Source organism: Periplaneta americana, chromosome 16 (genome assembly GCF_040183065.1).
Source record: "Periplaneta americana isolate PAMFEO1 chromosome 16, P.americana_PAMFEO1_priV1, whole genome shotgun sequence".
NCBI classification, from domain to species: domain Eukaryota; kingdom Metazoa; phylum Arthropoda; class Insecta; order Blattodea; family Blattidae; genus Periplaneta; species Periplaneta americana.
In genome coordinates, this window is record NC_091132.1 from 12826183 (window position 1) to 12883965 (window position 57783).

A 57783-nucleotide genomic window follows, 5' to 3' on the forward strand; every position below is an offset into this window, starting at 1 on the left:
TGTTGATATAGTAACCAAGATAAAATAGAAAAATACACTTAGGATAGAAATAAACTTGTTTTACAATACATGGTACATAATATAAATACAGGGGAGTCTGTCATATAAATTTTTTAATTCTGGATCTGAAAATTTCATTCCTTAAAGTAGTCAATTCTGAATGAAATTTTATTATCGAATTATATAGCCGTGGACCATAATTTGTACTATGTAGTAAAGCAGCAGATGTGAAATAATTAGGTTCAACTAATTTAAGAATTTCATTTCGTCTTGTATTATGAGCATGTGGCTGAGCTACAAATTTCATTCAATTATTATGATAGAATTTCATGTCAACATTTACATGCGCGACTTACCGATATACTGAATTAAATACTATTATAGTCACAATCATGCCATGGTATGAAAGAAAAATTTCACAACCTCGAGCGGGAATCGAACCTGCGACTTCCTGGTCTCCGTAAGATGAAGATTACCGATATACCTTTTGTAGACGCTCTTATAATTTAACTTTCGACCCCATTTTGATCGTTCAAAATTGACATTTTTACGACTCTGTTCTTGATTTTCGGTTCATTTATACTATATCGAACACACACTGTTTCTAATAATACTTGTTACTAAAACATACTACACCATTGCCCAATAAGTTCGTCATTATGTCTGTTTCTTGTGTACATTCCATTTTCAGATCTCACTAATTTTCTACATATTATACTTCGCTATCCTAGCTAGCCTCCCCCGCCATACTCCTCACATATTTTCATTATCTCTATCGTTTTACTTAACGTCCTATTACACTTCTCTAATTCATTAAAAATTGCCACTTTTATCACCCTGTTCTTGATTTTCAGTTCACTTATACTATATCGAACACACACTGTTTCTAATAATACTTGTTATTAAAACATATTACACCAGTGTCCAATATGCTCGTTATTATGTCTGTTTCATGTGTACCTTTCATTTTCCGATCTCACTAATTTTCTACATAAGAACAATATATATTCTCTCTTTATTCAGCGGCCACCTCATGCACCGGCCAGTGGTCTATTTGGATTGGAACCTGACTACAACAGTCACTGTCCAACAAAAAATCTTTTCATGGATACTGTCTGACCTATTTTTTCGATGGTTAGAGGACAGGAAGGAATATCACGAGGACAATAGCAAAATGTACAACAGTACACCCTCCATATCTTGGGGTTAGTTGGTTGCTGTTTTATGACTCTTTTGTGCATAGCTATAAATTCTTATTCGTTTTTAAAGAGTTGAAACACGGACTTTTTCTATCGAAAATGTCACGGCATGTTTCTTTATTTTTTCCCCTCCTCTTTCTATCTTTCTCTGTTTGGACCAGCTTTTATGAACTTTTCGTTGAGTTGTTTCAGAGGAACTGTGAAGTTAGTTTGAAAGAGAAATCATATCTAACAATAAGCTAAATCTAGAATGGTGTTAAGTTTAGAGGTGAGACGAAAAGTGATTGAAGAAAGTACAAACTGTAGGAAGTTCGGTACAGTAGCACAATGCTGGATAAACCATTGAACTGAACTCTGAGTGCGAAATCATTTGGCTTACTACTTTGTACCTGTAGGAGATGATAGGGATTTAGTATATTGCTGCTCCCTCACTACATACCACACAGTATCCCTCTAAAGCTGCATCAACAAGATTCAAGTTTTCATGTGCATACCCATGCAATCTGGGAAGAATATTAAAACAATCAAGTTTAAAACGTGCGTTCAATTAAGGTGCATGAAGATTTTGTATCTATATGGTGTGCCATTTTGAACATCGTCTTCACTTCACATATATATATATTGATTAATATTAAATATCAGTCTTGCATGGATTGCTTGAATGCGTAAAGTTGAAAGAAACGTTGAACCGTATAGATGCACCTTAAGCATGCATTTCATGGGCAAGTTGACCCATACGAATTGTCCATGTTACCTTCGGCGATTGTGTTAAGGTGCATCTACACGATTCAACTTTAAGTATTCAAGCAATGCATAGAAGATTGGTATTTACTATCAGTTAATATATATATATATATATATATATATATATATATATATATATATATATATATTGTGACAGCTGCAACGGGGTTTGAACATGCGTCCAACAGGGCGCACGGCAGACGAAACGCTGGTACAGGGAGCATCTGCATGCTGAAGGGCAGAGGGGGTGTATTACGTCAACGCGATGAGGGGAGAGTGCGCGCGCAGCTGCTACTCGCGGAGTGAAAGGGGGACGGACCCTCCTGAATCTTCTAGAGAAGTCCGTCTGAAGTGGAGATAGATAATTCGAGAGGACACTCGTAGAAATTTCTCGTAACTATGATTTTGCTATAAAAGAAGAAACGCCAGCGAACTCGGGCAGTTTCAGTTGATTAGTCAGCCAGTCAGTGAGTAAGCCAGAGCAAGCAAGCCAGTCTTGTGTACCGGAGTTCGACTCGAGTGTGCGTCCGCAACTGTGTCAGCATCCGAAGGCCTGAGTTCGAGTGCAGTGGACCGCAGTTGGAGGGACCTGAGTTCGAGTGCAGTGGACCGCAGTTGGAGGGACCTGAGTTCGAGTACAGTAAACTGTCTCTGAAGGCCTGTGGTTCGAGATACTGTGAACTCGAGTGACTGAGCTAGAAGAACTGTGAACTGAGAACTGATAGTTCTGATTTGTAAATAGTGCTTTGTAAATATTAGTTAAGATTAACAGTTTATTGTTGTTCGTAATAGTCCAAGTAAATTGTCATTGCCGTCAGTGGAGTGCTATAACGAATACTGTGTTGAGTGAAAATCCTATTGTTGACGAGAGCGTTTAAGGTGAATTGTAGAAAGGAATTATTATTGTTGAGATAATAAAGTTACATTGTTGTTTAGTTTAAAAACGTCACAATATATATATATATATATATACACACACACACACACACAGACACACACACACATACGCAGTGAAGATGACGTTCAAAACGTCGCACCATGTAGACAAAAAATGTTCACGTATCTTAATTAAACTTCATTCTTTCAATATTCTTCCCAGATTGCATGCCTACGTGCATGGAAAATTGAACTGTGTAGATGCAGCTTTACTGTTTTGTAAACTATAGGTATCCTACAAGCAAAACTCAGCTCGAACTCCTCGCGGCGCTCATGCTATACTCCTCTTACCCCCCCCCCCCCCAGACCTTCAGTAGGCGTGAGAGCATGCTGGGAAAGGGAGCATACGTCATCTGCGCGATACAGTCACGCCCGCTGGTTTCTGCGCACTGTTTTCCCTTGTTTAATGCCTATAGTACCACCAAACATCGACGCGATTGGCAGTTATAAAAACCAAAGCAGCTTACGAAAACGTTCCTCAAACATATTTCTCTTTCAATGTCTAGTGGCACCTGAAACGGGCATTTTTGACCATTCGTTCCCCATTCCAAAAATACCGTATTTTCTCAAATACCCTGCGCACTTTTTTTAAAAATAGAAATAGATTTTCTCCCGCGCAATTCATAAGTTGGTAGCGCATCCCAGTATCTTCCCGCGCGGGTACTTCAATTGTTAACATTGTTAAGGCGTTTGGGTTAGCAGTACCTGTCGAAATTAAGGCCGTGAACCTACGTAGTGAATAGCAAGTCCGTATTAGCCTAGATCATAGAAGTATCATAGTTACTATTATGATCTAGGGTAATAGCTAATAAACGAAAATGCTTGCTTGATTGTTGACTTGTTCACTAAAAAAACATGGACGCCTCATCAGCAATTGAGGTTATGATATTTAAAGATGCTTTGGAAGAGAAATAATGAAAAATATAATGTAGATAAAACGTTAACTTTGAATATTGTAATTGTTAATACTTTCTTTACGATGTTTTAAATATCATTGTAATATATTAGTCCTTATCCTTTCCACAGAACTTCTAATGAAACAGCATTAGGACACTGCCCTCTTAATTCCGTGATATGGTGATATCATGGTTTTTTAGAAAAATAATCTGTGAAGAAGGCCATGATTCAAGCATACATGTCCAGAGCACCCTAGTGTGTAGTTTACAAGTCACCTAATTGCCAGTCACTATTGTGTAGTATGGACTTGAGTTTTGAGGTTCTGTAGTTTCTGTGTTATATTTTCAACGGATTCGTGATGCAAGGGCACGCATATCGCTTCCTCCTGTTGAAAAGAGTTTCAAAAACAGCATTTCCAATCAGCTGGACGTAACAGAGGACGGTTGTAGAGGAATGCTCGGGCGATGACGATGATGGTGATGAAAACATCGCAGAATGAAGAAATTAATAGTTATAAAAGGTATTTATTATAACAAACTACGTAGCATCATAGAAAATTATGGTAGGCTAGTGGATTTACTGTCGCTTATTATTAATATTGAAGGATCTCGGTAAATTGCCGATTAAGCAGGACAACTGGAGTAAATAATTATTCACTCGAGTACAATGAAATGCGTGCACATAAGATGGGTTTCAAATGCGTCCTGTCCTAGGATAAAATGAATTGTTTACTGAACTATATTTGTGTTTTGTGTTCGCGTAGGCTTCCGCGGCTGGTGTATATGGTCTCTGGATAAACTTCGGGGCTTATACCGCGTTGGCTTGGTGTTGGTGGCTGACGTTTCGACCGCTGTTTTGTGGTCATCTTCAGAGCTGAGCAAATTGGATAAAGAAATAGTGTGCTAGCTTGTATCACCGAAAGTCCTCCCCCCATTGAGACTCCTGTAGCCTATATGTACAAGCTCGCACGCTATTTCTTAATCCAATTTGCTCACCTCTGAAGATGACTATAACACAGTGGTCGAAATGTCAGCCACCAACACCAAGACAACACGGTATAAGCCCCGAAGTTTATCCAGAGACTATATTTGTGTTTATTTGTTTTTTTTTTTTATTTATCGTGAATACATGTTGAAATACATCTTGATTACACAACTTTTAACACTGTATCACTTCGGAATATGTATTATATGATTTTCTTGTGTTAAATTATATCGTACTTGGTTTACATGTTTCGACCTATTATGGGTCATCCTCAGACCCATAATAGATCGAAACATGTAAACTAGGTACGATAGAATTTAATCTTAAGAAAGTCATATAGGCCTAATACATAATTATTCCAAACATGTTGAAAGTTTTATTTTTGTATTTTTTTCTTTTTCCTCTTTGAAAAGTGGGATACGCGGCTTATTCGAGGGTATTTGAGGATATACATACTCACTTTAGACTTCTCTATTATTTTGAGCGAAGAGATTTTAGACACTGTATAAATTACTTGTCACAAATCAGTGGGAAGTTACTTGTGTGAAAGAATAGCAAGAGTGGCACAAGAACTAATGCTGCTGACAGCTCTTTTTAATGCAATTTTTCTTGCAACATTTACATACTAGTTTTTTTTTAAGTACTTAATGCTGACAGTAGTTCTTCAGACTCAATCTCACTAGTATATAATTTCTTTACGAAATTTACATAAAATAATTGTTTAATAATTGCTGTCTAAATGTATAATGTAGGTAAAAATATCTACCGGTAATTGTATAGACAACTTGTATTTGCCTGCATTTAATGCACCCTCTTTTTTGGACACTTTTAGGAAAAAACCTTTATCACTGAATATTAAAATAAATTTACAGTAAGTTATTTCAAATATAAAGTAATGCATAGGTTCTACTTTGATCATATACCTAAACTAACTAGGAAAGCATAGGCCTACCATTTAATCTTAGTCAAAACCCAGAAATTTATCTCCAGAGCTATATGAAGAGTCACTTAATCAGAATCAGAGTCCTCATACAATGTATTGTCCTAGGTACCATCCAGTGCATTACTAATGCCACATTTCTTAAATGATTTAACTACTCTGTCAGTTTTTACAGCATCCCACGAAGCTTTGACCCATTCACAAACTCAGTATCGGCATATGAGATGCATCATTTTTCAGACCCATTTTCAAAGGAAAAAAATTCCGTTTTATATGCGAGCAAAATAAGCTAATTCTGGTTCGCTACTTACTCATAGATCATTCCATGTAGACTTTGACATAACCACTGAAACTTTTAAGTTAATTTTTTGTGGATTGTGACAAGTAATAATTGTGATAATTTTATGGTTATTGGCATCTTACAACCAAATACTGATCCTCTGTAGTCTATATAATAGATTTTTAAATTTAAAGAATGGATAAAATTAAATGCCTTGAATTTATCATTTTATATGGTTGACTAAACTATGTTATGCAACTCACCATTCTTTTGTTTTGAAGGCAGCCATTGTTTCTTGTTTAATATTGGAGGAAATTAAATGTTCTTCATAGGTTCTCCAGTTTTTATGCTAAATATATTAATCACATTTACTTTAGCATAGTTAATAGGCGTTAATGTCACAATCGTCACACAAAACATGAATAATATTAATGAAATAATAATAATAATAATAATAATAATAATAACAATGTTTTTCATACATTTGGAATAATTAGGACATTTAACTTATATCACTCTATATAAAAATATGTATACAGTGAAACCTCTCCTTACGGATACCCCCAAGATACGGACACTCCTCATATACAGACAAATTTTTATGTCCCAACTGAAATAATATAGAAATAATGATAATTAAACTCTCGTTTACCGACACTCTCAGACACGGACACGGACAGCTGTTTCACAGTCCTAAAGCTTGCTTTACCTCCTGACTGCCGACAGAACTTTGTTTTCAAGATCTAATGTGTTACAAAAATGGAAAATTTAGTTTTGAGAACTAAATTCCTTAACATGAAAGAAGACAATAAGGGTCTCATAGGCTACCGCTAGCCCAGCCAGCTACCCCTTGTTAGCTGGAAGTGGGTGGATAAAGAGAATCATAAAATTTATAACCTGTCTGATTGGTCCAAAGTTTCTGCGATCATGAAATTGTATTCGACACATGATAGGATTAGTAGGATTTTTCTTTTCACTTCAGTCTATTGTTCTGTTTCGAGAGACATGGTACCTGAATGTAAAGGTTAAGTTGAAAACTGTAAATTATAGTACTGCATAACTGTAGACCTAGAATAAAATTGCATGGTACAGTACTGTATTTTCCTTTTTCGGTCTTATCTACTGTAGTTCAAAGTTGCAAAGAATTTACAGTAGTATACTGCATTTAGAATTAAACTACAGTAATACATTTCATTTAAAGAGTGAAGGGATACATAATGCATATTATAAATTTACTGTTAGATTGGGAAGCCTCCCTCCCAATAAAGGACACCTCCCAGATGCGGACAGATTGTTACGTCCCTTCGATGTCCGTAAATGAGAGATTTCACTGTATGTAGATATGGTATAAAAATAAAAAGTTCACAAATGTCACAACCGTCACATGTTAAAAAAAGTATTCAGTAGGCCTAATTATACAGAGCTAGGGCATCATATCTATCCTTATGTATTGCTATCGAATGTATCAGGAGAAAAATAAGTTGATATTACTTATCCCAAAAACTTCACAGAAATCTTGTCTTAAAGAACTCTTGTGGGAACTTAATGTCATGAAATGGTCACAACCATCACAAAAGAAGAAAAGTATGTTTTGTGGGATCTACAGTTTCTATGTATTGCAATGATTTTTTTAAGAGCTTCTGAAGGACTTTTGTAAACACTTACTTACTTACTTACAAATGGCTTTTAAAGAACCTGAAGGTTCATTGCCGCCCTCACATAAGCCCGCCATCGGTCCCTATCCTGTGCAAGATTAATCCAGTCTCTATCATCATATCCCACCTCCCTCAAATCCATTTTAATATTATCCTCCCATCTACGTCTCGGCCTCCCTAAAGGTCTTTTTCCCTCCGGTCTCCCAATTAACACTCTATATGCATTTCTGGATTCGCCCATACGTGCTACATGCCCGGCCCATCTCAAACGTCTGGATTTAATGTTCCTAATTATGTCAGGTGAAGAATACGATGCGTGCAGTTCTGTGTTGTGTAACTTTCTCCATTCTCCTGTAACTTCATCCTGCTTAGCCCCAAATATTTTCCTAAGCACCTTATTCTCAAACACCCTTAACCTATGTTCCTCTCTCAGAGTGAGAGTCCAAGTTTCACAACCATACAGAAGAACCGGTAATATAACTGTTTTATAAATTCTAACTTTCAGATTTTTGGACAGCAGACTGGACTATAGAAATAAATTTTTTAACAAATTTGAACATGCAGAAATTATCAAAAAGTATTTCCTTTCATGAATTATGCCACAACCGTCACAATGGAATGACTCTACTAACACAAAAGTTTTCTATTTTTACTGTGGAAAGTGGTGAATGAAAAACTGCGTGCTTGTTTACATTAATGTACGTTTTTATTTATTTTTTGTACAATTGGTAACATTTTTGAAAGCATTATAACTTGTACTTCAGCATTGTTGATGGTTTTCAGTTCTTGTACAGATGTGGAAATGGTTGGTCAGGGTTTGGTTGTAGCCAGTTGTCAGGAGAGTATGTAGTGCCATTCATGTCAACCACATGAAACGTGTATGCGTGTCGAGAATGTTCTGATTTGTTCACTTCACTGCGGTGCACAACCTGCCCGTGAATCAGCACACAAGTTCCTGCAATCCACACAAACAGTTCACAATTCAATCTCGAGTCGATTAAAAGAACATAAAAAAAAGTGGTGGTTATGTAAGTGTGCAACCAGGCCAGAAACCGGCACTGGTTTTGAAATAAATTCAGGTGCTGCTTTTAATATTTATGTTGAGTGGGTAGAAGCAGAGAAACGTGTTCAGTAGACTATGTTCATGCTTTTAAATTTGTTAAACCTGCATTATTTAAACTGTAGCTTCAGTCGTTTATTTTATTTAATTTCTACGTAATGTATAGTAGGCTAATTCTTTTTCGCCTTCCTCCTTCCGAAGTACTGAATTTGTACAGAAGTATCAAGTGTGGGTACTTTTTGAAAAGCTCTTAATGAGCTTTATTCAAAAATTAAAAAAAAAAAATATTGGTTGTTTCATTTAAAATAAGAGAGTTGGAGCTACTTCCGGTTAAACCGGAAGTAGAAAAAACTCCGTAATACCATTATTGAGTTCTTAGCATATGATTATCCTCACATACCAAGTTTCATATCACTGAACCGTATGCTTCAAAAGTTATTTAGGTGGTGCATTTATTATTCTAATATTCGATACACTTTTCTGTTTTCTTGACTTAGCAACACTGAATTTGTACAGAAGTATCAAGTGTGGGTAATTTTTGAAAAGCTCTTAATTAGCTTTATTCAAAGATAAAAAAATATATTGGGTGTTCCATTTGGAGTTACTTCCGGTTAAACCGGAAGTATAAAAAACTCTGTAATACCATTATTGAGTTCTTAGTATATGGTTATCCCCACATACGAAGGTTCATGTCACTGAACCGTATGCTTCAAAAGTTATTTAGGTGGTGCGGGACTTTCAACTAACTCTGTATATATAATGTAAGTTTCAAATTATAGTGTGTTAATTGGATTTTTCACAGCAATATGAAGCTTTAAATTCAGGTTTCTCAAAACTTTAAATTTTGAGTTGTTTTCTTTTTGAACTGGGCCATCGATATACCGTAAACTGGGGTTACTTTGAACACAGAGGAAACTTTGACCATTTTTTTCAGAAAATGATATTTAGGTTTCTACATGCTGCACTTGTTATAGATGGAGGTAAATTTGGTATGAGAATGATTTTATGATAATTTACCTCCATCTATAACAAATGCATCATATAGTAACCTAAATACGATTTTCTGAAAAAATGGTCAAAGTTTCTTCTGTGTTCAAAGTTTACGGTATTACAAGATTTTCAGTTTTAGTATCTGCATCTGATTGTGGAGGAATAGTGTATCATTCCATGCCTAGTTTATTTAAACACTAATATTTGTCTGCATGTTAGAATAGATACCAAGTTTTAAAGCACTGCCTGTTGTAAACATGGGACTCACCTTTACTGACTGGAACAGCCCGGAAATTGGACGTGGGGTAGCAAGGAGCTGGTGCGTCATAAATTAGAAGTTGTTCAGATTTTTCATCAGGATTCCTAATGAAGCGCCTGTGAACGCCGCCTTTGTGTGAACCAGGAGCAAACCATAGACATCCATTTTGTAAAGTTGCATCTTCTAGTGCTATCCAAAACCCAATTAGTTTGACAGGTTCCGTATGCAGGAAGCTAGCATCTTGATGTGATATGACTGAAATAAAACATCACTGTAATTATAAATATGACTTTTTCTGGGTCATATACAGGGTGATTAAAAATTTTTGATTCATTCATTGTACCTAAAGCACTCTGCTATTATCTATCCAAGGCAAAACCCGAACTAGAACAAAACAATATGACGTCACTGACTGATGTGGTTTGTTGAAAGCTATAAAATATAGTTCCATAAATATTTCTATCTATATGTGAGTAATGCCAGGCTTGTGTTACCAGTAGCTTCTTGTTACTTATGCATGTAATGCACACACGTCTATTTCTGTCCATGTCAAAGTACAACTGAAAACATTTTTTTAAATATACAGTATGTTGAAACCCTTCATGGATTAATATAATAAACTCTTCCAAGTAGGTTATGTATATATGCAGACTCCCCTTGCGTATAGAAATCGACTTTTCACATTGTTCAGTTTATCGGATATGACATAAGCATTTCCATGGCAACCAAAAAAAAATCATTTCATTGTCTTCTGTTAGTATAAATCGAATATAGACGTTACGCGTCAAAATATATCGTTAAATGTCTGGAAAGGTCAGTGGAGAACAAAAAATGAATCGTTAGTTGTACAATAAACTCACAGCTCACATAAAGTGACTATAATAAAGTCATGTACATTAGAATGGCTTCGAAATGTAATCAGAATGGACAATAGAAGAATGGTGAAGAAGTTACTAGAATAGAAACCAGGAGCAAGAAGAAAAGAAAGATTAAAAATAAGATGGTTGGATGGTGTTCAATCATATCTGAGAGAAGTAGACACCAAAAGATGGTGAATAAAAGCACTGGATAGATAACACTGGGCATGTATTGTGAGAGATATTGAGCCCAAACTTTAAGGGCTTTAGCTCTAGAGAAGAAGGAGGAGGAGAAGAAGAAGAAGAAGAAGAAGAAGAAGAAGAAGAAGAAGAAGAAGAAGAAGAAGAAGAAGAAGAAAAGGAAGGAGTCAGAATTTTCTTAAGCTTCTATTTCTAGCAATGACAGATATAGCATGTTATTATGTATCTTAAACATATGCATTGTATTATCCATTTGGAAATAAACAAAAAATGTCATACAAACTAATTGTCTAAACGGCTTAGTTGCAGAGTTCTTCACAATGGGAGAATACAAGATTTCTAATAGGGAACGTACCGACATGAGTCTTATTTTGGGGACACCTGATTTAATTCATGTTCTGCTGCCTGTATGAATGCTGTACATTATCCCAAACATTTGGATATGAAATTTCCAGGACGATGGATTGAGAGGAATGGACCTGTTCCATGGCCAGCAAGATCTCCCGATCTCACACCGTGTGATTTCTTTTGTTATTCGGTTATCTAAAGAGTCTGGTGTATGCTGAAAGACATTTCACCCGAGACCACTTATGGCAGTAAATTGTAGAGATATATGTTGGGATTCGGAATTCTGCTTTTTTCTTGCAAAATCAAAGAGTTTATGGCACAGACGGACAAGTCTATGTTGTGATTGTAATGGTGAACATTTTGAACACCTGCTATGATATGGCAATAAACATTTTCGTGGTCAGGAACGACATCTTTCATTGATATCTTCTCTCTCTCTCTCTCTCTCTCTCTCTCTCTCTCTCTCTCTCTCTCTCTCTCATATCTCTATAACTAAATCGTACAGACAGTTCATATGACATTTTTTATTTATTTTAAAATGTACCTATAATACAATCCATATCCATTTTGAATCTTGCGTACACCACTTTTAACACTTGAATATAATTAATTGATGAACTAGTGGACTTACTCGTGTTAAATATGTAATATTTGTCCGGCTTACAGCTGTTTCAGTGCATCACGCACCGTCAGCAGAGCCTACTAGATATCGCGGCGTCATCTCGAACTTCTCTGCCTGTTAGGAGGGTGTGTTTTATTGTTGGAATGTGTTGGAGTGTGGAGTTGAATAGTGTGTGTGTACTGAAATTGATCTGTGTGTTGAGGATTTGATCGGGGTGTGTTTTAGCGTGTTTGTATATTTCGTATTGTTCTAGTGTGTTGAGTTTTTGGTTCTTGGGTTGTGTGTGTATACGACCACACAGGTGTATACAAACTCACATGTAATAGTTGCGACAAGTTCTACATAGGACAGACAGGCAGATCATTCCAAACTCGCTACAAAGAACACATTAAAGCTATAACCAGAGGACACAATACATCTACATACGCCGATCACATAACCAATACTAACCATACATACAATAACATAAATACGGACATGGAAATCCTACACACACAACCCAAGAACCAAAAACTCAACACACTAGAACAATACGAAATATACAAACACACTAAAACATACCCTGATCAAATCCTCAACACACAGATCAATTTCAGTACACACACACTATTCGACTCCACACTCCAACACATTCCAACAATAAAACACACCCTCGTAACAGGCAGAGAAGTTCGAGATGACGCCGCGATCTAGTAGGCTCTGATGATGGTGCGTGATGCACTGAAACAGCTGTAAGCCGGACAAATATTACATATTTAACACGAGTAAGTCCACTAGTTCATTAATTAATTACAATCCATATGTTTAAGGTACGCAATAACGGAATACCCTGATATATCCTGTGTTTTAATATTGACACAAACATTAAACATACCTTCACTGCCCAAACCTGGGTTCTTGTAGATGTACATACTCTGTACAACGACAGGGTCCACCAAACCCAACTGGAAACATGTTTCTTTAACCTTCTCACAGAATGTGTACTTCTTGAAGACAGGATTCAGCCAGTGAAGAGCGTGCCCCACTTTATTGAGGGATATCTTTGGTTCCGCCACCAATTCTCCATTTTCCCCCACTGCATCGGCTTCAAAGAAGTAGCTGATTTTGTCACTGCTCTCCAAGAAGTATTTATCTTTGGCCTGTAACATACAGATTAACTAAAATACTGGCTTTCCACATTTGAAAGCTTTGTCTGTTGTGTGTCCATATGGTATTTGTGGTCACAATCAATGAATCAATGAAGCAATCAGTCAGTATCTATAGAGAGTCTAATTTTTAAAGTCTGGTGATTCTGATTGGCATATTCAGCCATATCGAGAAATGTCAAGAAGACAGCTTGCAGGAGACAATGCTTCAACAGCAAAGAATAAGAAGTTCTAAGATACTAATGACTTACTTACTTACAAATGGCTTTCAAGGAACCCGAAGGTTCATTGCCGCCCTCACATAAGCCCGCCATTGGTCCCTATCCTGTGCAAGATTAATCCAGTCTCTATCATCATACCCCACCTCCCTCAAATCCATTTTAATATTATCCTCCCATCTACGTCTCGGCCTCCCTAAAGGTCTTTTTCCCTCCGGTCTCCCAACTAACACTCTATATGCATTTCTGGATTCGCCCATACGTGCTACATGCCCTGCCCATCTCAAACGTCTGGATTTAATGTTCCTAATTATGTCAGGTGAAGAATACAATGCGTGCAGAAGATACTAGTGACTTAAAAGATAATTTTTCACGTTACTTCAACATAATTCTGCTATAATTGTTTATATTACTTTTACTTTATAATTGTAGCAAGTAACTTACATGAAATATATTTTCATGAATATTAAATTATTGCTTTCATATAAAAGTGTATCTGAAGTTTAAAAATATCCATTTAGGCCTACAGGAAACTACAAAAAATCCATAATAATTATCTTTATATTAGTTAATTAGCTCGATCACCAAACAATGACCATTTTCATTTCTTAGCACGTTAATTTTGCACTAATTAAGTGAACTGCAATATGCTGCCATCTAGTGAGCAAAAGTTCGATTCTTGCCGTGAGTAGAGTGTTATCGTCATTCTAGCGGCTTCGTACTTCACCCTTGTCTTGCTTTCAGACATTCAAATAAAGAAAATCTCATCCAGAGAATTGGCGTCTGGAAAGGATCCCAAAATCCTGGCTGCGTTTCCACGTTGGATGGCTATTCCTATTCGTTGCCGTAGATAATTGGTGCAGTGAGGGTCTCCAGTAACAGTCACCAAACTTTGCCAATTTCGGAAACCAGGTCTTTTGCTTCTTTACACCAGGAGCCTATTGTTTCGACAGCAAAGACGATGAAGATGTAATTGTCTACTAGATGCACGTATTTACGACGTTTACTGCGTACGGCAGATTCTGCTGCAGAGCTTGCGATTTTAGAAGTTGATGGCAAGTGGGATGGAGCTAAGGTATCCACGCATGTCGTATCCCACATTAGCAATTTTCCTCTGCTCCACGGTTAATCCATCAGGGCGCTTTCCATCCGTGCGACTAATCCCAGAGGGTTCTAAAATAGCAGGGATACCAGAAGATGTTAATGCTCTCTTGATTATGTTGTTAATTGCAGAATGTCTAAAAAACGTCCTGTATCCTGTTGTATTTTTCATTGCTGCACAAAATTTGTTTTAGTACTGCACATATTGGTTTTATTGCTGGACGAATTATGTATGATTGCACACTAAAAAGCCCTGGATAGCAGGATTATCCCCCAGCCATTACAGTTGGTTTCCGTAATCAGTTGGATTTTGCAACCTGTCATAGCTCCATAACTACATCACGTTGCTGGGTAGCACCGGTCACATACACTGACCAAAATTTCATAAGGACTCGAACCAGCGCCCATTCCGTAATGCATGATGCCTTAAACCACGAAGCTACGTTGCATGACTTATATTTCTATTATTCAATGGTGTAAGTGAATATGACTGATGACTTTGGTCGGAAAACGAATCACAATTACGCGTGTTAACTTCACCATTAATTTTTGGTAGGTTATTTTACATCTTAAGTTATTTAGCGTCTGAATGAGATGAAGGTGATAATGCTGGTGAAATGAGTCCGGGGTCCAGCACCGAGAGTTAACCAGCATTTGCTCATATTGGGTTGAGGAAAAACCCTGGAAAAACCTGAACCAGATAACTTGCCCCGATCGGGAATCGAAACCGGGCCATCTGGTTTCTCGGCCAGACGCGCTAACCGTTACTCCACAGGTGTGGAAAATAATGGAATAAGACAGACTGTTACAGTAAACGGAGAGCGCTACTACAGTATGTTACAGAACTTCGTCATCCCTAGACTGAGGAATCACGATATGGGAAACATAATTTTCATGCAAGATGGCGCTCCGTCCCATATCTTTATCCCTGCAAAACAATCAATTACGCAGATGTTTGGCGATCGTGTCATCAGTAGGCACGTTTCAGCTATGTGGCCTCTGCGATCTCCAGATTTCAATGTGACCGACTTTTGGTTGTGGGGTTACCTTAAAGAACGAGTTTTCCTGACACATCCAACAACCCTACTGCAACTGAAAGATGCCATCTCGTAAGAAATTGCCAATATTCCAAGACATTATCTGCAAAATGCTGCGCATGGTGTCGCAGACAGAATGATGTACGTTGAACAAGAGAACGGCGGACATCTCCCCAGTGTTTTGTAAATCCCGTTGTTTGCTCAACACTGTGATGTTTTTGTTTTTTCCCTATCTCAAACATTATAATATTTATGGCGGTTTAATATTTGAACTGACTTTTGAAATACCCTATATATTCATAAAAGAGAATTACATTTAAACAAAACGACAAAAGTCCTGAGTCGAAGCATAGAAGTAGCCGCCACTGCCACAAACCAGCAGACTTTGTTTCGTTAAATATATCATCATCATCATCATCATCATCATCATCATCATCATCATCTAAAGAAGTATAAGGCCAATGGCCTGTTACTGTCTCAGTGAGAGTCCACCTTTTCTTTGGACGGCCCAAAGATTTCTTCTCTTGGGGACGGTATTGAAACATTGGACATAGTTTTTCCACTGCAGCTGGTACTTGTTTATGAACTGTGGGACTGGTTGTAATTGGAGTTCTTCCATGATATCTTCATTTCTTTTGCTGTCCAAGCGAGTATAACCTACTGTTTGTCAGAGTGGATATGTCGCATGATCGTCGAAATCACGTGACAATTACTGACTTAACGGGACCCTTTTCTTTAAATTATTTTAAACATTTGTATAATATTACGTATACTCCAAATTCCGTACAAAAATATTTTCACAAAACAGCCTAACGCCCAGCCACTGGCTTTTACAGAGGGGCCAGTAGAAATGGGTGGGGAAACTGGCATGCGACATTAGCACTGGACAATAGTGTTGCTCTCATAAATTTCATTTCACAGGCTGTTATTCTGCTGATATCAGTACTTCTCTTTGTTCATGCTTCACTTACGAAACATGGTAGACGTACAGGTCTAGCTAAGGTTTTATACACACGCATTCTTGTGTGTCGCTGTACTAGAGAAGGCTTCATAATTTTGTTATTTGGGTCGCCTAGAATCAAACTGCACTTTCTCCAAATTGTGAAATATGGGAGTAAGGTATGTTTCAGTGCAGAAAATTGCAAGGAATGTGATATAAACTACTCGTTTGCAGTTAAACTGGAATTTATGTCTTTGTATTAGTAGTACAATCACCGTTTAGAGCAGCGGTGATCAAAGCGGGTGTCGTGATTATATTGTGTAATCACAGACATTCAAACGGGTACGAGGAGTTTCCTGTACGTTGCTGTGTGTTTCATTCACGTACTGAAGGCAAGCAGTGGCGGTATCATGTTGCTCTACAAACTCTGTCTCTACAAGCAGTAAGAGGTGGTTTCGTAAAGAATGAGAAGGAGAACTTTTTTGTTGTTCTGTCGGACAAAATGTAAATATGTTTACTTTGCTCAACGGTTCAATTAGGAGTATATAGAAACATTAATTGCCACGCTGAATAATGTATTATTATTATTATTATTATTATTATTATTATTATTATTATTATTATTATTATTATTGACTACTAAGTATGTGTTTTTATAATTCTTCTGTACGTGCATGAATATTGATATTTTTAGATCTTCTCCCTAGAAGAATAAAAATTATTAGGTTTTATCTCAATTTTAATCTTCTTAATCTTTAGATGAGCGTAACTATATTTATTAGTTATTCATTTAATAATAATAATAATAATATTGTAGAAAAACTGATTCAATATTATGTGCCAACGAACTGTTAAACGCCAGGAATTGACATGTCTTAAATCATAGCCAGGAAGAGAAAGATGACATAAATAAATGTAAGGAAGTCAGCTACCTAATGGGGTTTGAAATATCTCGTACTCTAAAGTCTTTTAATAGAACAGAATTTCTCAAAAGAGTAATGATTAAAATAGCTTAAATAACTCGTTCATAAGAAGTTTTTAATTTTGAAAAACTGCGAATTTCTCGACCAAGTATCGAGAGATGAATTTAGAAAATTCCTGATTATATTCAAGAGGAAGGTTAAAAAAAGAAAGAAGAAAAATCGTATATTATTCACTGGCTCTTGATGACAGCAGTGACATTACTGATACAGCAAAGCTTGAGATTTTTATCTGCGGGATTAATCAAGATATTAGTACAGGAACCACCACTGGTTGTAGTTTTCATGCCAAGTACCTTTCCTCCGTCTCCTTACTTAATAGGCTGTCTGTCGCATGTAATCACTGCAGCTCGAGTTTTGGTCACCGCTGGTTTAGAGTCTAACTGCACTAGTTTTTCGTCTTTTCTGAGAAATAAAGTGCAGTTTGATTCTAAGCGACTGAATTATTCCCATTTTTTTATTGAGCAAGCAATATTGTACATACAGATGTATGTATTTATTTACACTGCAAGTGGGCAAGCACCCGGTGGCAGTGGTATACACAATAAAATGATAAGCAATACACAATAAATTTACAATAAACAATGCAATTTTATGCACAATACAATAAGAATACACAATATAATTTAACGCAATAATAATAAAAAAACATAAATAAAATACCTAATTTTACATTACAACCTACATAATTATGTATAGGACCTACATAAGTTTCAATAGTCTTTCACTTTACTCTCATCTCATTCCCTGTAGTGGCACTATGACGCATTTCACTGACACTTTAGCACACATTTCACTGACACTATAGAACACATTTTATTGACGCTATAAATTATCACTGATCGGAACTGTTCACTGCACTGTAAAACCATAACTTCACTGACTCACCTCGCTTCACTGATACAACAGTTCAGATAAGTCAAATAATTACACCCTTATGCATACTTATAAACAGAACTACATTTAAACTAAACATTTCTAGTCTAAGGCCCTCTTACACGCTATTTTTAAATAATTTACAATTCAAACCAAGGGAGTAACTCGTCAGGCTAAATAAATACATGTCACCTTAAAAAATTAAATGTTAAATGTCACCTTAATTTTAATTTGCACTTTATACACACCTTTTTTTAATTATTCTTGAATCTCCTTGAGGAAAGACAGCCCTCAAAGACCGCTGCAGGTAGGTCATTCCAATCATTTATAGTTCTATTTAAAAATGAGAATTTACCTACATCCGTTTTCTGTTTCCTACATTTGATTTTAAAATCATGATCGTTCCTACCATAGTACGTTGGCTTTTCTAACCGAGCCGTTATGTCTACCCATGCTTTCTGACCTAGATGTGCTCTATACAATGATGTTATTCTAGTTTTCCTACGTCTGTTTTCCAAAGTTTCCCATTTAAGTTCTTTTATCGTTTTATTTCCATCTTCTCTTTTACATTTAACAAATTTTTTATTGTACTTGCAAATTTTAGAAGATATTTTATCTGTTTCGCCAAAAATTCATGAAGTAAAACTTTTTCTGACTCTCAAAGCGCCACTGGAAAGAGGCCGATACACTAGCCACTGCTGAAGGAAGTGCGTGAGAAAGTATGTGCACAGTAAATTAGCACGTGAGGAGTTAGCGTGTTAATTGAGGTCAGGTTGTTGCCTTCACTTGCCTGCTGAGCCTCTGTGGTGCTGAACACAGCTTTCCGAGATTCGTCAGGGATGTTCTGCGTCAGTGCCTCTCCTTCCTTCCGCAGCTCCTCGACCTCCTTCTCTGTCAGGAAGTCCTCCAGCACCAGATATCCATCTTGCAGGAACTGCAAGGAAACAAAATACACAGTCAGCTTCCAATATTTCTTTGAAGCTACTGCATTTCTATTCATACATGCTATCCAGAACATAGCGACATCACATCCCAAATAATTTCATGTCAACTCGTCTTCCTTTGTCCCATTTGTCAGTTGGTCATCCTTTGTTATAGTTGTCAACTTGACTTCCTTGCCAGTACTTATTGCTGCTAATATTCATCCTATCTATTCCCAAGAAACTAGTTCGATTAATTAAAATGTGTCTCAGTGAAACTTACAGCAGATTCCGTATAAGTAGGTCAGTTTCTATCTGATGCTTTTCTAATTCACTGCGGGCTAAAGCAGGGAGATGCACTATCACCTATACTTTTTAACTTCGCTCTAGAATATGCCATTAGGAAAGTTTAGGATAACACATAGGGTTTGGAATTGAACGGGATACATCAGCTGCTTGTCTATGCGGATGACGTGAATATGATAGGAGAAAATCCACAAACGATTAGGGAAAACGCGGAAATTCTACTTGAAGCAAGTAAAGCGATCGGTTTGGAAGTAAATCCCGAAAAGACAAAGTATATGATTATGTCGCGTGATCAGAATACTGTACGAAATGGAACTATAAAAGTTGGAGATTTATCCTTCAAAGAGGTGGAAAAATTCAAATATCTTGGAGCAACAGTAACAAATATAAATGACACTCGGGAGGAAATTAAACGAAGAGTAAATATGGAAAATGCCTGTTATTATTCGGTTGAGAAGCTTTTGTCTTCTAGTCTGCTGTCAAAAAATCTGAAAGTTAGAATTTATAAAACAGTTATATTACCGGTTGTTCTGTATGGCTGTGAAACTTGGACTCTCACTTTGAGAGAGGAACAGAGATTGAGGGTTTTTGAGAATAAGGTTCTTAGGAAAATATTTGGGGCTAAGAGGGATGAAGTTACAGGAGAATGGAGAAAGTTACACAATGCAGAGCTGCACGCATTGTATTCTTCACCTGACATAATTAGGAACATTAAATCCAGACGTTTGAGATGGGCAGGGCATGTAGCACGTATGGGCGAATCCAGAAATGCATATATAGTGTTAGTTGAGAGGCCAGAGGGGAAAATACCTTTGGGAAGGCCGAGACGTAGATGGGAGGATAATATTAAAATGGATTTGAGGGAGGTGGGATATGATGGTAGAGACTGGATTAATCTTGCTCAGGATAGGGACCAATGGCGGGCTTATGTGAGGGCGGCAATGAACCTCCGGGTTCCTTAAAAGCCAGTAAGTAAGTAATATTCATCCTATCTGATTACACGAGCCTGGCTCTTACGGTAGTGGCTAGAAATAGTTTTGTTTTATAAATTTAATTTGTACTCACTAGCTAGCTAGTTAAATAAATAAATAAATAAATTAGAAGAAATAAGTTTTTTCGAATAAAAATTTATTTGCGTTTCTTCAATTCTAGGAGCTGTTAATTCCATTTCAACAATTAACATAAAACCAGATCGAATTCCGTTTTTTTTTTCATAGTTTGGTCCACACATATGGAGTAAAGGTTAGCGCGTCTGGACGTGAAACCAGGTGGCCCGGGTTCGATTCCCGGTCGGGGCAAGTTGCCTGGCTGAGGTTTTTTTCCGGGGTTTTCCCTCAAACCGATATGAGCAAATGCTGGATAACTTTCGGTGCTGGACCCCGGACTCATTTCACCGACATTATCACCTTCATCACATTCAGACGCTATATAACCTAAAATGTTGATAAAGCGTCGTAAAATAACCAACTAAAATTAAAAAAAATCATAGTTTGGAGCAGACAAATACGGATGAACATAGTATATTTGGTGCTGCTACTTACCATTTCAGCGAAAACATTGTTAGAATGATCTTATGAGCAGGCATTATAAGCAGCCATCGGATGCGTTAAGGCAGACGGTGTTTTAAATCAATTGATAATAATTGACAGCAAGTCAAAGCCTATTAATTTAATCCACCTGGCCAATTACGTAAAATACGTCTTCCAATTATTATTGTTTATACTATACATACGTTACTAATCGTGATGGGATTAAAGACTATGGTGAAGGCAGATGCCGGACGAATTCTGTGCGATTCTGCGGAATGACGCTAGGGAGCATGTGGCAATATACAATAATATTTACATTTCTAAAGTTTCGGGTTTGCATAACAATGAAAATAATCAAGAGACCATCAGTGCTTAGAAGAAATCGCATAATAATAAAAATAATAATTATGATAGTGACAATAATAACAATGAAATAAAAATAATAATAATAATAATAATAATAATAATAATAATAATAATAATAATAATAAGGATAAATGACAATGATGATACGATGAAATAATAATAATAATAATAATAATAATAATAATAATAATAATAATCATTATAACAGAAACAAGAATAACAATAATAATAACAATAAGAATAAGAAGTTATAATAATAATAATCATCATCATCATCATCATAATCATAATAACAATAACCATCTTTTATTCTCTCTAATTATAATGATGGATTTGTGAAAGGATCTGCTCGATTTCGTAATTTTGCCCTTCCTTTTGCAGAAGTGTTCCCATTTCGCATTCAGCATTTTATCAGTTTTGAAACAAAAAAGTATCTTATGTCAGAACCTTTGGTCCTTTGATAATAATATTAATTGTTACATCCGTGCAGAGCGCAATAGGCCTAATTGCTCATGCTGATATGCCGTTGCATAACAGAACGACACATCCAATTGTTAACGCAGTATAATAATGATGGTGGTACCTAATAATAATAATAATAATAATAATAATAATAATAATAATAATAATATACACAACATTTTAAATACTGATAATGTGAATTGTAAATAATTTTAATAATAATCCACCCCCCTTTGACAAAATTCTGCGTAATGTTATATCCATATGCACTACACTATATTTTGAAACTCACCAGAAATTCATAAAAGGAAATTTTAAGAAGGAAAAAAAATGGATATACGTACGTATTTTAATAAATGGCATGATATTTAATTTAACAGTGTAACATCAGATTCAGTTAATAAATATTTTAGGAGTTTTTGTCTTATACTTGAGATAATTTCATTTAAAATATACCAGTTTAATGGTCATCTTGGAGCATTCTTGTGTCGTGTCATTAAAATCCGGAATAATTGCTTATAAGCTTATAACAATAGTTGTTAAACTAGAGCTGTATATCTTGTCATACTTAAAGCCTTTACTTGAATCTATAACTCCCACCATGCTTTGAAGTTTGATTTATGCGTCTTAGGTAGTTACGACTGTACGTAACTCAACTGTAACAGAACGCGCAATGCAAACGAAGGTACAATTCGAAAGAATCTCCAAACTTAAAAAACGGAGCAATGAACTCGTGCCTTCAGGGACAGTGTGTACATTAACATAGGAGCAGCCGGTCGCGTGGGGCAAGTCCATCAGCGAGACGATCCAGGTAAAGTACAGTATCATCCTGTTTTCCTAATAAGGAATACAACCATTCAGCACTTTATACGCATGACTTAATTACTACGTTTACGAAATTTAGTTGGTATTAAAAGCAATAGAACCCGGTACTGTGTAATAAAATATAAGAAATTGGTAGGCCTATCATTAAAATAATGAACATTTCTCATTATTAGGGATCCTATTTTACGGTGAATGAACGTCTTAAATTTTCGTATAAACATTTGGTTAATTTCACTGTTATTTCGCACAAGATATAAATATATTCGATATAACTTTTTGACTCTCGTCGTGCAAAATATATTACTCTACTAGTGGCTTGTGCAGCAAATGCTGCAAACTAAGTTCATTAGACGTTCAAATAAACATTTTCAGATTTATATTCAATGAAGAATACCAGACATTCCGAAAGTTATTTGCTTCCATAATAATGAAAGATACTCTCTCTCGAGCCAATACTGAAGAGAACCACGCATATAAATATCTACACCACACCGCCATTAAATATATGAAAAAGACCCAACCCCACTTGATTAATAACTATAAAAATATTTGATTTTTAATCATATTATTATCTTACGTAAGATTTATATTTTTCAGTAACATAACATATACTACAGTATATAGCCGCCACTCAGTAAAGTATACAAATCAAAATCTAATTTAAGTTATTCTCTACATCTACTTATATAACCTCAAAACGTTTCACTTTCATATCATCAATATAGCATTAATATGTATAATTAATGAAAAATAGTCACATCATGGCATTAACTACAATAATATTTCATTTCTAATGGTAATAATGTCATCAAACCACCTCAAGTTTTGTAGTTTTTAATATCCAATACACAGCTGTACCCAGAAAATTACACACCACAGAATCGAACCTGTAAATTATGTTTAGTAAGTTAAGTTTTTAATAACCAATTTAATTTCAGGTCTAAATATGTCAGCATTCTTGCAGATCATGGCCTTCGTGTAATAGTGTTTACTGTAGTGTGTGTTTTGTTTTATTCTGAAGTGCAATTAGCTAGTTCTCAAAACTGACGACAGATGGATTTGAAAACTAGGAAAATTATGTTGAAAAATTGACATTTCACTGAAAACTATTTTTCTGAAAAACTTTTGAGTTCCAAGCTTCAAAATGAGGGGTCATTTATTAAAATCCGTTCAGCCGTTTTCCCGTAATTTCCATTACCAGTTCAAATTATATATATTTCTACAAAGACTAGAGATCTGTATCATTAAGGGAATCTTTAGGGTTTTTTCTTCCATAAACGCAACTTTTCGTTCTGCAAATGAATTTTACAATGTGACATTTTTCCGGATCAAATTTCTGCACATTTAAATAGCAAAACTAAAATTCTTTCAATCATTTATCGTCATAATACACTGTTCTCTTAAATTTACTGAGCATAATATTCGGATTTCAATCAATGGCTTTCCCTAAACACGCTATGAAATGTTTCATGTAAAACAATTTTTATCTCAAAAAGAAAACAAAAACGAACAAACAAAATTGTTCTATAAAGAGTTGATTTTCCACCAAATTTTATTTCTTTATTTGCGTTTTAAAAATACACATTAAATATAATAGAAACAAAAATACATTAAAAAGTATTATATACATCAAACAAAAATGAACATTTCAAATATTTAAACAAAATATAAATTAAAGAATTAACCCCCGTACGAGCAAAAATTCGTGGTATTCAGTTCAAAACAGCACTGTAGATAAGCAGAAAGAAGAAGACAAAATAAACAATATAAGCAATAAGAACTTATTAAAAAAACAAGAGCCTATATGATAAAAAGCAATCACAATTGAAAAAGTTTATAACCAATATTTATAAGTATACATATAAGACTAATATTAAGCAATTAATTCTGTGACCGAGAGGAAAAAGGTCTTAAGTCCAATTTTTTGTGAAAATGGATTTTTATATATTCTGAAAGCGGAAACAATTCTCTACAAGCTGGTAAAACGGGTAAAGTCAAATAAGACTCCTGACTGGATTTATAGAGCGTTACCAAATGTCCTAAGTACTTTTTGAATCGAGCACACACAGAATAAAGGACTTAGAATATTTAATACTTTATTCCTTACAAATATCACATGTTTTCCTATTAAAAAGGCCTAACTTGTATTTTAGCCATTTTATCACATATTAATGCCCTTTCCTTTTAAAACTTCAAGCACCAGGGTAAACAGTCCTATAATTGTTTAAGACCCATTTTGCATTCCTAATAATTTACATTTCTCATTTATGTAGACATGAAAAAGGTCTTATGTTTAAATAGTCCCTTCTATTCAGTTTGGGTTCTAGTCTTAAAAGGGCTTAAGTGTGGCTGTTTTCGGAAATAATCAAAATTATTAAATGAGCAACATTACCTATTTTAGAAGAAATATAAACAAATTATATCTAGGAAAAACCTCTTAATTAAAAAAAAACTCTGTAATTTACACAAATTTCAGTCTTTCTATTGCTCTCCTGAAGAGTACAAAATTTTTACTTAAGACCTTTTTCCTCCCGGTCACAGAATTATGTAACCCTATGTTAAGTTCCCTTAATAATTTCTTTAATTATGAGTTCAAATTTGTGTTAAAGTTTTTGGTTTGAAATACGTCGAAGAATAGCCCCCTGAAATTAATGACATTGTTAAACCTTTATGTGAGGAATTTTGAGAAATGGCAGTTAAAGTTTGGTCGGGCTTTTGTGCAAAATCCCCCCTCCCGACCCCCCCACACGCACGCACACACACACACAATATTTCAACGAAGTCGGCGCCTATGGTTATGAGGGCATACAATGCTGTATAATTAACATGTTAACATCAACAGCTGTATTGGTGGTCAAAGTGCTGAACAGTTGTTTCGTCATAAGACATTTCAGGCGGTTAACATGCCTGTCTTATTTATACGTCAACACGTTATCTTAACAGCCCTAAACAAATTGAGTAAGACTGTCAAATCAAGAAATGCTCTGTTAAATGTAACGACATGCCATGTAGCAATTTGAGACGCGATATCGTCGTGCGCGGCTTAGATTAATGCTGACATGCTTCACAACAAGTCATTTGCTCAATTATCGTTCATGAGGAACGTCACGAAAGCAATGCAGACTTGCTGACAGCGTTGTTGTGCCACTTGAATTCAAGATTAGTCAAATAATTGCCACGAACGTAATATAGTGGGCTTTGACATCAACATCTTCAGGGAAGTACTGCATTTCTAATGAGAAGGCAACTAAGAATCGATTCTTCCGGGAATTATGCACATGAAATACAAAATTTTGGCAGTAAATTACAGTTCATCTTGTCTAATTTGAATATTTTTAATTCGAAATCGCGGATAATTCTAAATTTTTGTTCGGTCCGTTGACATTCTATACAACGCAATGTTTTAATTGGTTATTTTACGACGCTTTATCAACTACGATTGTTATCTACAGTTTTATCACTTACCTAGCATTTGTTTATTTTTATCACGTCCCTAGCATTTGTTTATTTTTTATAATTTCTCTAGCATTTGTTTCTTTGTTTGACAACTTCTCAAACTGCAAATTCTTTACGATAGGCTACTACATAACATGCTTTGCGATCGTCATTTGTTTCCCGCACAGACTTTTAGTAAGTCAATATCTAGTTCATTGTATTAGAGTACTTTATTTCTTCTAATCTTTATGTTATACTTTCTTCTGTTTTTATCACCCGCATACCATTTGTTTCTTTGTTTGTCAACATTTCAAACTTTGCAGTACTATAAAACATGCTTTGCGATCGTCATTTGTTTACAGCATAGACAGTCAACTGAAAATGGCGGCTCCGTTCAAACGTTTTGGTGAAATAGAATTTTAATGAGTCAATATTTTATTGTATTATAATACTTTATTTCTTCTAATCTTTATATACTTTCATATAATCGTGTAATAGTCAATTAAATCCCAATTGAGTTTTGATTTTCTCTAGATAAATCAAATCCTCTAGTGAGATTACTGTTGACTATAGCACTTTTACTACGTTATAGTATTTTTGACCAATAAAACGGTACGGAACAACGTGTTTCAACCAATCACGGCTGCTTATCCCTACAATTTTTATCACCTCCCTAACATGTTTTTATCACCTCCCTAGAATTTGTTTCTTTGTTTGCCAACATTTCAAACTGCAGACTATAAAACACGCTTTGCGATCGTCATTTGTTTACCGCATAGTCAACTGAAAATGGCGGCTCTGTTCAAATGTTTTGGTGAAGCTAACATTACTGAAATAGAATTTTAATAAGTCAGTTAATATTTTAGCAGTGGCGTAGCGTCAATGTAAGCTAAAAAGCTTAGCTTCCCCAGTTAATAATAATTTCATAATAAACCTGCAGTTTATGGAGAAAATTATTTATTAATTTTAATAGAATTTATATTTACGCGCTAAATATTGTGATGCGGCAGCTCAGGATTATTTGTGATGCAGCAGCAAACAAGAAGCCTGCACACACCAGCTTCCAAGCAGACCGGTTTCTTCTGTGTAATCCACCCAGCAGATTTTCCATCCCTTTTAAACTACCCTAGTCGCAAGGCTCGAAAAGAAGCTAGCTTTAACATTTAAAATAAGTAGTTTCCGAGTTATACCTATTCGTCAGTTGTGTTCAGTTGAAGTGTTAGTGTGCATTGTGGCTGATATAATAAATAATGAGCGAAATAACAGTTCCTGACACTAATTTACTTGAATTTTTTAGGACAATTGTATTATCGAGACTGACTTACGAACAAAAGTGTGATTTAAAAAACAAATGACCGACTCCCTTGCTGTCAATGAAGGACACAACCAAAAGACAGACGCATACTTACTTAATGATACTAATATTGTGATTTCTCTAAGTATGACAGGGAGTGAGCTAATGTTATACTGTACGTATACGTGTCTATTTGTTAGAGATATGTGTAAACCGTAAAAACGTATTTTATTATGTCTCATTTGAGGTTATGCCTTATTGGTGTTACTTACGATGTTCCAACCAATCTTCGACTGTTGACTTGAAATTGACTACTATTTATTTTAAGACTGTATTTTTGTAATACATTTTCTCATATTGCATGAAAGACAACTTGAGTTAGCTTCCCCTGCTCAAAATTTCATGCTACGCCACTGTATTTTAGTGTATAAGAATACTTTATTTTTTCTAATCTTTATATACTTTCTCCTAATCGTGAAATCGTCAATTAAATACCACTCGAGTTTTGATTTTCTCTAGATAAATCAAAATCTCTAGTGAGATTACTGTTGATAATGCCTGTGAAATGAGTCCAGGATCAAGCATCGAAAGTTACCCAGTTTGTGTAAAAGGATACGTAACACCTGCTTTATGGGACAATTTTACACAGAAGAATAGTACGAGTACCTACAATTCACTGGGTCGATTTCTAAAACACGGACGAAATCGTGGTTCGAAACCTCGGGTTTTAAACCACGATCAAGGTCTGAATCATTACGTGATTTCTAAAACGGGGTCGAGACGCGGCTTGAGAAGAAACCGAGGTTCGTGAGTTTTATATATGGCAACGTAGCTAAGAATCGATTTTTATTCTTGTGAACAGTCGATATTAGACAAATGAACATCGGGATTAATATTTTTATTGAATTGCAGTGTCACATTCTTTTGTTCTCAGCTATGTTATTGTTGTATTTACTGATTTACAGAATATAGGATATGTGCGTTTAATACTAGCATTACTATTTAATAGGGAACGGATTTTTAGGTACCAGAATGATATTGACCAAATAATTACCACAATTCGAGCGTTTATGTTGTAGTTCTTCATTTGTTCATAACTACTACCAACATTAACTAAGTACCTGATAACCCGGTTGTAAGGAATTAATAACCTAAATATTAACTGGATTAAAATTTCAATTGAAACTAAAATGTAGTATGGTTGTATTGTCACATATAACTGGCGTACTACGTGGAAAACCCCAGTAGCATAAAACTTAAAATAAGAAGAGGAAATCACGTTTGCTTCATATTCTTATAGGCCCACATCATTTTCGAGTATTAAATAAAATGTCCAAAACTACTGTAAAGACTAAGAATTAAGTTATATCGTCTTATAGGCATAAATATATAATTAATATAAAATATTATATCTTATTTTCCTCAAAGCAACAAAGTCATCCTGCCGCCTCTTGCATCTCGTTGCAGATTGTTATTCAGCATTCTTGCTAAATTTTGTGTTGATTCCTTCGAAAATCGAAATATTCGTCTGAAATTATTCTCGTTATATAGTTACAAAGAATTATTTTTGTTTCTCATGTCACTAATCCGGGGATTTAATACTCGTAGAAACAAATTTTTCTTTGATAATCATCCAGCTGATATACTACTTCCATCTTTCATACATGAACCCATGGTTTTAAACCTGCCCCAGCCGTGGTCTCTGCTGCAGACCATGGTTTCGAGCCATGGCTCAGAAAAATGAAAAAGACCTCGTTTTATAAATCCAAACGCGGTTTAAAGCTACTATGTTTTGCGTAACGATATTAACATTTTGAAGTGAATGCTTATACGTATTAACATTGAGTAGTATTTATTTTTCTTCTTCTTCTCCTCCTCCTCCTCCTTCTTCTTCTTCTTCTCCTCCTCCTCCTCCTCCTTCTTCTTCTTCTTCTTCTTCTTCTTCTTCTTCTTCTTCTTCTTCTTCTTCCTATCACGTATTAAGCCTGGTGGCCTGTTACGGTCTCACTCCATCGTTTCAGCGAACGGCCCAAAGATCTTGTTCCTAAAGGGCGGTAATTTAGTGCTTGGCGTGGTATCTATACTAATAATAAATCTGTAGCCGAAATTTTTCTGGTAATTTTCAATTTTCCAAAAATAATTGGTCCTAACATATATAATTAACCACCCTGAAACCGAAAATCGCTTTTTTGAAATTTTTGTTTGTATGTCTGTCTGTCTGTCTGTATGTTTGTTACCTTTTCACGCGATAATGACTGAACGGATTTCGATGAAAATTGGAATATAAATTAAGTTCGTTGTAACTTAGATTATAGGCTATATGGCATTCAAAATACATTATTTATAAGGGGGCCTGAATTAAATAAACCGAAATATCTCGCTTATTATTGATTTTTATGAAAAATGTTACATAACAAATATTTCTTTAAAAATCATTTCCGATAAGTTTTATTCTTTGAAAAATTTTGATAGGACTGATATTTAATGAGATAAATGAGTTTTAAAATTAAAATAACTGCCATCTAAGGCCGTGTAATGAATTAAAAAACAAATGACTTCGTCTATAAGGGGCCTTGGACAGCAACAATCGAAAGCTATGAAAGATACCCTACAGATAATGTTTCTGCGTTTCTATGAAGTAATACCTGAAGCTAAATTAACCGATTTGTATAATTAATTATTAATTCACCATTGGAAAGTGTAGTTTCTCTAGACGGACATAATGCTATAATGTTATCACAGTAACTCCTGAGTGAATCGAGGACAGGTAAGATTAAAATAGATTCTTATGCACCGAAAACTTGATAGGCTATTCTGTATATTCGTTTCCTGTATTTCCTAAACTAATTTTTATGACCAAATGAGTGGTCTCTGGATCAAAATGATCGCATTTTAATTTTTTAATTAAATTTAAATTAAGTAACATAATAAACGATTTATCCTTCTATCAAACACGAATGTTCCCTGGATCAAATGTCCTATTTTAATTATGTAATTACTTTATATTTATTTCTAACGGGTGCAGCGGAGCGCACGGGTACGGCTAGTTAAAGAAATATAAACGAATGAAAGCTCTATTTCTTTAATCGACCCATTTTTTTATGTTACCGCTCACATAGACTGGCTGTTGTGTTAAGATCTGAATTATTGTTTCTTTCACTGTCGGTTCCATATCCCCATCAGGGGAGGGGGGGGGAAGGTCAGAATTCAACACTGATTAAACTACTCGACCAGTTCTTCTCCAGATCTGCCTTCCGTTAAAACACAAAAAATTGGACGCATAAGACTTCATAATAAAGCAAGAATAGAACTTTTGGATGGGGTTATCGGGGAGGCGGACCGCCAAATCCACTCCATTGAGTAGGCAGGTGTGTTCTCATCGTGTGGGAATGTCATTGTGTAACAGCCATTGCAGTCGCTCCTAAATATAGTTCTCTGTTGATTTAAACATAAACACGTTTTGAGGCAAGATTCAGCGAGGTCCGTCATCATAACATTTGCTGATGAAAATAACTCCGCGACGGCCGTGGGAGGTGGAAGAAGCAGCGAGAAGGAATCCTGCAATCTCGCGCGGATGTCCGGTCCGTGTGAATTGCGATGGCCACTGAAATTACTTGCCAGGAATAGTCCTGACGCGCCTTGCTGGATTCTCGGTTCAGATCCTCCACAGTAAATCCTAGCTGGAACAGACGAAGTTGTTCACCCGCATATCGTGGGTTTTGCAAGGCAGTAAATGAGGCCTTATTGCTGTTTAAATGTGCAGCTCTATCCTGAATCGCAACTGACTAAACAGCAAACCGTCCACGAAAAGACGTAAAAGAAACCATATATTTATCTTGCTCCAAAGAAAGCTCGAGGAAACAAACCAAAGACTGAAGGTAGTACTGAAACTATGACGTACTAGATTCATGAACAGACAGTATTTTGAGTTTTTAAAGTCTCCGTGGGAGTTGCATTTGTTTAAATACATAACAAACCTAAAACGATGCGTAAAAACTTGATAAATTGTCTTAAGAGTCTACAGATAAAGAAACATTTTGAAAAGTACATTTTTTGTCGTTACAGCAAACGGCCGCCACGATTGAAAGTTGATTTTACTGAATTCAGAGTTGACAACCTAGATAAGTACGATATGTTGAAATATTACAAATAACTGCTCTAGTATTGTAATGAAAACAACTGCCTTATATGTATGCTACAATGCATGTAAAATTCATACGCAAAAGGCAGTGTCAATTATATACATTATACGAAATAAATCACTGCAACAATTCAAACTTCACTTAACAAAAATAAATAAACATTATTCCAACTGAACATGAAATATTACAAGCACTTGAATCATTTTTCACATTGAAGTCGATGGTGATGTTCGTACGTTGGCCAGACTGCTACCATAAGTCAGCTGTTCATAGTGTAACGTACGTGTTGTATATTAAACAATTCAAACTTCACTTAACAAAAAGGAATAAGAATTATTCCAATTGAACGCAGAATATTACAAGTACCTGAATTATTTTTACTTCTTCACATTGAAGTTGATTGTGAAGTTTGTACGTTGGCCAGACTGTTAACATCAGTCAGCTGTTCATAGTGTAACGTATGTATTGTATATTAAACAGTTCAAACTTCACTTAACAAAAAGGAATAAAAATTATTCAAATTGAACGCAGAATATTACAAGTACCTGAATTATTTTTACTTCACATTGAAGTTGATTGTGAAGTTTGTACGTTGGCCAGACTGTTAACATCAGTCAGCTGTTCATAGTGTAACGTACGTATTGTATATTAAACAATTCAAACTTCATTTAACAAAAAGGAATATTATATGTACCTGAATCATTTTTACTCCTTCACATTGAAGTTGATTGTGAAGTTTGTACGTTGGCCAGACTGTTAACATCAGTCAGTTGTTCATAGTGTAACGTACGTAGGCCTATTGTATATTAAAATTTTCTTAAAATATCGTCTATCACTGCAATACTGTCGTTTTAAATGATCGATTTTTTATCACTGCTGTTTGGCACTTGTAGACAATCTAGAAGGCCATGATGGTCATACAGCTATTAATAATTTAACACCGAGAAGCATGAAGAGGAATAAAGCGATGATTTGGAAAAATTTTCAGAATTCTGTGTTGAAAGAATTCACGAAATTCAAGAAAGATCAAGCAATGAAGAAAGTGTTTCTATATTATAAGTAAATAAAATACCCATAGGCTTAGCTCAGAATAAAATGTTTTAACATCGAGTCATACAGCTATTGTCAAATGTTAGCCATGAATTTTATATTGCAGGAGGCCAAGGCATGCTATCTAATGAAATAGCCCTTGATTTAATACTGACTGACCGAAGTACTCAGAGCGGAAGGGAAGAAAGAGTTCTTTACTTTTCATTTTTATTGAGTATACGAATTGTTATTTCACAATTGATAGCAAAGACGTGGCGGTACCCTTATTCTTTCTTAAAATAATACATGACAATGCGTCATATAATGTGAAGTTATCCATAAAAGTGATCTGTAGGCCTGTTATTGACAAACAAAAGCTTATGACAACGCATAACAAACATGGTGCCGGATAATATTGTGTTTATGGAATGAATTGACAATTGTAAAAATACATGAATAGCTGGGATATTTTCTTTAATAACATGTCGTCAGTTTTTATTTAGAGGCATATACAGTAAATGCGAAAATACAATTCAGATCAATAAGCTATAATGTTGGACGACAACAGCTAAATTTCGCTATCAATAACTCTCCTGCCTTTGATCACTATATAATTTCGCTTAGCCTACCTTAGCATCATTAAACGTTTCCAGAAAGTGAATTATAAATATCCGTGACCTCCTGCTTGTAAACTTATACAGTAGAACTTGGTTATAACGACATCCAAGGGACCTTGAAAAATTTTGTTATAAACGAGTGTCGTAGTAACCGAGATTCATATCATCAATCTAGTGAGGTGGAAAATGAAAAATAAACATAATTAGGCTTATTTTAGATTTATGTATTCACTTTTAAGCATACCATGAACACAATAAAATACATGTACAATTATAAATACAGTATTCTGTATTAAAACAGTTTGTTCATTACTCACCAAACTTATTTACTGAGGAGTGAAGTAATCAGTCATTTTACTCTGTTGTCTCCTACTTGCCCAATATACACTTTCTAAATTAAATTCTATGTTCATTATTTCAGTTACAATTTCACTGCTCCTTCTCCTAGCTTCATAGAAATGTTCACAATTCTAATGGCTTCTAAAGTGTCACTCACTTCTTTTAGTAGCCATAATGCGTTAAAATGCGTGCACTTGGTGAAAACTTCCTGTCGAAACTGACCGCATGCAGGTACCATTAACACAGCATGAATTCGGGCAGGTTACAATGGGATGGGGAATCTGTCTGCATTCCAGAGGCCTATGATAGAAGGGGACAGTAAAGGATTTGCCAGATTTCAGCAAAATATTTCTTAAAATACTGTCATTGCAAGTTATCTTGAGCCTTACATCCCCTAAGTCTGTCTTTGGAACTGCTCGGTACGGCGTGTACTCATCAACGTAACGGCACGGCAAGGATGCCCCTCCCTCGGGTAACGTGACTCTTTTAAAAAAACGTTGGTTCTTTTACCTTACGGCTCTCTACTGTAAAAGAACTTGGTCCAATACAGACATCATCTTCTCTCGATACTCCGGTTTTGAGAGGAGAACATAATTTCGTAGCAAGCTTTAATTAACCTGTAATGAGTAAGTATTTAAATATAATCGTGTGTACCAGTGGCGTAGCGTCAATGTAAGCTAAAAAGCTTAGCTTCCCCAGTTAATAATGATTTCGTAATAAACCTGCAGTTTATGAAGAAAATTATTTATTAGTTTTAATAGAATTTACGAGTATATTTACGCATTAAATATTGTGATGCGGCAGCTCAGGATGATTTGTGATGCAGCAGTAAACAAGAAGCCTGCACTCACCAGCTTCCAAGCAGACCGGTTTCTTCTGTGTAATCCACCCCGCAGATTTTCCATCCCTTCCTTAGCTACCCTAGTCGCAAGGCTCGCAAAGAAGCTAGCTTTAACTTTTAAAATAAGTAGTTTCCGCGTCATCCCTTTTCGTCTAGTTGTGTTCAGTTGAAGTGTTAGTGTGCAGTGTGGCTGATATAATAAATAATGAGCGAAATAAGTTCCTGACACTAATTTACTTGAATTTTTGTTAGGACAATTGTATTATCAAGACTGACTTACGAACAAAAGTGTGATCTAAAAAACAAATGACCGACTCCCTTGCTGTCAATGAAGGACACAACCAAAAGACAGACGCATACTTACGTAATGATACTAATATTGTGATTTCTCTAAGTATGACAGGGAGTGAGCTAATGTTATACGTATACGTGTCTATTTGTTAAGAGATATGTGTAAACCGTGAAATCATATTTTATTACGTATCATTTGAGGTCATGCCTTATTGGTGTTACTTACGATGTTCCAACCAATCTTCGGCTGCTGACTTGAAATTGACTACTATTTATTTTAAGACTGTATTTTTGTAATACGTTTTCTCATATTGCATGAAAGACAACTTGAGTTAGCTTCCCCTACTCAAAATTTCATGCTACGCCACTGGTGTGTACACTCCTCTCTCATCCGGGCTGGGGACCGGCAATGGAGGAGTTACTACAGCTACTTCTATACATTATATAGGCCTGCATGACTTACACCTTCAGCTAATAAGTACATATTCTTATAACAATATTTTACTGGCTTATTATTTGAATTTACATTAATTTACAATTATACACAATCCATATCCCTATCATTGCTGCCATCATCGCTTGTTCCAAAATTAATTATTTCGCCAATGACATCATCCATTCGGAATTATCTTCTTAATCGTAGGTACTACTTTCTGAACACGATAGAATTCTTCGATTGTATCCCGAATAACATGTTGATCGAAGTCGTCCACTTCAACTTTACACAAGTCCAATTTTGGAATGAAATAATATGTTTAGTAGAACTATAAGAAAATAATAACTTGCAACAGTAATTCATTATGTCGCTCTCAATACAGACACTATTGTACATAACTATTATAGCAATAATTTCTAAACATTACATATCTATTCTTTCCCGGAGTAGTGTGAGGTTCATTCGGTTGTAATTCAATATTATTTTTAATTCTCTTCACGGAACTAATACTTTTGCCAGAGTATTTAGCCGCTTTCTTATATTCCTTAGCAAGAGGTTCCAGCAAATATTTGTTTAATTTTTCCTCCTCGCAACGCTTGATTTTATTATATTTGCAATAATTTCTCTTTCTCGGCTATGGATAACAGCGTTACTTTTTCTCCGCGGTGGTGTGATTTCACCATAATTACTGCCCTGTGGTTGCTGCTCCATGGTAACACTACTGGTACGCAGTGAAGGAAATAGTTCTATGTTTCTTGACAAGAGATTATGCTGCGGAGCATGCGCAAACAACTCAGTTGGCTCCACCCGCGTTACGCGCTTCCTTCCCTCTGCCCCTCTGACCCCGCTCAGAAGTTTCAAGATAACTTGCAATAACAGTACTTTGGTTCTTAGAAAATTATATTCCAAACTGAGGTTGAAAATGACGTTACATGCGAGGTAGACGCATATACGTTTGTCGTATTAAGCAAGGTAGAAAGGCATATGTCTTATGGGGAATTAGTTGGGACCACAGAATATTTGACGTTATAGGCGAGGTGTCGCACAAAACGAGGTCGCTATAACCAAGTTCTACTGTAATTTCGAAAAATATACAACAAGGAATTGTGTAAAAGTCCAAATATTAAATATTAATGGCTGACATAGTGAAGACTTCCAGACCTTTCTAGATCGCATAAACAACAAAAGTGAGTGAACACTCATGTGAATAAACAAAGAGGAATCCAACAAAATTGCAAGCAAAACAAGCTTGACTGAGTTAACGTGCAAGGTAAGCACACCGAAATACTTCGTTACTTTAAATATTTTAATAACTGGACGAACTAAAATGTTGATCCAGACGAAAAAATACAAACACATCGCAGAAGTCAGAAATATATAGTGACCATTAAATAATATCACAAATTTTAGCAATGAAATAATAAAACATAACCTATTCTATATGATTCATGATACGCCGATGTGAAGTATGGCGGAAAAAACATTCGAGAATATGATGTAACAATGTAATCAATTATCGATAGGTATTTCAGACCGTTCGAACATGTGAATCCTGTCCGGTCGGAAGAATTCGATTACGTAAGTTGTGATGTTGCTCTTGACGCCATATTAATCAAAATTAATTTTTCAGATTGCAATAATTATTAATATTGTACTCTTTACGTCGAATGGCACGTTAAGCATCCCTCGATTATGAAAACGACTCTTGACAAAATATTCAGTAATCTCATAATTTAAATTACAAATAAAAAAAAGTATAAAGTTCTATAAATCTATTTTAATGTCGTAAGACCTAGCGAGGTGGCTTAGACGATTACGTTTGAGACTCGTATTCGGGAGGTCCTTGGTTAAAACTCCGTGGCCGGCAAATCTGACTGGGGTTTTTCATGGTTCCTCTCAGTTACAAAGGCAAATTTAATTAAAATCTTAATCAGTTACATGAACACAAGCCATCTACAACACACGATAGAAACAGGAACTCAGCAATAATAACCACGGCCTACTGATATACCCACAGTTGCATGGCTAACGAGAAAGACGAGCTTCGGCACGAATCGGAGTCACGTGGTTATCATGGTCCAGTCATGGCCATCTTGACAATCGCCTAATATAAATACATATTCAAAGTTCTAAAAAAACAAAGGAATAGCTATATTAAACTCCTGTTAAAACATGCATTTATATATATAAGCTTTTCAATGTTGGCCATGTTGTGATTACGAATGTGACGTCGCGCCGTAGATTGTCTTTCTCGTTAGCCACGCAACAGATTCTACGCACGCAATAAAACAAAAATATGTTAAGGCTTATATAAATAAACGTAACAAAAGAAAAAGAGGCGTAGGTACCGATATATAAAGAATTCTTTAGTGATAGTGTAATGTATACGGTCTCTGATTAATTAGTGTAACATGATTTAATTGAAATTACTCTATTTTATTTTATTTCTTTCTTTTGTTTGCTGTTGATAAAGCGTCGTAAAATAATCTTCTTTTGTTTGTATACTTTATTACAAGCTAATGTGGTGTAAGGAAGAGTATATTACTGAGCCAAAAACAGGCATACACTGCAGGTTTGGTTGTCAGAACGGCAGAAGGCTACCGCTGAGACAACACAGCACAGCATATGAAGTTGGCGGAAGAATTAATTGAACCAAAATGCGTTTAGTTGATTCTGCAGCGTGACTGATTAACAAGATGTTGATGTTCATGGTTATGATTTCTACGATCTAAAGACTCTGGAAATATGCATGCACTTATGCTCTAATAATACCAAAATGCCAAGACATAAAAACTTCGAAATGTGACACAAAAATTTAAATATTAACTAAAAATTACTTAGAAAACTTTTATACTCCTTGTCTTGACCAGCCTCATGGTCAGAGCTTCTGGCTATAGTTCATGAGGTCCCGGGTCCGATTCCCGGTTAGAGCACAGGAATTTTTCCTTAAAGGGGATTATTCCTGTGTTCGTCCATGGTCTGGAATTTAGTGAAGTTTAGATTTAAGACCTCTCCTGGCACCACATTATCATAATCATCCTATCTTATCATCGGGGTAATGTAACTCCGCCTTCCAGGCGCCCCAACCTCAGAAGTGGGTTACAACTAAGCCACGGCCAGGAGAGAAGACCAGAAATGTCGAAAGACAACCTGGTGGCATTGGATAAAAAAAATACTCCTTGTCTTGGCCATATCGAATGTTCACCCTATAAAAAATAAAAGGGGGAAAAGAGGGGTGAAGAATGTCCAATGTCTGTTCTCTGCGTGACCAATTCCAGTTATGTTAACAGGGTCACTGACTGTTATGAAGTACTACCTGGCAGCAGCGGGGTTGGAACCTCTTAAGCATTACGTTTGGGAGGAGAGAAGGGGCTGAAGCTGAGATGAACCGCAACAATCTGGCCATATTTATACATTCTTTTGTCTTTTTGTGTTTTGAGAACTCACCGCTGACAAATCCAGTTACCTTCAAACTTCATTAACCACAAAATATTTCTAAGGAAAAGAAATTCAAAATAAATAACCAAACACAAACAAAATATGTTGCTATTATTGGCACAAAACATGTGAATAATACTTGGAGAAGTGTTAAAACAATATTATAATACGACTAAAAGTATGATTTTATAATTTTTTTAGTGAAACATGGTAAAATATGCATTTATATGACAAATAAAAAACCGTGTCATCTTTTCAGAAAGCTATAAATATGTTTAATTTTACAGAGGAGAGTCTGTACATCGAATTTTGACAAAAAAGTTAATTTTTGGTTTTTATCGTTTTTCGGTGAAATAATAATCTGATTTTATTTATTCTAATTGTCAGCATTTAACCTTATCTTCAGGATATATATAAATAATTTGTAGTAATTCTTAATGTAAAAAAATGTTATCAATGAATTTTTATATGCAAACCGCTCAGTGGAATTTTAAATTTCTTCAGCCAGTTGTAAACATAAAGGTATGTTACACACGCCCTATTTTTTCTATATTTGTATCTTTTATAACTTTTGAGAAAAGTGCATCCAAAATTGAGAAATTTAACATTGTAAGATATAGAAACTTTGACACTTTTTTTCTGCACTTTTTTGTGACATTAGTGTACTTTTCTCAGAAAGAATTGTACCCAGAAGGCTGAAATTGATATAGAAGATCAATGTGATGGCATTTTACACTTTAGGCTAAAAAAATTAAGTTTTTTTTTTATTTTAGTTGGTTATTTAACGGCGCTGTATCAACTACGAGGTTATTTAGCGTCGATGAGATTGGTGATAGCGAGATGGTATTTGGCGAGATGAGGCCGTGGATTCACCATAGATTACCTGGCATTCACCTTACGGTTGGGGAAAACCTCGGAAAGAACCCAACCAGGTAATCAGCCCAAGCGGAGATCGAACCCGCGCCCGAACGCAACTTCAGACCGGCAGGCAAGCGCCTTAACCGACTGAGCCACGCCGGTGGTTAAAAATTAAGATTATTTTCATCTTCAGCAAAAATAAATAAAAAAGGATAATTTGTAGTAATTCTTAATGCAAAAAAAAAAATGTTATCAATGAATTTTTTTTTTTTTTTTTTTTTGCCAATCGCTCAGTGGGATTTTAAATTTATTTAGCCGATTGTATGCATAAAGGTATGTTACATATGCCCTATTTTTTTCTAGAATTATAGCTTTTATATCTTCTGAGAAAAATGCACCCAAAATTTAGGAATTTAACATTGTAAGACATGAAGAGTTCGCGGGAAAAACGATGAATGTCACATTTCTGTTAAGGATTAGATAATGATCTAATTGAGTCAATAACTGCGAGATGTAGTGCTGTTTCTATAGAAAATAAAGGGAAGGATTACTGTATTCGTGGTGATAATTCTCCTTTTTATCATTTTTCATAAGAACAACATTAAATTTCGTAGTGATCCATTGAATTATAAAATTATAAAAAATATGAATTATAAAATAGATATATAAAAATAGATAAATATTATAGATAATGACATCAACCTTAACAAAACTGTGGCATTCATCGTTTTTCCCGCGAACTCTTCATATGGAAGTACAGACTCCCCTTGTTTGTAAAACGAGACGATAAAAATATGAATATGTCATAGAAATCCAAGTCCTAGTTACGATTAAGGATCTGGTGAAGAAGAAGAAGAAGAAGAAGACGAGGAAGAATACTCAGCAATGGAATATCATCATCATCATCATCATCATCCTTCACGAATTAGGCCTCTGTAGACCTGTTTCGGCCCCATCTAGCAGTCTTCTTAAAGGTCTTCCTGGTCGACGATGTCCTCTAGGTTTATATTGCATCATAATTTTTGGGATTCTTGAATTTTCCATTCTTCTTACATGATCTAGCCAATTGAATTTGTATCTGCTGATTTTTTCTTCTACTGACTCTACTTCTAATTGTTCTAAAATTTCTTCATTCCTTTTTCGGTCTAAAAGAGTATATCCTGCTGTTCTCCTGAAAAATTTCATTTCCGTTGCTTTGATTCTGTTCATGTCTTTTTTCTTTAATGTCCAAATCTCGCTTCCGTATAGAAGGGTGGGTAATGCTAGTGTATTATATATTTTTATTCTTGTAGATTTTTGTACTAATTTAGCTTTTAATGTATTGTTTATTATTCCTAGAATTTGTGTAAATTTGGTAATTTTCTTGTTCACATCTTTTTCATTTTGATAAGATATTTCACAACCCAGATAATTGAAATTTTGCACTTGTTCGAGGCATTGGTTATTGTGTATTATCTTACTTCTCACTGGGTCTTGTCCTAAAAATGCCATTACTTTTGATTTTTGTGCTGAAATTTCCATCCCAAAATCTTTTAATATTTCATTTAATGTATACAATCCTCTTTGTAAATTATCCTCTGAATTGGAAATTATGACTTGATCATCGGCATAGAGTAAGGTATTTAATGTTAGAGCACTGGTTTTTTTGATTCCTGATGTGTAGATTTGGTTCCATTTTAAAATAATTTCATTTATATAAATATTAAATAAAGTTGGTGATAGTGGACAACCTTGTCGAACTCCATTATTAACTAATTTTCTTTCGGATATACAGTTATTTATTTTGACACTTATTTTGCTGTCCGTGTAGATTTCTATTATATTTTGGAATAGCAAATTTGGAATATTTTTTTCTTGTAATATGTCGAATAAAAGGTCTCTTCGGACTTTATCAAAAGCTTTCACAAAATCAATAAAAGCTATATGGGTTTCTAAATTAAATTCTCTTCAGCAATGGAATATGCAACTCGGAAACCATATCATATTGTATGTTGCAGTGCCAATTTCGTTTGCTATTTTTGGATTTGGTTACATTTCCGAGAAGGAGCATTGGTCACTATGGAAATAAGGAAAGTGAGATCTTCTCATGAGAAATCCCGCTGTTCCGGAAGACTTGAGTCATCGCCCACCTTGTGAGTCCTAAACTTGTAACGCCAACCGTGAACGCTACTATTTTAACACTTTCCCACCAGATGGAACGATTACATGAACCAGCGATTCGAAGAACTCTTGCGTTAGAGTTTAGATCTAGATTGAGTGACATGGTACTACAGCTATTGCTTAATTCTTGACTTATACGTAATCCGACCATACACATCGCGATAATAACAAGGAAGTTCATAACGCTGGAGTGCTTATTTACTTATCTTTATTGTTCAATATTGAGATTCCTAGAATTAAAAGAAAAATAACCAAACAGGATGAGAAATTACGACAATTAAATACCCAGAACACCTGATAGAAGCGATATTAGTTGTATACGCGGGAACAACAGTATCTGTTAATAAATCAAATCTAAGAATTGAATTATTCAACGATGGAGTGCGGCAAGAATGCCTGTTACTTCCTATGTTAGTCAAAAGCTATGTAACACTGCTTGCCTTAAAATTTGATTTGTTTTTATTTTTATGTCATCTGAAAGTTTGAACTTTCTAGTTTAAAAAATATATCAGTTTTGTCTCTATGAAATTTGGTTAATTAATTAGCTGAGTTTTTATTGACCGGAAGCACCCTTTCTTTAAACCGGAAGTGCAGTTCTGCAAGTGTCAATCCGTTACATTCTGTCGATGTTATATATTTTTCGTGTAATTAATAACAATTCGAATTTGGGGGTAGAGTTTGGCTGTATTATTTTTCAGATAGTCAGGAAGCTGTGTCTTTAGTTTTACAATTTTTCAAACCCTCAGGATGTAGATCAGCGATGTCAGGGACTAAACGGAGCGGAGCGCTCCACTAGACTGATTGCGTTCTCCGGTGTTTCCACAGACATAAGCAAGTTCAAGCTCCGATCTAGCTCCACAACCGGTATTGGAGCTTACAACTCTGACACTATTCTTGGTTTCACAAGTAAAGAACCTTCGTTGCAGGGTTGGGTTCAGGAAGCCATAAATCTGACTGACACGCTCCCCCAATTAGTGAAACTGTGAACAAAGATACCGCCAGGAGACCGCCGAGAATGCTGTGTTGTGAATTTTCCATTTTTGAAAGAATCCAACCAGTTGCAAAAGAAAATACATTTAAAGAGTCCAGCCAAGAGCAAACGTGGCAACAGCTTCCCCTAACTGGCCTGTCAATCACTGTCATCTGTGCAGGAGTGGTGTGAGGCCAGGGTTCTTTACTTGTGGAGCCAAGACTGGTGTAGATGATTTTTCTCCGTATTCAGTTTTACAGCATTTTACAACACTAATGTTAACACAAAGTGCGCTTAGAATTGAGATATTTTCATCATTATTGCACCAAAATGAAGCTGATTAACGTAGCTAAGTGCCAAACTACAAACAGTGTCCTACTGCTTAAGAAAGTTAATTTAAAACTCCAAGATCTTATTTCATAAGGCCTGTATTAGACTATAAAAATACCGGAATTCACAAGGCTCTTCGATTTCAATGAATGAATGTATTAATTAATTAACAGTATATGATGTATGTATGCATGTATGTATGTATGTATGCATGCATGCATGTATGTATGTACGTAAGTAAATGAATAAGGAAATAAATAAATAATAGTACATTATGCAACGAGCCTATAATGAAGGTAATTAAGAAGCGAGTATGGATATTTATGAAACTCGCTTGCGCTCGTTTCATAATTTTCATACGAGCTTCTTAATTACCATTATAGGCGAGTTTCATACGACTTTTTATGCTCGACCATATTTCTAACTTGATATTATTAATTTTCTTTGTATCTGACCTTGGCCAATGTCCCGTATGTTGTGAGATGTGCGCAGACGCGAAAGTATTGATTTTTTCCGAGGAACAGATGTTCACATTGACCTTGCTAGGCCATAAGAACCTACAGAGATAACATTGAAATTAAATTGGACATTGAAAAACGAGATGACAAATTGAATTTATTTGAATATTATTTACAATTAACGCTAATTATTATAGTAACAGAACATAACCTTCTGCGACAGTATTGGGTTTCCAGCCTCCGTGCCGTTTCGCTAATTCTCTTTCGATTGCATATCCGAGAATAATCGATACTTGCGGTTTTATAACGGTAGAAAGCTGACCTGTCATTGGCTGAACAGTTGTAACCTGAGTCGTCATTGGCTGAAAGACCTGACCTTTAATGAGTAGGTGTACTTTAATGGCATGCATTAAAGTTCTGCTACCAGGTGTATAATTACTACATTTCGGCATGGTCGAGCATAAATAAATAAATAAATAAGGAAATAAATAAATAAACGAATAAATAAACAAATAACAAATAAATAAATAATGAAACAAATAAATTAATGAGTGAATACATGAATAAATGAATGATCAATGATCCAAATATCAGTGCTTCACTGTTTCCACATGCGATATAGCAAGATATTGCACAAATCAGACTCATTCTAAATTAACGAAGCTTGTTGGTTGAGTTGAGCTTGTCATCATGCCACATCTGGCACCAACCCAGACGTCATAACACAAAAAAAAAAGAACATAAAGTCTCTATAAGATAGACTTCATCTTGAAACAACATGTTCGTACTCTATTGTTACTCGTGCACCAGTGGAGGCTTGTGGGTATTAGTCATGGAGGGGCTCACTTATAAAAGTTGAATTGTCAATTCAAGTATTAAATTTTCGAATTAAAAAGATTTAGAACCAGTGACGAAGCTTAAATACTGGGTAGGCTGAAAAAATCTGCGTAACTTATATATTTTTATACAGCAGATGTTTCTCGGCTTTTCTATCAACATTTTTTTGTGACAAAGACCTCCCAAGAAGATGATGACCACTCATTTTCACCCCGAAACAGAATACAGGTATAACAATATAACTTATTTGTCTCAGAGCACCCTGTTAGCCAAGGATATTTCTTATACCATGAAAATTAAAATTTTCTATTTTGTCTTCCTTCTTCCGCTATTTTAATACGTAAATGTAGTGTCGATCTCCTATCTTTGTAAGCTCATTTTGTTTCATACGTCCAACCTGAAAACGGCTTCTCTTTTAATTCTACAAATCTGCAGTGCTTGAGAAAAGTGGCATAAGTCAGTTTCCACAAACATTTTTTATTAATTTATTGAGAACTTACGGAACATATGGTTGCTTGGGAAAATAGACGTAAGTATTTCTCCTATTACAATAATCCATACAGAAGAAAATGAAATCGACATAAACAAGTGTGAAGACAGTTTTATTTTCCTTCTTTAGTAAAATTAACAATTTTGACTTGTGCCACTTTTCCCGAGCGCTACAGAAATAATGACCTCAATGTTCTCTCAGTATGAGCCATTTTACACAAAATTAGTATATCACACACACACGCATCCACTTTTGATTAAAGTAACACTCAACAGTGCAGCGCATTCACTGAACACGAACATAGCGCGGCGTATTATATCGCGCCTGAGGCTAGCCCCGCATCCTGCTACTGAGTCGTAGCGAATCGATACCCCCTTCTCCTCGGCCTCCCCTCAAACTTGCGAGTGCCGCTGCCTATGAGCGATGCCGTCGCGTGTCGCTATGAGGCTTCTGCCACAAGCCTCTGGCAGTGAAATGATTGTCAACAGTGAATTTAATATATGGAAGGATCGGAGTGAAACCAAGTGTTACGATACATCGTTATTATGAACTTATACTGTTATTAGATATAATAACTCAAATTTTTTGAAAGGCTAAGCCTCTTAAGAGCTTCTCCACTGATTACAACATGCCTTTACTCTATTTATTCGAAATGGAATTCTATACGGCGTTTCTTTTCACAGAACTTGTCAATGATTAGTTTATTGGAGTCAGTAATTTCAGCTACTGCTGTGACCATTACATGAAATACAGCCCGTCTTCTTCTCCTTGTCTTCCCCTTGTTCTCTTCGCATCCCCCTTTTTCTCTTTGTATTCTCATTTATGTTCTTTTTATGTACCGTACGCTTGTTGTCCTTAAATTACTCTTGTTCTTCTTGTCTTCCACTTTAATTTTCCTTGATTTAGCATTTTAATCGGAGACAAAGTTGCTCTCTTAGCCACTTTTGTTCTGCTGGTCAGTGATTAGACATTGACGATCCTATTATCTTTCAATGTTAAAGAGACAGGCTGTTGATGTGAACAGATCGTATAGCAAAGGGAATGTGTTATCAATGGTTTTCAATTTAATGTTTAACCATTTTCTTTACACGCATATATTAAATGAAAACCATAATTATGTCATATGCGTATTTGGTTAGACATTTCTTTTAAACTGACTATTTCGTTTATATGACGTTATTTCATTTTCGGCCAATGAAGTGTAATGGAATTTTGAATTCCAACCAATCACAGTCATACATCGCAATAATTTATGTAGCTCGATTTATCACTGTCCATTTATCGCATGATCGTTCTTTTGTTTGATCAGTGTCGCCAACTGTTTCGACGTAAATCGATGAGCATGAATCCATTGTACTAAATAAAGTGCGAAATCCTACTTCCACATATACATCTTCATCTTCTAATTCCATGTCCATTGTATCTAAAGAAAATGACACTCCTTCATAACAATTGTTCATTTAATTAATGTACGTATTAATCAGGTTATTTGTAATTATTCTATAAAATGTTTAAATTGTATAAATTATGATTTCAGCAGATAATGAAAACGTATTTCTGTTATAATAACAAGAGAAAAGCGCAGTACATTTAATTAACATTTTAAAATCTTATTTCGCTTTTCTCAGTTGGCATTACTGAATAACATTCAATTTCTTTATTGCAGTAATCGTTATTCATCTATTTCGACTTCACAATGTTTGAATAGGTTAAGTATACAATTATTAACATTTTGTGAGCGAATTTGGGGATAGCCAATATTATTTACATTTTATTTTTTCAGGAAATAGTCCTAATAAATGTCACTCGAGATCTGAAATTTCCCAAACAAATCCACTCGCTTCGCTCGTGGATTTATCGGCAAATCTCAGACCTCTTGTGACATTACTATAGATAAATAATTGCACTCCCTACCTTTGTAGAGTAATATGAAATAAATAAATGATGATGATGATGATAATAATAATAATAATAATAATAATAATAATAATAATAATATAATGGATATTTACAATACCGATCGGCCTCTGTAACATGAGGTGTAGTTCTCATTTTTGCCATCACTAACAATAACTTTCACTTATAATTAGTTCAATAGTTTCTCGATCGTATACAGAGCTGGTTTTCTAATGTCTTTGTCTACGGTAAAAATATGCATCTGTCGACAAGTGATAGCATAGTACAGCTAAAGCATCGGTCGATTTTTTAAAATATAATATGTTCATGAAGATAGTAATAAATGAAGGGCACAGTAATTTAATTTTAACATCACTTGTTTATGAAACATTAATTTTACAGAAATCAGAAAAAATACTGCCGATTGACTGATTTTATTGCATTGTCGTGATAACAAGACAACAAATGTGTAAACAACTGTTACTAGAGTAAACGCATCAAGCAATGAGAAAGTATTGCTGTTTAGGAACGCCATTGCTTTAAATATTCCGAAATAATAAACAGAATAAAACTCGCTTTAAAACTACAATTTTTTTAACCGGAGGACGCAACTGAACAGTGTAAATTATGACCTTTATCCTCGGCAATAGTGCTCCTCTTACATAGGCTGTCCTTAACTCAATGACCTCCAGCCTTTATCAAATTATCAGTCACTTTCGGTCGATGTCAGTGGGTGAGGTCAATTCTGATATGTTACATAAAATGTGAAACTGCATGGAAGAATTTGGAGTTATATAACATATTCTCTCTCATTTTTAGTATATAATTAGTTTCGCTATAGCAATAATAATAATATTAATAATAATAATAATCATAATATTAATATTAATAATAATAACAATAATAATAATAATAATAATAATAGTTTATTCAACTGTGTGAAGACAGGTCTAGACCTCACAAGTGACACTAACAAGGCACCACCTATGAGGCAACTAAGTCAGGATATAATGGGGTAGGGTGACCAGTTCATTTCCCCCTCCATTGAAGACATCGCTGACTATTAACATAATATTACACTAATCGGACTTCAGATGCATACAAACAATTGTTCTTCCTCTGACACACAGTGAGGGAAGTGGGGAAAAAACCAGAGGCGGTATGCTACCCCAAGATTTTCCTCTGGCATACCTCGATTTAAAAAAAGGCATACTCCCTCCCTTACAACATAGACATAAATGATGTATACAATATAGTAATATACGTTACAAGAGCGGTATGTTGACGTTTTCATGGTCGAAGAAAAGATTGAAAAAGCGAAACGTAGTTGAACTTTTTTAATTTCCGAGAATATGAAAACAAACATACCGCACATTATTTTGTGCGAAGATCGTTTATTACATACCTGAAAGACGAATTTCTAATTAGTTGCAATGAAATCTCCATCTTGGTTTCTGTTTAATGACGGCAACTTCGGAAAACCAAAATGTCTTTCTTCAACATTATTGCTATAAAATGTTTTCTGTGTTTACTATACTCCAGCAGGCCGTGATATACATCTGTTTTTTTTCCCTAGTCTATAAATGCGAACTTAAAACAAACGGTAAGGTTATGTAATGATTTATTTTTCATTTTAATATTTTAACAATATTATTTATATAACATATTGCAGTAATAACATCGGCATCTGGAATCTTGTTGATTTTTTTCACGGCTTCCTTAATGTTACTTGTATCAGGAATGCAATAAGTTTCGTGGTGTTGTAGACTTTACTTAATTTTTGCAAATATTTAAAAACAATAATTAACATTGCAATTTAGGTGAAATTGCAGTGGTAAGTTTCCAATTTATAATTATTACTATGTTAAACGTCTCTAAAAATAATATGTTAAAAGCCTAAAGCAGTAAAATGAATGTCGCGCTTAAGCGGTAAGAAGAGGGAAATTGTTATGTGTGTTACGTTGGAAATACTGAATGTGGTATTTCACACTTACCGCGTATTGGTTCTGTGCGGAAAACAAGCAAATACGCACGATCTCACACAAAAGTGTTTTGTGCTGTCATTAACGCGAATCTTTGAAGCTTACGTAACACATTACATTTCTTAATAAAATAATTTCAATTTACTTCAGTTATTTACTAGATCATTTTGCAATGCCCTTTGAGACTTATCATTTAAAATAATGTTAAAGCTTCAAAGTGCCTTACTTAATTATTAATAGAAAGTGCAACAAAAAAATGACACAGTCACTAAATTGGCAACAATGACCACCACAAGGTACAGACCACAGCCTTCTATACTTGTAAGCATTCCAGGGGTTGATCTTATCAAATAAGCGTGTCTGAATACACTCTGAATACAGTTCCAGAAGGCTGTGGTTTAGATTTACGAAGCAAACAGATAGTACTCTTTCCTGTGAAGAAATGTATAAACTAATTTTTACGATCACATTTTTTCAGTGACGGTATGTCATTTTTCACTAACGGTATGTTTTCTGGCCGTAAAAACCAGTGGCGGTATTCCATACTATCGAATACCGTCTCACTTCCCTCACTGCTGACACACAAGTATATTCTATTATCCATGTGCTAAAAAGGATAAATGTTCATCTCCCCTCTTGCTTAAAAAAGTCCCTTGTGCAGACACTTGTATTTCCCTATTTCGACTATGCTGACATTTTACTGACTGACCTCTCCAGCGACAACAAAATGAAACTTCAACGTGCTCATAATTTGTGTGTACGTTTTGTAAGCAATGTTCGTAAATATGATCATATTACCCCATCCCTGGAAGCAATAGGTTGGCTTAAACTAGATAAGAAAAGAAATTTACATTCACTTCTCTTTCTCTTCGAAATCTTGAACTCTTCTATTCCTTCGTACCTGTTGTCTCGCTTCATTTACCTTTCTTCCCACCATAATATGAACACACGCTCTCGTCATGAAACAACACTAACAATACCATCCCATCGTACCTCCTCATACTCATCTTCTTTCACAATAGCCCTGTCAAGACTCTGGAATTCGCTACCTGCTAGCATCAGGGACTGTCGAAATAAAATTGAATTCAAACGAAAACTTACTAGGCACTTGGTCAGTAATTGATTTCTTGTAAATAGTTTCTTTAATCTATCACAAAATATTTCAATATTCAGTAATTTCATCACTATACAATTTTGTTATTCTAGATTTAATTTGTAATTCAGTAAATATAAAATATTCTTTGTTTCTCTATGATAAATTATTTATCTAGCTTTAATTATTCAGGTAATCTTTTCGTACTTTGATTTTATTTTAATTGTAATTGTAAATTTAATACTAATTGTAATGTTATTTGTAATTGTAATTATAAATGTAATACTAACTGTAATTTTATTGTTCATATTGTAGTTGGAATCTCCTGGTAGAGGGGCAGAGAAGGCCTGACGGCCTTATCTCTACCAGGTTAAATAAATAAATACTAATACTAATACATATCGTTAAGTGAGATGTACTGCCTGATAATATATGTATGTCAGTCAGAACCTCAATCAGAGGATAATGATAATAATAATAATAATAATAATAATAATAAATAATAATAGTAATAATAATAATAATAATAATAATAATAATAATAATAATAATAGCAATGGATCGAAAACATAACATTCGATATGAGAGTTAAGGCTAGTCCACAACAAACCGGGAACGGAAAACGATAACGAGAAAGAGAAATGAAATATTGTTAAAATGTATTTGTAATTAACTTTCTCGTTCCCGTGCCAGGGCTCCGGCAAGCTTCTCGGTAATTGTGAATGCTCACATTTAAATACATTTATTTTAACAATATTTCCGTTCTCGTTGTTTCCCTTCCCGGTTTATTGAGGATCAGACTTTATTCGATCACCTCTAAATCCCAAAGATTTTTTTACCGTGTTTTGTGTTTATTAATTGTAATTATTGAGTGTAATTACTTAAGGCTGGTTCACAATAAACCGGGAACGAGAACCAGAATGAAAACGAGAAGCAGAGGACGTGAATATGAAAATTTTTTATTCACAATAAACCGAGAACGTAGACGACTCTGCATGTCGATAACGATATGTAAAGTCGATATTACGCATTCTGATATTATTTGTGTATAATTGACCTAATGGCGTTCTCTCATGAGTACAAAGCAGCCATCATAAACACAGGTTCGAAATTTCAACTGAAACATTTAATTAGGTACGGTACTATAAATATGCCCATGCATCTTTATTATCACAACCTATTTTAAGTCTACCATAACGTAAAATAATTAGAGAAGAAACATTTGTAATAGAACAAAAATGAACACAACAGTAGTTATTGAATTGGAGCATGAATATGTAGTGTGTAATACAACCAATACAGTAATAAAATATGATTCACTTACGATCGGTGTTCAAAGATGCAGCTATTGAAAGCCACGTATTCTCCTTCATTTTGTCATCTTTATACGAGGCACGCCGCTTATCGTAAACGTGAGGATTTCAATATTAGAATCTCATCAAATAAAACTTGCTCCATGATGCACAGCACAGAACAAAATAATGCATAGGTTATGTCACGGTTTTCTTGCTACAAAATATACGACGACTAAATAGCTTTTAGATGGCAATAGAATGAATCTAGTGGGCTGTGATCGGAAACGTGAACGCCAAAGTTGAAACTTGGCCAACTCTCCGTTCCCGATCCCGGGCTCCGGCAAGCTTTTCGTTAATTGTGAATGGTCACATTTAAATGTACACATTTTAACAATTTTACCGTTTTCGTTTCCGTTCCGATTCTCGTTTCCAGTTTATTGTGAACCAGCCTTTACCACTGCCACCGGGTATTTACCCATTTGCAGTGTGGATAAATACATTCACATACACATTATAATTGCGGGCGTGACTGAAAAGTATGACAACATGTATGTACGTCATCTGTAATAGACCAGTGCGCTTTTAATCTGCTTAACATCGCATTACATTAATTGCAATTGATGGGAGCCACCCATCCATTCAGGGAGCACTTACAAGTAGGGCTGCTACTTTTCAAATCAGTAACGCCCAGGAAGCTAAGCATACCGACTGACAAAACGAGAATGCGATAGTTGTTCGTCATTTTTTTTTTCTAGAACCTGTGAGCAAAAATCACGTATAAATTAGGCTACACAGTTGGAAACTAATTCATGCCCGGTTTCTGGTACATCTCAGTTAACGCTCATTTACTTAAGGGGTTAGGTACAGCTTAAAGGAGTAAAATTTTGTAAATATTCAACATTTTTAACTCCATTACTCTATCTTGTACAATAATGAAAATTATTATGTGTAAAACACTGTCCTTCTGCTATATGATAAACATATTTTTACGATTTAAAAAAATTATTTATATATATATTTTTTCAAAATTCAAAGTTCACTGTACAGTGATGAAGCGTTTCCCTCGTAACTCAAAAAGTATCCAACATTCTGTGACGAAATTTTTTGTGTGTATTTAGGCATGTCATATCTACAATATGATGCAAAATCGCTTCTCTGCCTTTGATAGATTGTCTGATAAAAAATAAATTCATTTTAAAAAATGGTCAAAATATATCTAACACTAAAAAAATTGTTTATTAAGGAATGTAGTTGAAAGAGCATGATATTGTAAACATGAGTATCAGCAATAAAATAAAAGAGAGAGAACATGAAAAAGTTAACAAGTTTATGAGTTATGAGGGAAACGCTTCATCACTGCACAGTCAACTTTGAATTTTGAAAAAAAAATATATATAAATATTATTTTTAAATCGTAAAAATATTTTCATATAGCAGAAAGACAGTGTTTTACACATACCTTACTTACTTACAAATGGCTTTTAAGGAACCCGAAGGTTCATTGCCGCCCTCACATAAGCCCGCCAGCGGTCCCTATCCTGTGCAAGATTAATCCAGTCTCTATCATCACACCCCACCTCCCTCAAATCCATCTTAATATTATCCTCCCATCTACGTCTCGGCCTCCCTAAAGGTCTTTTTCCCTCCGGTCTCCCAACTAACACTCTATATGCATTTCTGGATTCGCCCATACGTGCTACATGCCCTGCCCATCTCAAACGTCTGGATTTAATGTTCCTAATTATGTCAGGTTAACAATACAATACGTGCAGTTCTGTGTTGTGTAACTTTCTCCATTCTCCATTTTACACATACCAATTTTCATTATTGTACAAGATACAGTAATGGAGGAAAAAAATGTTGAATATATCCAAAAAATTTACTGCTGTAAGCTGTACCTAACCCCATAACTGCTCTTATAAATTTAACTCCACTGATAACTTTAACGAGTTTCCGGATAGTTAAATGTACATTTATCAGCGCTTATAATAACAGCTGAGGTAACTTCAAGTTCAGTACCTAATGTCGTCTATAGATGTCTCCACTAGTATTCTGTTAGTGATTTTTTAGTTATTTTTTAGTTGCTTTTGTTTGCAGAAGTTGTCAGTAGTAATATGAAGGGATGAGAGGATAGTGTGAAGAGAAAGACAAGATAAAAAGGGGAAAAAGACAAAGAGGAAGAGGGTGTAACAAAGAGGGGAAAACGAGGGAGAAGGGAGGAAAGTGGAAATCAAGGAAAGAAGACAACACTGATGACTTGTGCAGCGCTGTACAATTTCCGGTAAAGCTGTAACGATCCTGACAAGTTGGAGTCCCGTGCTGACACTGTCTCAGAAAGGAAACATAATTGACGTTTGGAATGTGGAGTGGAATTCGGTAACGAAATTCTACCATGGCGCCTCCTAGCTCACTGTGTACAATTCACACAGTGACCTTGCACTCAGTGAAGAGGGAGAAGGCGGGTGTTGTCCTCCTAAGATACAGTCATCCACACAAAACCTGAAATAACTGCTTCATACCATAAATTCTGTATCTGAAGCAGTGTTCCAATTGATACAATTGTAGAGGGCGCGGGATATTTCTCGTTACTATACTAGTTTTTTCATTTGTTTTTTTTTTTCTTAAGAAGTATTTATTCGTATAAATTATAATATATTCGGTTTTTTAAAGTTTACTGTTATAGAATTATGTATTATTATTGTTATTATTATTATTATTATTATTATTATTATTATTCCTGTAGTTAACGTCCATTTTAATTACTGTGGCATCCGCCATGGTATTTTGAATTTCTGGCACCATAATAACTCTGATTTAGATAGATACCAGATTATTCACAAATCAGTTACAAAATCGTATTATGAAAACAATAGCAACAAATGTTTATGAAAAAAGAAACATAGTATTTCTGGAATAGTTCTAAAAAAAACACAAAATACGCCAAACCACAACCTTTTATTCCAAATAGTTTCAGATATATTTATGTCATTATGTAGTAATGCGGGATAAAAGAAAGTAGTTTGATACATAAAACGGATTACGTAATTAAAGCACTTATAATTGAAAATTTTCAATAAATCATATATGAAATTAAGCAGAAAATTTCAAATAATTATTTGGAACAAAAAAAAACAAACAAACAAATTTTAAACTTTTTTTTTTTAATTTGACATCCGATCTCACCTCAATTTCTTCTGTACATAGATACTGTCTGTCTTTTGTTTCCCTACGTACATATCGCCGTAAAACAGAAACATCATGCTTATTTTTAATTACTCTTTCTCACTGTCATATTACATAAAATCCGAAATTTATATAGTGATAACTAGTGATGCTATATTTTCGCAATCACTATAAAAGTCACATATGTTCAGATGCTGTCAGAATAAGTAATTTTATGTTTTAAAGCATGTTAAGTATATTACCGTAGTTTTTTAATCCGCGATAAAATGTGAAATTAGTATAAAATGCGAAATGTATATGTTTCTGTGAAACAAGAGCAAAATTACAGTTTAAGGGACATTTTCATTGTAAAAGACAAAAAATCACAATCTTTCTAAACGCCCCGCCACATACAGATTCTCACATTTTTTTCAAGTAGTTTGGTCACCCCTCCATGTTAGCTTTTCCAGTATGATTGGCACAGGAATGTGACCTACCAGATACTCTCTTTGTTGTTATCTTTACTGTCATCTCCAGTTTTCAACTAATCTGTCTGGTGCTGGTGGTAGAATATTGGCTATGTGATCTCTTTAGGCCCAGTCAATGGCGTACGCAGAAATTTGTCAAAAGAGGGGGTTATTATTAAAATTGTTTACAATTTAGGCTACATTATCGGTATTTTAAATTTTGTGTATTATTATTATTATTATTATTATTATTATTATTATTATTATGTTAAGGCATGTTTATTAATATCTTCATAAAATCTTTGAAACATAACTTTTTCACAGCCATCCACTTTTTAACAACCAACAAGTTAAATTTAATATTGTGTCGGCTACATTTTATTATAAGGTCGGTACTAGGCAGTAGCTCTCTCTATAATAAAGATAGCATTGTTATAATTCGAACATGCTGTAGCACAATCTACAGCAATTATATTGAAGGAGGGGTAGGAGGACTATGCGTTATGTCGATGTAGATTTTGTTACTCTGACAGTGAAGAATTAGAGAAAGGAGAAACGATTATGGATAAAAAAAATACTCAATTCTAAATATATGTCTTTTTTTTTTAAGTTCAAGGGGGGTTCCAACCTGGTATCCCCTCCCTTACGTACGCCCCTGGGCCCAGTGTTCACTCACAGACAAGTTGTATGTGGTGGTGGGTAATTGCAAAGACGTTGTAGTTATTATGATTGTGATTGAGTAACAAGATAGGTGGAGATAAAATCACACTATATTTTCTGGCATGTTTCTGGATGTTCACAATTTCGCTGTAATGTTATATGTTCCTTTGCTCATTTATTATTTTCAAGAAATTTAACTGGAAAATCTAGAAAATTCATCTGTTAACGCATTGCTGACATTGAATTTCTACCACTAAACTTTGCATAAAAAAATGTCATCCCAAAACAATAAAAGTGGTAAATCTGAAGTGCTAAATTTTTTATTTTAAGTTGCTAAAATCTGCCATCTCTAGTTGTAAACATAGACAGTATGTGGGAGACGAATTTCCACGTTCCTGCCTGGAGTCGAACCCGGCCGTGCGCTGGAGTACCGAGATGTACCTCCTCGTACAATGATGAATTAACGGATATCTGATTGTATGGACATCGTGACTCACCTTGCTGAGGATGGCGTCGTGCATGTCCACACCGTTCGGTCACTCGTCAGACACTGGCGAACCAGCCCGCCTCTGCCGTAGCGCTGCCTTCCGGATCGCTGCATATGACGCATTCCGCCACAAGGGCGGACAATGCCGTCGCAGTCACGCTTCTAATAATAATTATTTGCATTCCCGTCGTCTTCTTCATTCCAAGTGGAGATTATGGCGGGAAACACTGCGTGCCGGTCGAAGGGTGAAGTAACATGCGTGCGTGCGTGTGTAAGTGCGTGCGCAGTAGTGTCAACCAGCCGGTTCGCATCGGTTCGCCCGTACCGCTTGTCAAATTTGTCACAGTTCGTAGAAATGGTTGTGGAACATTTGCTTAAAATGCAGACTTTTTTTTTTAATTTACTGACCACAATTCTCATGATTAGGGCTAGGATTTTGATGACCTGTAAATCATGAAAAGATGTCCTAAAAACAATGCGTTTATGACCTAAAATCTTTCAAAAATGCCCTGAAAATGCCCTAAAAATTGATCTTACATTCTAAAATTGGCTTAGTAGGAAAAGGAGTTTTGTGCTACTTAATATTTAGACTAGTAATTAAATTAAATTCTAGTATCAACATTTAAATTTATTTAATTTTACATATTTTTTTCTAAGTCGTACACTTTAATTATTTTACCTGATGTAGTTTCCATGTAGTCCACCACAAGGCCACTCTTATACGGAATTAGCAAGCATAGACGAGTCTATATTGACGGCGTGGTTGGAGTGTACTACGTTAAAATGGCAATATTTGTGTAGAAAAACGATTAGAATATTATACAAAATAATGGGTATTAGCCACTGGCGTAGCTCAGTCGGTTAAGGTGTTTGGCTGCCAATCCGGAGTTGCACTCGGGTGCGGGTTAGATTCCCGATTGGGCTGATTATCTGGTTGGGTTTTTTCCGAGGTTTTTCCCAACCGTAAGGCAAATGTCAGGTAATCTATGGCGAATCCTCGGCCTCATCTCGCCAAATATCATATCGCTATTACCAACTTCATCGACGCTAAATAACCTCGTAGTTGATACAGCGTAGTTAAATAACTAAGTAAAAATAATGGGTAACTTATTAATGGACAAAATATGTAGACAAAATATCAAAGGAAATAAAGATTATTTTATATTAATAATGGGGATTTGTGACCAAAATTAAATGAAAATACCTCAAAAATGTCCGAATAACACAAAAGATGCTCTTATGAGTTGAAACAGACAAAAAATGCCCTAACAAATATGTCTTAAAACACTCAGTTTATCACATAACATATAAATATTAAAGCGGCTATGTTTCTGGCTTACTAGAAAAAAGATGCAATTTCATCAAAATCCTAGCCCTACTGATGATAAAGGTGTGGTATTTTTTTCTTGTTAAAGGATAATAATATCCATAGAAAGAAGTTCACGCACACGTTTCAAAGAGATTGTTTATTCCTGTGCTTTCTAATCGATTTGAGAGCCTTCGTGTAACTTTAATTTCTAGCAGATTAAAAAAACAAATGAATCTGATTTCTCGTATACGCTTGTCTAAAGGTAAGCGTTCACTACATCGTATAGCACTCATCGGACGAATCGCACGGATCGGAAAAAGACAATCTTTGCTGTAATTGTTACGTAATCGCATTCACTACATCAGATCGCACGCATCGGCTCTCGGCAAATCCGTCTATTTTTCTCGGATGAGCAACTTTTCCGATGTGTGTGATCATGGCCTTCTTTAATAAATCAATTTTAATAACTGTTACTATTATCACAGTCTAGTATATACAGTCACGAAGCTCAATATGTAGTAAATATGCATACATAGATAGTTGCTAACCACTAGGATCGCTAATATCGCCTCATTACAGACAATGCGAAATAGTACCGGCACAGTCTGTTGTTCCAAGCACCCTCACAACTCAAGCTTCGTGACTGTATATACTAGACTGTGCTATTATGTTGTGTCATGTTCAGTGTCGCGCCAAAATGGCAGACGGAAAACTTATTTCGCTTGTAGGAAACTGCGAAGAATTATAAATTTGAGACATTTCCATTACAGTAATCAAGACGTTTCTTACA

General features: G+C 35.2%; 1 protein-coding gene across 1 annotated transcript; it reads right to left on the minus strand.

Annotated features, from left to right (window-relative positions):
* Positions 1-8318: 8318 nt before the first annotated feature.
* On the minus strand, positions 8319-55851 carry Phyhd1 (Phytanoyl-CoA dioxygenase domain containing 1). The gene is made up of 5 exons (XM_069812828.1): positions 55695-55851; positions 19060-19203; positions 12847-13111; positions 9954-10199; positions 8319-8590 (listed from the first exon to the last, which is right to left on the minus strand). The coding sequence occupies exons 1-5, from the start codon at positions 55716-55718 to the stop codon at positions 8415-8417; spliced, it is 855 nt and encodes a 284-aa protein (XP_069668929.1). The 5' UTR covers positions 55719-55851; the 3' UTR covers positions 8319-8414.
* Between the last annotated feature and the right edge of the window lie 1932 nt (positions 55852-57783).

Coding starts and splice junctions, on each gene's coding strand:
- Phyhd1 (XM_069812828.1), bottom strand. CDS start 55,718: ATGCACGACGCCATCCTCAGCAAG. Junction 10,200..12,846: donor CCCAGGTTTGGGCAGTGAAG/GTATGTTTAATG, acceptor GTTTTATTTCAG/TCATATCACATCAAGATGCT. Junction 8,591..9,953: donor GGCTGTTCCAGTCAGTAAAG/GTGAGTCCCATG, acceptor TGTGGATTGCAG/GAACTTGTGTGCTGATTCAC.